Source organism: Macrosteles quadrilineatus, unplaced genomic scaffold, assembly GCF_028750875.1.
Source record: "Macrosteles quadrilineatus isolate MER2022 unplaced genomic scaffold, UCM_ALF_1.0 Scaffold_193__1_contigs__length_202579, whole genome shotgun sequence".
Classification (NCBI taxonomy): Eukaryota; Metazoa; Arthropoda; class Insecta; order Hemiptera; family Cicadellidae; genus Macrosteles; species Macrosteles quadrilineatus.
The window spans coordinates 129,414-201,502 of NW_026542786.1; the positions used below are offsets into that span (position 1 = coordinate 129,414).

At 33.4% G+C, this 72,089-nt stretch overlaps 1 protein-coding gene across 1 annotated transcript; it reads left to right on the forward strand.

The window, feature by feature from the left end:
• Positions 1 to 6,206: 6,206 nt before the first annotated feature.
• Positions 6,207 to 32,813, forward strand: LOC128982209 (uncharacterized). The gene is made up of 9 exons (XM_054401271.1): positions 6,207 to 6,341; positions 7,687 to 7,797; positions 8,505 to 8,676; positions 9,964 to 10,037; positions 12,458 to 12,550; positions 20,572 to 20,715; positions 30,279 to 30,397; positions 31,628 to 31,715; positions 32,617 to 32,813. The coding sequence occupies exons 1-9, from the start codon at positions 6,207 to 6,209 to the stop codon at positions 32,767 to 32,769; spliced, it is 1,089 nt and encodes a 362-aa protein (XP_054257246.1). The 3' UTR covers positions 32,770 to 32,813.
• The last annotated feature ends 39,276 nt before the right edge of the window (positions 32,814 to 72,089 follow it).

The window sequence follows — 72,089 nt, forward strand, 5'->3', positions numbered from 1 at the left end:
GCCAGACCATTCACTGTCCTCCTTCCGTCCAGGGATGAGTGGATGTCCGGTGGGAATCCTCTTCCACAAGGCGACCTTGAATGGTATACTGATGGTTCAAAGGTAAGAAGTGGGACTGGGGCTGGAATTCATGGAGTGCAGAACGGGGTGGACATTTGTCTTCCTATGGGCACTCACCCAACTGTGTTCCAGGCCGAAATGACTGCGATTATGGTATGTGCTAGGGAAAACCTGAGGCTAGGCTTCAGGGACATCAACATTTCCATTTTTACAGACAGCCAGGCTGTGATCAAAGCGCTTGACTCCTATGAATTCAATTCTAAGGTGGTCTGGGACTGCCTTTCTGCGGTATGTGACCTGGGCAGGCGCAACAAGGTAACCCTCTGTTGGGTTCCTGGGCACTCAGGGATAGAAGGGAATGAGGTGGCTGACAGGCTAGCAAGTTCAATAGTTTAAAGTGGCCCACATTTTTAAAATAAACGTCGGAAAAAATAGCATGGAGGACCTCAAGGGTGGTATTCATACCGAAGCCTGGAAGGTACACATAAGCGGTGCCTAAGGGTTTTAGACCTATCAGCCTTACATTATTTCTCCTGAAAAATTAGTGGATTAAAGGATAAGGTATTTGTAAGCCGCCCTTTGCACCCAAACTGTCACCCTGTGAACACCCTCTGTGGGCCTTGATCACTCTCACCGTCTCACACAGAGAAGCTTTAGCTCTCCTACTTTCGAGCATGTTGCCTACCCCCCGAAGATACAAGAACAACAGCCATCCAACAACAGTGCTTTCCACATTTTTGACACCAGCTTTGATACAATAGAGTACTAGTGTTGTCAAAAGATCATTCTATATCAAGAAATGCAGCCACCGCTATTTCCTTGTTCAAGATAGCATATTCAATCTTGCAAACCAGCGCATGCAGGGCTGTTTCACATGACTTTCCTTTCTGGTAGGCATGTTGGTTTGGGTGCAAAGGGCGGCTTACAAATACCCTATCCTTTAATCGTACATCCACTAATTTTTCAGGAGAAATAATGTAAGGCTGATAGGTCTAAAACCCTTAGGCACCGCTTATGTGTACCTTCCAGGCTTCGGTATGAATACCACCCTTGAGGTCCTCCATGCCATTTTTTCCGACGTTTATTTTAAAAATGTGGGCCACTTTAAACTATTGAACTTAAAATTCTAAAAAATGGCTGAACCTATGGAAAAATTTCAAGAACACTTTTATTTAGAAATTTTAATTCCCTATCCAACGGTATCAAGTTCAATAATATCAAATTAGAAATAGCTGCGAAATAGTAGAAATAATACGATTTTTAGTTGTAAAATGAGGTTAAACTAGTCATCTTTGCCCCATTTCACAACTAAAAATCATAATATTTCAGCGATCTCTTATACAATATTTTTGAACTTGATATCGTTGGATAGGGAATTAAAGTATTCCTGAAATTTGTTCATAAATTCAGTAATTTTTTGTAATTTAAGTTTACAAATTTAAAGTGGCCGCCATTTTGACAAATAAACGTCGGAAAAAAAATATTTTTTTTGTGAATTTAGACATGTATCCTGTAGAGCTCCATACCAAATTTTAACTTTGATACATTAATCCATTACGGAAATAGAAATGTTTAAGTGAAAAAAATGAAATGGTGGATAGCGGCTAAACGAAGTTGAAATAGAAAAAAATGTTGCTGAACATTTTCGATTTATTTTTGTATGTAGAATATGGTTAACTATAGCCAGTTCCGGATTTTTGTGACGCCCTTCATAGAGGACGTGCTCTTTATAGATTACGTCTGAATTGGAGTATTGCCATCTTCACAGTGTCCACAATCCTTGTATGCTCACTGGAGGCATTATACTCTCAGTTGCCACAGCAACTCATGGTGTCACTAGGCCCTTTTAGCATGGATGAGTGCCAATGCTGACGGCGGCAATTCGGACGTTCGTTACGTTGACAGAACCACATAGCGCCGGTCCTCCTCAAATAACATCTCTATATAGCACTACCTATAAATTGGCAGCAGGTTCAAGTAGGCCTACTGGTCCTCATCAGACATCGTATCTACAGAGCACGTCCTCTATAATGACAGTACATCCAAGAACGGGTCCTCTTGAGACATCATCTCTACGGAGCGCGCCCTCTATAATGACAGTACATCCAAGAACGGGTCATCTTGAGACATCATCTCTACGGAGCACGTCCTCTATAATGACAGTACATCCAAGAACGGGTCCTCTTGAGACATCATCTCTACGGAGCGCGCCCTCTATAATAACGATCGATAATATTAATAAAGTGGTCGAACATGCAAGATTTCGTCTACTTATAATTAAGTCTGTCTTATTTATGATGTCTTTGTAACCATTAATTAGTTTCAAAGAAAATGGTAATGATGATTTCAGGATGATGAAGTAGTTTTAGCACACAGAAACTCATAGGCTTACGGAGTTAAATTCTTAAGCTGTCACAAAAATGTTTAAAAGTTTTTATATTTGAAAGATATTGCTTGTGCCAATCACGGAATGCCGTTCGTCATTTACCGTTACGACGTGAACTTTCTGCTGAAATTTGGGTTATAACCCTGGTCCTGTTACAACGACGTCTCTGCGTGCCGATGCCGAGGTCCCCTGTTTCGTGCCCGTCATAAATCCCTCTTTCATCGTAGCTTCCGAATGCGACGGGTCACGAGATGGGTATCGCAGTATCGACCCAACACACAGTCTCCGTAGTAGCGGCTTGGGCCCCGACCCGGCCACTCCTCAGGTAAGCTCACCTGTAGACGCGTGACTAGTGCCCGTTGACTGTTCCGCTACTCACACGTCCCCAATTAGAACCGCAGCATCAACAGGTTGCCGCATCGCCCGCTCCTCCCCCTGAGTGCTTGCATACTGTTACTGTCTAAGCTTTGATCATTTTAGCACACACCTAATCCTAAAAGATTTATTTCATAATGTTGTTAATTCGAAATGAAAATCCTTTGCGATAAGTGCGACTCCGCCAATACCAATATTTTTCAAAAGATCTAGGCGAATTTTGATTTGTTGTGAAATATATTGGTTTCACCGACAAATCAAAACTAAACTCGCCTTTTAGTCTCAGTCAATAGATACCAGCAGGTCCTTCATAACTGTTAGCAGAACCTATGGCACCTTATCCATCTGCATATAACTCTAACGTAATGTAACGATTACGAGTGAATTGTTACATCAAGAAGAACAATCTAGGCTGTTCGTGTAGATGAGATTTCAGCTGGGGAGTTGAAATGAAACAGTAATTGGCTACAATACATCTAGCTGTCAGCTAATAGTCGTCCGTGACCATTGATCTTCATCCATTTTATTTATAATCGATGTCTAGCTTTGTTATAAAAATACAGTATACTGTACAATCTTGAAAACACAACTAGTTATGGGCAGTCCTCCATCATCAAGTGTTTAGACTCGATCCATATGGACTATTTTAACTCACTTTCTCAGATTAGGTGCCTGTAGCGTGCAAAATTTGTATGCGTACCAGTAGTACGCATACAAATATCTCGCGGTGGTGGCACATATCCTCGAACATACGGCCACATAAAAATTCAACAATAATTTCGTGGTAGCCCAGTATGGTAGGCGTAGTAGGTGGGGTGATATTTCCTCCTGAAGATGGTTCTGGATCTGGTTCTTCTGGACGCGACGAAGACAATGCTGCTCAGTAGTTTCGGACAGTCAAGAAAATAATTCACAATCTTGTGTAGGGCAACGAGGTAAGGTGATGACGTCTTTGGTAGAGTGGAAGCAAACCAAAGAGTTTTTCCAAATCATCAACAGATGCACGAGTAATTTTCACAACGCTGACTGCTGAGTTGTATGCACACAGTTGTGTATCACACACCTAACTGTAGCTCGCATAAATAGGTGTCGGTATTGAGGGCCGAAACCTAATGCGACTGTTAGGTATTGAATACTTAAAATGATCATATATGTAAAACTAAACACGAGTATAAATTCCTTACTAAGTGAATCTGGGACATTAAGTTGGTTACAAATACATTATTTTATTTGTACTATCTGTGAAAGATAGTGAAAATGCTACTTTATAAGTCATGCTTCTTCCAACGCTTGTAGCTCAAATGGATTCTTGTTTTCATGTGGCAATCTTTGCCAATTACCTTTAATCTAACATAAAGTATAAAAATGAAGTTACAATATGCATTAAAAATGCACCAATAAATCTCGAATCACTTTTTTACAAGTTTTGCTGATAAACCCCTGTATAAAGGTTCTTTTTTGAAACCGAAAACATCTATCACAAAGAAAGCCTTAATCTAGTCTGTATTTAAATGGTTAATACCATGAACCCCATAGCGTAGAATATAGGGAAGTTAAATTTGTTATGTACAATATACATTAAAATGTCTAGATTTTATACTATTTAGGCTATAAAACTGCTTCACGTAGGTCTAAGGTGTGTACTTTATTTAGAAAATATCAAGGTTCATTATTTAAAGAGTTTTGATTTCATAAAATAAATAAACATTTCCTTATATGTGAGCGTTTCTCAATAGGCCTACACAATTGCTTTTCAGGGAAATTCAAAACTCAAACTAAAACAATCAAAGTACGTTACGCAACGATTGCGTAAAGATAGTGTTAACTAGTAAACTACTAGAAAACTTAAAAACTTCTACAAGTGTAGTTAACACTATTTACGCGAGCTGCGTACACTACTTTACTTACGATTGTGTTTTAATTACTCATAATCACTACTCATAACTTCTAAGAGAGGTGACAGTGAGAACTGACACTGACAGTAATGCACGGGTGTAGGCACATGGACCAGGCTGTAATCCCCTTAATCACGGTCGGTTGATCTGTCAGTTCTAGGTTGGTGTCGAACCAAACTTGCTGATAATGAAAAATCGACTGATGATTTACTAATCAAAAAATAATTCTGTTCATAAAATAAAATTACAAATGCCTAAAATTAATTTTTATAATTTTTAAATTATAAAATCAAACTATCATAACCTAACCAAACCAACCAAACTTGCTGATAGTGACAAAATCGAATAAAGGTCTAGGCCTACTAATCGAAAAATAGTTCTGATCATAAATGCCATAGATTCGAACAAAAGATGTACAGTTAAGAAGTAATCGCATTCTCAGCGAAATCTTCCGGTGGGATTCAAAATTCTCGATTCCCCACCCCTCCTCCGGTGACCACTACCCTCAGGCCATAAATCAGGGGATTAACCCAAGCAAAGATCTGGGCCGCTGTCCGTCTCCCGCAACGAATCATTGTACCAAACACTAATTGCACCTCTCAACAATTAAATTGGCCTGAACAGCTGATTGGTCGAAGTTCGAATCATTACAATTTTACTTATTCTCTCTCAATCCTTGACCCTCACAGGTCCGTTACCCTTGTTGTTATGAAAAACTATGCTGTTATGAAAGTAAACAATGCTGTTATGAAAAACCTTTCAATTCTAAGAACTGAACTTTAACGGCTACTTAAAAAAACGGTCGTAGGTAAAAAATGTTTCATAAGCATATTACTTCTGATGTTGAAAACTAAGTGCTTACGTATTTTTTGTTATTCATGCTGTATGTTGTCAAGATATGTAGCACACGTAGGGGCCAGCGCAGCTACGCCTTATTGGGCCAGGACTATAGTTGTTGCATTTGCCTATTTAGTGGACCTAATTTTGCGTCTTGACACCTGTCAAGATATACAAATTCACTGACTCCTAGAATTTTATCTTATGTTTTTATCCAAATATGTTACTTTTTTTATATTCATTCCATATCGAACTTTTACGACTACACAACTAATAATTTACATTGAATTTCGGTGTCTGGGAACATTCTGTGCATTACGTGTAAAATCACAATGATACAGAAGAATGAACAACCACTGTAACCATGGGATCCAAGGCCTGTTTCAGTCTGAATGTTGGCTTTCGTTCCTTATGCAATTTCTGGGGTCGTAAATATACATTACGCGTCCCGTTTCACTATACTGAAGAGTATGCAATGTAGTAGCATTGTAATACTGCATCTATATTGGAAGAAAATTGCAGTCCTTAAGCTGAAACGCAATTATCTTCGGTTTATTATTTCTTTTGCAATCACTATTGCGTAACATGTTCCTATTCATCCCTAGAGGACCTTAAGAAATTTAAGTTGTCGTATTGAATTGTACAGGTGAAAGATGGTAGAGAATGGAATCAGTTCTTCGGAGCGCCTAAAGAAGGAAAATGAGAAGGTAATGATAAAAGAGGGCACAGAACTTTGGAAGAGGAAGAAGATTCAAGACGCAGTGGAGAAGAGGGAGGACCAACGCAGGGTAATTATAAAAAAATATTACTCCTTATGCAAATATAACTAAACATTTCATAGACACAAGTAGTTTCACATTAATACTAATATTTAAATTAGGTCAAGGGTATGTTTAATAAAATAATGTGTAACAAACATTTTTTTACACCATAGTATCCTTAATTGGGATGTGCTGAGATTTACTAACAAAATTAAGCTGTTTTGCTTTGGGAAATGTACAAAAACAAATGTGTAAGTAACAAATAAATCTCTTTAACATATAACCAACACACACGTATTGTGTTGAGGCGTTTTTAAATTTAAATTACTACAAAATGACTGGTTTTATAAAAAAAATTCAAGTAACTTTGGATTTTCCTGATCCAACGACACCAAGTTCAAAAAGGTCGAATATAAAATAACTGAAATAATACGATTTGTAGTTGTAACACAAGGCAAACCTGACTAGCTTACTAAAAAATCGTGGTATTTCAGTTATTTTTTATTCGATCGTTTTTAGCTTGATGTCTTTGGATAGGGCACTGTAAATACTAAATACATTTCGTTCTTGACATTTTTTTTATAATTTAAATTTAAAATTCAAAATTACTGCCATTTTAACATTCTGAATTGGATCAAGATCAATTGTTTTTCTCACATGGGTCATTTTTACGTTGAGATAAGTTGCTTACGCTTTTACTTAAGTTACATAAGGATCGGTTGGCTCAATACAAAGATAAAAATGTTTATGTTCAAAAACAAAATTGTGGATATCTGGTTAACTAATCGGTTTTGGGAAAAGTTTAATTGTTGATTTTCTCTTTATTTTGAGTGAAGGAATCACTACGTAAATTATGCCCCTAACTTTTTTGAACACCCTGTACATATCATTGTCTTGGATTAGTAATTTGATCAATAGTAGAATGGGAGATACTGTGCAGTGGATGCCTTGTTCTATTGTCTTGTTGTCCACCAAAGGCCGTTCATTGGACATAATACAGCAATACTTTGTCACGTTACCTGCCAGTGACAGTAGGGCGCTATATATATTTACGAATCCATTTAATTTTATGAAGAGCGATTGAAGATTAACTTCCTCGTGATAACCTTGATAATCCAAAATCAGCACTCCAAACTTCCGATCTAAAAACTTCATCGAATCATCGGAAAACCATTGCGACTACTCAACCTTTCTTAATCGATGAATATAGAACGATCAATACCAATCTAATTTTTAAAACAATCGCACTCATATGAGATGCATCAGAGCGACGGAAGGCGACGGTTCGTTGATCATAGACAATAGCGGGTCCAGAACTGGGACTACGCCTCCATGGACCCGAGCCTTTGACTACTCACTTCCTTGGCGGTAGTTGCAGGCGATGTTGTCGTCCTACCACCCGTGGGGCAGACCCGGACATGGTGCTCCAAACAACGACGTCCGCAGAAAGCCGCTCAACCTGGTCAGCGTCGAGAAAAAGAGAGTAAGTGTTTGAGTAGAGAAGGTCCAGTCAATAGTTTGATATTCGTATTGTTTGGAAGTTCCAAGTTGTAAAAACAATACTCTAACCGTAAATACTCTTAAACAGACTCAAAATAAATTGAAACAAAACCATAGCAACATCAATATCAAATATTTTCCTTATATTTTAACGTGTAGTAACCAACATAAAATACTTAACGATATTTGAGAAATTGTGTGATAAACCTTATCGTAGGAAATTCGAAAGAAACGTTAATTCTCGTGTTTGGCTTGGTAGCGTAATGATCAGTGTCTTAGACAAATGCACATTGGGCCAGAGAGAAGTTGCGTAAATGATCCAACTCATGCGATGCAGAGTGCAACATCTCACGCACATCTCTTACACATGAGTGTAACTAATGATAGTTGCGTAAAGAGTTGGTGAGGAGATCAAACGTGTTTAATGTTTGCTCATACCAATAGATTGAATAAATCTCCCAATTGAAAAATATGTTTCATAAAATATGTGTGTGATAATTAAAATTAAAATTGGGGCTTATTATTCTAACGGTTAAACCTATTATTTATTTATTTATTGTTACCTTCCTGATGGATTCCGCTAAAAAATAGTGGTATGGTTTAGTGTAACAATAAATCAAATGTTAACATTTGAATGTACAACAATTGTTTGGAATGGACATGGACAATACTGTGGTTCAATCGTTCAAGGGCCTAGAAACATCTCTGCCCAGATGGGGAGGAGGGGCGAAGCCCGCACCGAGCCGCCGCAGTGACCCCATCTTGAGGTATCAACTCCACGAGCCCGTCAGGAAGTCTATCGAGAACCACGTCCGCTACCGACGTCCTTACCAGGAACAGCTTCAGTACAAACAGCAACTCGGTAAGGATGGATATTTTATTGGCAGAAAAACGTTTAGGGAGACGTAACATAGTTAGAGAAATGTTGGGGGGACAAGTTGTCGCTTAGTAAAGCGATATTGGGGGAGAATGTAACTATAGCAAAGCAATGTTGGGGGCTGATGTAACTGGAACAATGAATTCGTGTAGGCTGATGTAACTAAAGCAATGAAATGTTGATGCGGATGTAACTGTAGCAGAGAAATGTTGGGGGCTGATGTAACTGGAACAGAGAAATTTTGGGGACAATGTTGGTGGCTAATGTAACTGGAGCAATGAAATGTTGTAGGCTGGTGTAACTGGAACAATGAATTGTTGTAGGCTGGTGTAGGTGTAACTGGAACAATGAAATGTTGGTGGCTGATGTAACTGGAGCAATGAAATGTTGATGCGGATGTAACTGTAGCAGAGAAATGTTGGGGACTGTTGCGGGCTGATGTAACTGGAGCAATGAAATGTTGTAGGCTGGTGTAACTGGAACAATGAAAATGTTGGTGGCTGATGTAACTGGAGCAATGAAATGCTAGAGTCTGATGTAACTAGACCAAAGAAACATTTGGGATTATGTTAGTATAATCCATATCCGAGGAGTATACGCCTACAATATTCTTTTACTCCATGAGATTTCCTTTGTATCGAACATTTTTTATTTAGATCTCATTCTGGTTCCAGTAGATAAACTATAAGTTTCTATGTCAAGATATTACATTCAGTTTTCAATATTTGCCATGGTCAAAATACAGATACAATATAGTCATGATGGTCTGATGATTACAATTTTTACTAACTTCTACATCCGCCTTTTCATAGCCATAGGTGTATGTCCAAATTTAATATTATCGTGTGTTGTTGTGTTGAGTTGTTGTATTGTGTGTGTGTGAAAACAAAAAATTCAAAACATCACAAATATTAGATTTAAAAAATGTTAGATTACAAAATGTTATACTGTTTATATTATTATTATAACTATTTTTTATACCCCTTATAAAAATCATACTTTATGACCTAAATTAAACAAAAAAAGAGTATCATGGTCTCTCACTTTTATTAGCTTGGGCAGTTTGGTACTTTTGATTAAATGTTTTAAATATTGTTTAAAAGTGCAATTCTAACTCAATCGAAATTATATGTGAGATATTAATTAATTGACATCGTCATCATTAATATTTCCTAAGCAGGCTACAGGAGGATTACCCAGGGGGTGGATATTAAGATCGATCTCCCGCGCTTCTTAACATGTTTCCCGCTAAACCGACGTGCGCTGTTTCAGACAGGCTAGTCGCTGAGAAGCGACGACTCCTGAACGAGGAACGCCGTGAAGACTCGGACTTTTGGAACATGACGGTAAGTCTCGAAAACTGCCAGCAAAGTAAAACGTTCTAATTGTTAAATAAAATACTTTGTGCACAAATAAAACATGTGAGATAACCTTACCAATTTAAAAAACTTGAATTTTTTACGGTTATTTATAAACCCCAGGGTGTCGTTATATTAATCTTCATGTTTTTTTTCACAATTCCGTGATTCATGTTTACTTTTTAACCTTTACAAAATTGTTTAAACAAAAAGTTTAATTTAATTAGATATTTTCTCTAAACAGTACTTTAAACTAATATGAAATAGTTTTATTGGTTGTTTTGTTTATTACAGAATAATTCTATGCTATAAAAAAATTTGATTTAATAATTATTGTGTACACTAAAAACATATTGTTAGAGTGCAACCAAATGTTAAAAAATTCCATAGATTATAAAATTCGTATTGAGCGTATTAAAATTTTTTACTTAGGTTTGGGCAATGCATCTTGTTAAACGAAATATGACAGTTTCAAAATTATACTTGATAGGCTAATTATTTCAGTATGATAATATTTTTGTTGGGCATCACTCACCTTATTGAAGTCACGAGAACGTAGTCCTTGTCATGTCACAATCATACACAGTTCATTGCACATAAAAATATACAAAAATAAAAATAAAAATAAATCCAAATTTAAAATATCAGACAAAAGTTCTCAACACCGACGTTTCGCCGCACCAAAATCAACGTGCGGCGTTTTCAAGTCGTGAGTCGTGGTTAGGCGCTCACAACGATTGCGTGAGAAGAGGAATAACCTTGAAAACGCCGCACGTTGATTTTGGTGCGGCGAAACGTCGGTGTTGAGAACTTTTGTCTGATATTTTAAATTTGGATTTATTTTTATTTTTATTTTTGTATATTTTTATGTGCAATGAACTGTGTATGATTGTGACATGACAAGGACTACGTTCTCGTGACTTCAATAAGGTGAGTGATGCCCAACAAAAATATTATCATACTGAAGTATTGACCTCACCTAATATACCATGTCGTTTAGGAATAGGCTAATTATTGATACTTGATACGTAAGACCAAGTATGGCATTTAATAGAGCGTAACAACTGATTGTATGTTACTATTTTGTCACGAAATGTTTATTCATTGCAGTCTAAATAGGACAAATTACAAATCCTCAAGATAAATAATTTTGTGCTTTAAAATGTTTGAAATGTGAATTATTTGCTCTACCCAATGCTGTTTAAACTCATTCTTGGTCGATCAGGTTTCTAGTAATACATATAAAAAACCCTGTATTTTAAAATTATTTTGAAACACTATAATATTAAAATTATATTTATAAAACTGAGGGAATAACCTTACAAAATATACATTCGGCACCAATCTTTTAGGACTACAGAACATTACACTTATGAAAACTGGAATAATAGATTCAAATGTCTAATAGATTCAAGAGGAAGCTATTATTTATTTACACCCTTCATTGGTTTGAAATTTTCGTTAATCTTAAACTGTATCATCTAAGAGAAATATTACGGACATTGTTTATCACGTTAGTGAAAACTTGTTTTTTACTAATTGTGGTTTTTTACTAATGATATAATCTTTTATATGACAATAATGAACCTCAAACAGAGATGTTTAAACTATCACTAAATTTGTATAAAAAGTTCTACATACTGTACATGAAAACTGAAAAGGCGTATTTGCGTTAATCTTAAAAACAGTTTAAGAAATCTGATGTGTGCAGTTATTTCTTAAATATATTTTAATTTTAATTCTGAAAATGAACAAGTCTATTGAATAGTAAGCTGCTAGCAACCACGGGGAATTCTACCCTTGATTCCATTGCTTTTGGTGTAACTACCTTCCCTCTAACTTAATTTTGAAATTTTGGTGAGTCAGTTCCTCAAGATTATAATATGACGACACATTCTCTTAACAGCTTATTCAACAGTTTCTGCAATTCTAAAGGTTTTTGACAAAACATGTGTGATAAAAAGGGCTGCTACAAAAAGGTAACTAAAATATGTCAAGTTCTTGCCATGTATTGGGGAATTATAGAAAGACTGATATTTTAAAGGAGTTTTCTGTGGTCAGCTAAATCGGGTTCTAAAGTTTTGTTCTGTGGCCAGCTAACTAGAGTTGGTTCTAAAGTTTTGTTCTATGGCCAGCTAACTAGAGTTGGTTCTAAAGTTTTGTTCTATGGCCAGCTAACTAGAGTTGGTTCTAAAGTTTTGTTCTGTGGCCAGCTAACTAGAGTTGGTTCTAAAGTTTTGTTCTGTGGCCAGCTAACTAGAGTTGGTTCTAAAGTTTTGTTCTGTGGCCAGCTAACTAGAGTTGGTTCTAAAGTTTTGTTCTGTGGCCAGCTAACTAGAGTTGGTTCTAAAGTTTTGTTCTGTGGCCAGCTAACTAGAGTTGGTTCTAAAGTTTTGTTCTGTGGCCAGCTAACTGCCCAGACGCCCTGGGGCAAGCCAGGGCCCGGGGGGTGCCAGTGGAGGGAGCCCCGTGCCATTGGCCTTAACTTCCTTCATTCTCTGGTACCAGACCGTAAGCCATGAGCAGGCCATGTCGCTTCTGCCTAACGTATCACAACCACCTAACCTAACCGCCTATAGTTGCGCCCGCCTAGCAGATTCACTCCACTTTTGATCCGCTCCTGTAGACCTGTACATATTGTTTTATATTTAAAGCCTTACAGGAATAAATATACGATTATTTTTCTACAACAGTGACATTTTTAATTAAAGTCAAAGTTTAGCTCATACGCTTTCAAGGGAATGCGGTACAACCGTATTAGTTTTGTGGATATGTCAGGAATTGAACCTGTCCCTCCCGCACTGTTAAGTCTCAGATGCTAACCACTAGGCTAGCAACACACCCAAACTAAAAGATTATTGCATAAAGTCCAAACACAATTTGTATATGACGACAGCATGATTTTCGCAACATAAACAAAAGAGAAGTTTTGCTAGTTTACTTTTGGTCTCTCAGATTCAAAAGCATAATCATTAAAGAGTAATTTAAAGAATTATTGTGGATATTTTTCATCTCTAAAAATAAAATTTTAGTAATACACAAATTTCACCACGTTTTGGGATCTGGAATCTGACCCTTTCCTCAGGTGAGAAGGAACCTAGAACATCAGATTAGTAGACCTGAACATATCTGGCAGAACCAGAAAACACGATATCTGAAAACAACCAACGTTTAAAACAGCTAAATAAAAAAATACAAACAACAAAACTATACTTCAAGTTCTCGTACTATGCAAATGTCTGTTGAGCGCGCATTGCCAGTGTTCATTGGTCATTTATCTTGCTTCTATTTTTTTCTTTTCATTTGCTTTTTATTATAAAATTCCCTGAAAATTTGTCTTTTCATATCGTGTTTCTTCGTGTTGTTCGATTTATTCTTTCATCTTAATTCTTAAGTTGCCTGTCACCTGAAAACGAGCTTGGATTCAAGATATCTAAACATTGAGTGATTGAAAACGTCCACAACAATCTTTTAACATCATCAACTTGCTCTTAATAAACAATACAGTTGAAACTAAAAATAATGTATCACCTATTACAAAAAAATGATTTTGTTAAAGATTTATTCGATTGCTAAGGAATATATTTATATATTTGCTGCCAATGTTTTGTCAGTTGCAAATGAATATAAGCTACAATAATTTCAGTTGTAGTATTACTGGGAACAGTTCATTTATTAAGTTGCAAATTGTAGCTAACCAGCCACTCACCCCCTCTCCCTCACAATTAATCGAACAACCATAATCCATTTCCACGTGTTCCTTAATTGTTTCACATATCCCCTGTGTATCAAAAATATGATTACAGTTTTATAGTATGCATATTATTCATTAAAAAATACGTTCCTATTAGTAACTAGTCACAAGATAGGATTTGTTTGTTTATGACGGTAAGCGTATCAAAATTAAAACAGGTTAAAAGTAGGCTATAATACTTGTTTAACACCTGGTACATTTTAATAATTGTGTACTTATTTTTACTTTAGCATAACTTTTTTAACCTGTATTAAAAACTCTATGCCTACTTCAAAATTTAGTAACCAACTATATCATATCACAGTGACAGTCTTCAGATTTAGACATTTAAATAAAAATGACAACCAAAAATATGTAAAAGCATTTAGATTCTTCGATATTTAGAAATGCTCTGTAGTGTTTGTATAAGTGTCATTACGATTCAGATTTTTTATACGTAGGTATTTGTTATGTTAAATATGTTTCGCAAATAAAAAGTTTATAACTTGTCACATTTGTTATTTCTAAACCCATTTTTAGCGATTTTCATATAAAGAGAATAAATAAGCTACTACCGTAGGTCTCATAATAAGACCTACATGACCTCAGGGACCCGGGACCGATTTACTTTTTCGTTTTGATGTCCACAGAGGCCAAAAACATCATCCGTTCAAATCCATATATACATATTTACTTCCACCATGAGATGTAAACCTAAGTGTATTCGAACGAGTTCGCGAACCAGCATGATCGGACTATGGGTACAGGGTTTTATCGAGAGGGTTTATGGGGTTTAAATTGGATTCTCTCATTTTTTATGCTCAAAACATAAAATTTACCAATTTCTCTCTAAGCCATTTTGAAGATCATAAATAACAAATAATTTGAAATGTTTTTTACGGCGATTGGTTACAGAGAAAATTCAACGAAATTGTAAATTTTAAATCCCCATGTTATTTTTATGGAGGATAAGTAAACTGTAATTAGATTGCTTGTTTATGGATATATTTTGATAACAATCTGGCAAATGTATTTAACTGATTTTATACTAAGCTATTAATACTTTACTAAAAATCACACTTCATTAACCTCCCTGTAGCAGCAAGCCTATATAGGTACTCGTTGAACCTAATGTTATTGAAATAGATTTAATTGAAAATTAAATCAGCGAAATGGAAATTCATTTAGTCTACAGATTTGCCGAGGCGGGGGTATTTATTTTGTTAAGCGTTATCCTATATCAGTTCCAAAATGGAAATAATGTATTGAAATATACCAACAAACACTTAAGCCCGTTTGAAACTGGTATGAATAAAAACTGGCGGTAAAACTTGATACAGTGTGTTCAACTCTTGCGTGCCCAGAGGAAATCAATTATTGCAACCCGTTCTGAAAATTTGAAGAGTTTGTGCAAAGTTATAAATCGTTCCTGAAACGCTTAACCTAGGAGCAGCTGTAAGTTTTGCGGTTATGAAAGTAAATATATCAGCAGTTTAAGACAAAGGTACCCAAGTACCCATCTTTAGGCAGGCTTGGTCACGCATCCGCTATCCCGATGGCGTGTCGCTACTATATTGTATCTCCTGTGATGGATAAATCGAAACTTAGAGCCATTTCTAGAAGCACGAATCTCAGTTACTCACATTGCAACAATCTTTTGTATATTTTGTTGAGATAATTTTGGTGTGTAAAATTAACATGGATCATCTTTAAACAGGTGGTTATAATTGAAGAAGAAATGTAAATACAAGCTACTTTGTTCCATGATTTTGGATATCTGAATAGTTTTATTTACTAATTAGCTATTTTGTGCACTTACAGGTTGGTCAACCAACTACAGTATTATCCTGTTATAACTATTATACAATCAAGTAGCATTTCTTTCGTTATCAAGCCTTTCAAGACTACACAATGGAGATAAACTAAGAATGTTCCTCCTGCTTAGTGTTCTAATAGGAGTTACTTTTAAATTTAAACATGTACATAAAAAACTTGGATGGTAAGGAGGGTTGCAAATAAATAATTTTACATCTTGGAACCGCACGACAGATTTTCCCTGTGTGACTCTTTCTCAGTATTTGTCAGTTAAATCGTGCAGTGAAGATCTCGAACTTATAAAAGCTTTAAGAAAAAGTACCAATAGTCTGAGTATTTTGTAAAAAAACAATACTGGGGTTTATATTGTATTCTAAAGTGGAATATGTATTGAATAGTGTAAATTCAGAGCATCTCTAGTTTTATTCTGTTTTAGATAAATAGACAACCCTAATTAATTAAACGCAAGCCACTTTAAGATAATAAAAAACGTGCTTTGCCAATGCGAGAATAGTTTTATGAATTTTAAAACGCAGGCTAGTATTATCATGCCCCTATTATATTAATAATAGTGGAATTTTCTTCCGAATGGATTAGTTTTACACTTCAAATGAACGAATTCTAATTCCACGTAAATTCTCACGCCAAATTACCTTCCTGAACATTGCATATCGCACGGCAAACATTGCCTTATTCAGTTTGTTGCATTTGCTTACCTTGCCATAAGTTATGTAACACAATCAGTTAGAACTTTTTACTCCATTTGTTCGTTAGAAAATGGTTACATTTAGTTCAATCTATGAAACTCATTTAGCTCAATATTTACTCCTTTCACGCGGTTCTTGTAAGTGATCTATCCAACACTAACTTGCATATACAGGGTGTCCCCCCACGTTTGGTTTTATATTACTTGCCCATTTATGAATCAAACCTTATGAAACACTGAACAATTATAAAGTTAATTTTAAATTGATTCTGTGGATGTCTAAGATATCTAACGTTTGTAGAAACAAATTGAAGACTAATTTAAAAACAATAGTTTAAAAATCATTAAAAGAAAAAACACAGTTGTTTTATTTTTTTATTTTAGATGTACAAGATTATGAAGATTATAGACAAGGCGACTTTTGCGGATTTTAATCTTGTTTATCTTTGTGGTTCTTGTTAATTCCCTGTTCCTCTAGAGTTTGTTTTTACCTCACTAGTCTAGTTTGTAGCAACAAGTTTTTCTGCACCCTCAATAATCGTTGGATTATTTAGTGGTTCAACTCATAGGTAAGCAGTCTGAAATGTTCTAACTGCTTCTGTAACTTTACCAAAAGTAATATCCCATGCACAACACGTCACTTTTTGTTCAATATTAAAATCTATTTCTCAAACTTCAGTAAAACTGCCATTAAGAAGGTTGGCTTATGTTTTTATGGCTCAAGCTGTATTCTTTAATCAAAAACTATTCAACAATAAGTGCCACAAGGCAGTAAACAAATCAGGTAATAACAAAAAATAAATCTTTATACAAAGATAATTGTCGAACTTATACCAACACTTATTCTACGTTATAGAACTGAAACTTTAACTGGATATTTTTAAACCCTACTATATAAAAAATGTTGAATTAACAATTTGTCTGTGTATAAATGGGCAAGTAATATGAAGGCGACGGCTTAAACTTGTTCGCTGTACACTCGCGAAGCTTTATACTTAGCTTTGCATTTGGCCTGAAGGTAGCTTTCACTTAGTCTTAGGTATCTTTTCGCACGTCTAACTTAGAGCTCACCTTTAATTATTGATAACTCAAAAATCATTTATAAATTCATCATAATAAATTAGTGTAAATTTGTGAATGCTCGGAAAACATTGCATACATTGCATACTTTGTAGCATTATTTTCTTATATCAGGAACCATCGTTCTTTATAGATAAAAGATCTTCCATCTCTAGGAAAATCGATCCTTTTAAACGCCACCTAGGTCCCTCAAAAAATATTGTCGAAAGAAATGATAAATTTTTTGATGTGCATTTAACCGTTATTTGCAACCAAACTGAACCACTGTGACTTTGAATAGTTGAAATGTCGAAGATTAGTGAGGACAAGACTACAGTTCCAAAATACAAAACTGTTATTCAACCTGTGACTTAGGCCAACCGCACACGAGAGACTTTTTGTCGGCCGACTGTTGGCCATCTGTCTGGCTGGAGTCGGGTGAACAATCGAAAAGTCGTCAAGACTGTTTGGTCGTTGACTATGGGTGCGCACACGACACGACTGTTTAGTCGTCTTTCGAGTGTCAACAGGATGTATATGACAGAAACCGCTGTCATATGTGGTTTACTAATAAGATTTCGTGCAAGAAAACTTAAGAGAAAATACTGGGTGCATCCAATTTATAGTCCGAGAACAAGGCCAGATTTACCTCTAAACTCGGATTTTAGGAAATATCCGGACAAATTTTTCATGTACTCATGAATGAGTGTTGATTTTTTGACCAATTGTTAATACCCCGGCTTCAAATACCTCATCCCATAACTTTTAGGAAATAAGCTGTAACCGTAGTATCATGGTGAGACCTGGTCCCGGGACCGATTTACTTTTTCGTTTTGATGTCCCCAGAGGCCAAAAACACCATCCGTTCAAATTCAAACACACATATATATTTGTCCGTTAGCACGATAACTCGAAAAAAAATTATCCGATTTTGATGAAATTTGGTACAAACGTGTAAACCTACATCTATTTTATTCGAAGGAGTTCGCAAACCAGCATGATCGGACTATGGGAACGGGGGTTTAATTGAGTAAAAATGAGGGTTTCCCATTTTTTTTACGATATAAACAAAAGATTCCGTAATTTATTTAGAAAACATTTTGCAGAGCTTAAAAAACAAATAATTTAGCATGCTAATTGTTATCATAATAATTACAGGGAAGTTCCAAAATATTTAAAGTTAAAATTTTCATGTCATTTATATGTAGAACAAGTAAACTGTTGTAGTTTGCTTGTTCATGGATGTATTTTGATAAAACTTGGCAAATATATTTATTTTATACTCAGCTATTAATGTTTTACTAAAACACATCCTGAATACCCTCCCTGTAGCAGCAAACCTAGGTACTCGTTTATTCTAATTTTATTGAAGTAGATTAAATACAAAATTAAATCAGGCAAATAGGAATTCACTTAGTCTGCCGGTTTGCTGCAGCGGGGGTATTTTTTATTATGACCAAATACTCCTTCAAAGTATTTTTATAAAGAGGGGACCGTGCCCCAACTTCATCGATAAGTTTATCAACTTTCTCGTCCCTCAAAACACTTGCACTGGTGGTTGTCGAAGCCTTAATAATAACAATAACACACAAATTAAATACTAATCATAAAAACAATAATAATACACATGATAACAACGCACTCGACTGTCAGACTGGCAGACTTTTTAGTCGTCAGTGTGCGCGTTCTAACTTATCTCCATGCCTTTATCAATAAGACACGACAGTTGAGTCGGGGAGCAGTCGGCGGGAAAATCGGTCAGCACCAAACTGCCCCGACTGTCTGCAGACAGTCAGCCGACTGTCTTGCTGCGGTCGGCCCGTGTGCGCGCTCAGATTTACCACTATGGGGCCGACTTTGACTCCCGACTACGACTAAATAGTCGGCCGACAAAAAGTCTCTCGTGTGCGGTAGGCCTATAGATAAAGGTGACAAATCTTTGTAGGCGTCTAATTTGGAAATGATACGGTTACAGACACGCTTACTTCAATCCAATTATGTACTTTTATTTTTCGATGGGAATAATAGTCGTACCCCTCTTTCCTTCTTTATTTACGTTATTGCATTCTTTTGACTCGATATTATTCTTATACTCCTATGAGATTGGAGATCAGTCTGGTGGGAGAGTGACATCACAATTGCAACCATGTCCTTGGGCCTTCGAAGTTGGATGTGAAGTGTTTTTCTGTCACTGTGGGAACTAAGTCTATAATCTAAATTATAAATGGGTGTGGTTATTTTTGTATTTGAAACTTTTATATGGAAAGCCATCGAAAAAGCCAAAGCAACACCGTATCGAGGAATTGAGTTGCAGTTTCAGTACTCTCTACCACACAACAGGAACTTAAATTATATGGGTTAAAATTAAAGACAAACTACTGTTATTAGAACTGTTTTTTGAACATAACATCCATGAATATTAGCGTTAAAACAAGATTGGATTTAGTAACATGAGAAGTATGTCTTCTCGTAAAAAATTCTCAAAAGGCGTTGAAAACACACACAGCTTTGGAAGAACTAAAGCTTTTTAAGTAGGACTTAAAACACATTTCCATATTGTAATATTTGGTTAGTGATACAATAAATTATGAAAATGTGTTTTTAGTTATATTATCATGAAGGGATAAAACATTAGGCCTACTGTCCGCCATTTTTTTTTAAATAATATAAAATTCTTTGTTATCATCTACAGTACCATGTGTTTTTTTAGAGTATTACAAATTCATAGTGAAATAGTTTATCCTTGAATTAATTTGAAGCTGTATCGTCCATTTATTTGTTTAAACCTAAACCTATTAAGAGAGCATAAACCTTGAAATTTTAATAACGACTTAAAACAACTTAAAAAAAGATTTAGTGGAGTAAAATTAATGCTGTAAACAATCAACACTTGTAAAAACTCTTTGTTACAAAGTTACTTTCTTTTGAAATCTACGTTTTAGAAAGTTGCATGTCTGGGCAGCTTGAAGGGGCTGAAATATTTCAATGGTTGGTGTCATCATTTATTTATCTTTTTAGTTAAGGTTTGTATTTATTGTTTAATTTTAAAGCTATTTAGAAGCTAAACTTTTTAAACGTCCTCTTATTTCACACCTAGAGCTTACTAGAACCACCGTGCTAATAGTCAATGATACATTTTCGTAATCTTGGGATATGAGCAGTGGGTGGTGTTTGACTTGTTATGGTGTACTTGATGTTTTGCTGCGCAGGGCTGGACTGGGGAGCCAACTCTGCAGAGGCTGGAGTATCAGCATCTACTCCATGATGAGCAGCGCGCGCAGACTCCCAGGTATCCCATGCTGACCCAGGGTCATATTACTGCTGACCATCGCTCTGAGATACGCCCGCCTGAGGTACCAAATTAGTAGGAAGCAGATTTATAGTACAGTAAATTGTTCAGACAAATACAACTTCATTTGCATATCTTCATATTGTATAACGAAAAGAAACGTGTGTGGATAATCAGCTTGTGCGTTATTAATGGACGATGTATGTCTATGTAGGATAAACTATAAAGGGAAAAGCGAGCATAGAGACACGGAGCCGGGGTGATAATACTAAAACCGACCTACCTTACCCTAACCAGCAGCTGCGACCATAAACATTTTTAATTCTGTAAACATGCATACATTTTACAGGTTCATTTTAAATGTGATTTGAATAGAATAGTGTCTTCTTATTTCGTCGCGTTTTCCATAGGCACACATTTGGTATACATAATCTGTGATTAGAAAATTAATTTCATAATGGTGAAGTGTAAATGTTATAAAAGTCTTAATTAAAGAAGTTAGACCACCAGTCTTTAACCTATTTTCGTATGCCAAACAACATTAAACAAACTATTCAAATGCATTTTAATACAAACAATTTTTTTGTCGTAACGAAATTGTATACGGAAAAATGAATTCAAAGTTCTCTAGGATCCAAATTAAACTAAATATTGGATTTCAGAATTAAAACATACTCAAATGATAACCTCTGAGAAACGGTGTGGATTGAAGTAGTTTGGCTAGCGATCTTATCACTTCTGATTGTACTCTGAGAAAAGTGGATTAAGATACGAGGTTGCAAGCGATAAAAACAGGGTTGTAATTACAATGAATATTATTCCAAGTTTTTACCATACCAGGTGATACTTTAGGGATCGAGATGCGATTAAAACTGATGTGAATACTGAACGGTATTGTTTTACTAGTAACTTTATTTTGGATTGTGCATTTGTTGATTTCACATACATTTTGAGTACTTATTTGGATGAAAAACAGGTTGTGTCCATTTTGCGGTCGTACATTTACCGGTCAACCCCAAAATCTTGTGGGAGGCCTGAAAAATTGTTTTCCAGTATGAGGTCAAATATTGAAAAAAAACCGAGAACAAGTGAACCAGGTTTATGACGCATAGCAGCGAGCCAGGCAGATGACATGTGGGTATGTTGTACACCAGTAGGGATGGATACACAGCTAGGGAAAAGCACTCAATTTTACTATCTCAGTGATATGGAATAGCTTGTTTACATTATAAGAACTATATTTTCTTATTATTTGATGTGGAGTTGCTATAGACGATGGCATAGGCAGGTTTTATTGTTATATAATATATTCAGTAGCTCAGCCGATGGATGGAACCAAAAAATGAAAAGCCTCCTTGGCAGATTACACCTGAAAATTTGGGTTTTGATCAAATGTTTGGTGTCGGAGGCTAAGGCGTCCAACCGAAAAGTCACAATGATGGCATTCGACCTAGAAGGTGTGATGAGGAAAACATTGCGTGGAGTTGGACGAAATAATCGCGTGGAACACTCGAAGCGGTCTGTTGTCTGTGGTTGGGCATGTACAATGGGAAACAATACCATACCATTGTTTGCGCTTCCGTTGGTAACGCAGATTTTTAGGGCTCGATATTGCCGCTAGGAGCAGCACACTACAAGGCTAAAAAAGCCTATGCTAAACTCCATATGGCTGCCTATCTCATTATATTACTTCATCTATGGCACTACATTATGTCCTTCGCATCAGTTCGACTAACTTAGAGCAACGGTTCATCCAATTTATAAAAGTTATACATCGTCAAATGTACAGTTACAGTACTTCTTGATCAGCATTGTACGTGTTATTAGATTTATATAAAGTTTATAAAATTATGGTACAGTAAGTGGTCTATCTATTTCAATTGTATTAAACGTGCGTGTTGAAAGTGTTACTATAGATTAAAATTTTTTATTTACTTTCTGTAAATGTACAGTACCTATCAAATTATTACATTTAATTTTACAATACAAAAATATTACATTGATCGAAGATAACAAAAATCAAATTAAATACAATTAATCTCTGTGTACATCAATTGTCTGTTCTACAAGCTACATGCACTCTTTATTCCCTAAGGCTTACACTAATTCTTAATTCTTATATTTGCATTTTATGCTATAAAACACATTTCTTGTTGTTTATAGACAGAACGTGAAGGCCTAAATTCCAACAAATAATGCAGCAAAATCAGGCCAATCAGGAGAAACCACGAATTGTACTAAAACTTTAACGGATAGATGAATAAAAATAAAATTTGATCTGTAAAACTGTATTAACAAAATTCAAATTATCATTAACAGTGCCAAAAACCCAATGAAACATGATACAAATCATCAATGAAACAGGAAACTCAGTCTGTGCTTCATTATAAACTCAGAGTCGATGAAGTAATGAGATGGACGACATCAGAGACACAGTGGTGGGATAATGGGATCAGGATAGTACTGTGGATAGTCGTGTCGTAGTACTAACTAGTACGGACGTTAATCCACACCAGGGAGTATCGCAAACACATTGCCTATTGCCTATAAATATCCACTAATACTTAGCGCTTACATCCCTGTTAGGAACAGTTCATCCAGTCACCACTAGACAGCGCCTAGATCGCCGTTGGCCACAGTTCGTCTAACCACCACTAGATAGCACCAAACCATAGCGTTTAATGTCGTGTAATATAATCGGTAGTTTAAATTGTATTAATTACAAAAAACAAATTTGAACTTAGCCAAACAAATATAAAAGTTATTTATTTTACACCAATTCACTCTATTCTGGTATAATACTGCAGTAGTGCCATAAATAAACCGTTTTAAGTGTTAACACTCGCAGTGATCTTTGTGTAGCTCGCGGATATAAGGATCGTTACTTCTCCATCCTCTCATATTCACAGGTAATAATAATAACAAACATTATTTGAAAAGCCGAGAGTCGTGCCTCTGCTCTGTGTAAGTAAGAGGTCGATGATTGGCTTATAAACGTACAATATACATAAAATGATTGATCACGGGAGATGAGGTATAGCAATCCAATGATAATTAAAAGTTTATTTACTTCTTAAATGTGATAGGGCCGCTTTCCCCAAATCAAGATTAACTTAATCTCGGTTAACTTTAATCTGTGGGTTAAACTTAGGATGGCTTTCCCCACTATTTTGTCATGGAAGTTTAGTTTAACCTAGCTTTTCTTTGCAAGCAACAATGTTGGCAACACTGTTATGCAATTTTGTCTGCAATATTATCTGTTTAGCTTCCCACTATGACATATCTGTCATTAATTTTCTCGTGTTTTGGTTATTTGTATTAGGTTTCGTGTCATTGTCTCCAATTGTTGACATTAAAAAGAAACATTTTTATTTGCAGGCTAATAAATTGTACTGATGCTAATTTATAAGCATTTCATTTATTGTGTTTATTTAAGCTCAAACTTAATTAAACAGTAGGCCTACTGTACGCATCAAATAAAAGCATTTACAATCATGGGAAAATAAAATGTTGGGAAAGACGCAAAATTAATGTTTGTGGATTAAAAACTAGAGCCTATCCTTAGTAATGGCAGGCCTAGGCTACTCAGCATTAGACACGTTCGATGTTTCTAAACTAAATTTAATTTTAGGCGTACTGCAGTAGTTGTTAATTTACACATGATAATAATAGACTAGTGGTTAGGCCCGAATGTTTAATATTTACTTTTGTGTAATGTAAGACTCGTGTTAAAATAAAATCAAACCAAAAGGCTTCTTATGAGCAAACTTTCCAACCACTGTTGCGTTGCTGTGGAAAGGTAACCTATCGATTGTACACAACTAGGCCTACGATACTACCTACCGAAAATATAATAATTTAGGCCTACTCTACGCATTTAAAAACCTTAAAACCATTACTGTATATCTGTAGCCTTATATCTTTAAATTTGAAATAGTCATGAATTAATTGTCTACATAGGTTCTGGTTTGTTATTTTTAATTTATTTCCAGTTCAATTTATTTTAGGTTATGTTTAACAAATGTCAAACAAGGATATATGCCATTGCCGTCTGCCGAACGTAACGAGTCAGCCAAGTGTCAATCAAAATCAAGCTATTATTCTTCTCTCCTGGGTTAACCCACGGATCGCCAGTTAAACCAGCCTCACCCCTAGGGTTAACTTAAACCTAGTTTAAACGGAGAAATTATTTTGGGGAAAGTGAATCTGAGGTTAAACTAGAGTTTAAACCACGATCAGAGTTAAACTTGATTTGGGGAAAGCGGCCCTTAAGGAAACATTTTAGTGGCAATTTAATAAGGAAAATAGAAATTCGCTTAGTCTAAAAGTCTGCAGGTTTGCTGCGGCGGGGGTATTAATGGATTTATTATTATTTTCGTAGGAAACTAAATTACCTTACAGGGTATAACACTCATTGCCTGTTGTTAATAAAAATAAGAAATTTGAGAAGGCCAATATACTGATTTTAAATAGATAAGAATCAAGACGACTTAATACATTATACTGTACAAATAAATACTTTAGAATTATGTGCAAAGCAAAAAATAATTTATAATTCATAAATGCGTTCATGAGTAAACAAAAGATACAATTAAATATTCACATTTAAATTGCCGTCAAAATTGCGGCTATTAAAACTTTATAAACTTAAATAACATTAAAACTATAGAGCTAAATACAATTATTACTGTTGTTGTGTTTCTATTAAGGAAATTTTATTGCAAGCTTAACGATATTAAATTTAAGAAAATTGGTTCATAAATAAAGGAGAAAACCTATTTTAAAGATACTTTACCCATTATTAGAGCTCATTGGTATCTAACAATTAAAACAGCTGATTGTTTTAGCTAGCAGTGATGTTACCTAATTACCGCATGTTTGATATATAGTATCTAAAAGTGGGGAGTTTCTCTAACATGAACAATTATTTTCTATTTAGTAACGTTAGAATTGTAATTACCTTATCTAAATAAAACATTGCTGACCTAGTTTTGTTTACCTATGTTTAGCTTTATGTTCTTAAAGTTTACTCATAAATGGCTGAAATTTTTAAACATAAGATAAAAAATGATACTTTTCTTAAAACCAGTCTTTGGGTTATTAGAAAAGCCTTACTATAAGCCTTTCATCACATTTTAAGACTGGAGGAGATCCAGAGAAGATTTGTAAGACATTTTGTGGTGTTGAAGATTAGGACATGATTGTCCTTTTTCAAAGATCCAGTGGAAGACCTGTTGAAATTCTCTAATTCTATCCTCTAAAGGTCCGTCATAAGCTATATGAGCTTTATGGTTAGCTAAGAAACTTCTAGATCACTAAAGATGTTAACATTATTTACAAAAACAATTATCTAAGTTATCATACAATTTATTTATATATATCCACTAGCAATTAGGTGTCAGCCAAGTGACTTATGGAACTTATTTTATTTGAAGATTCTTTAATCGGGTTAAGAAGGCTTCTAAAAATCTCGAAGCAAAAATAAGTAACATTTTCGTTAATGTTTTTATGTTGACAAAAAAACCAACGAAAACTTATAAAAAGGATAGATTAAACCGGAAACTCAGTCTGTGCTTCAATATAAACACAGAGTCAATGAATAAATGAAGGTGGAAGACATCAGAGACACAGTGACGGAATAATGGGACCGGCTGTCGGAAAGCGGCGCAGAAAAATGCCGTGCACATCAACTGGGAACACAGTGAACAGTCAAATCAAATCAAATCAAAATCTGTTTTATTTCCAGAAATTATTTACAACATATACATATACAAAATACGAACAATAGTCCCGCATAGGCCGTAAAAGACCTGTGCGCGGGACGAGCTCTATTACAAATAGAAATATTCTTTAAAATTAAAACTAAATTAATCAAAATTACAATTAAATTACAATTAAGCTATGAGACAGCTACAGGAACAGTTAATGCTAAGTAAAAGGTAGTCGAGTGATTGGAGTTGCAGTTACTGATATCTGTTATCTGTACGCTAAATATTGTTTGGTGTACTTGTGTATTAAATATTGTTAGGTATTGTATACTGAACTGATAAGTGTCTCAGACTGATCGAGCCCAATCTCCGACAGCCAACTGCTTACCGGTCCCCATCTTAAATAATTGATAATTGATAATTGATAATTGATAACGTTTATAAACTGGAAGAGATACCTGTAGATCTCTAATCTCTGATGGTATATTCCTATACAAAAGATTTGCAATATAAAAAGCATTGGTAAGGTTTGCAGTCTTGAAAACTCGGGGTACCTGCATACCTACATTTACAGCTCCTCTGGTGGGATAGTTATGTGTGATTGGCGTCACTATCAAATCAACTACTATAACTTTATATTAACCACCATATATTAACCAAAATATGAAATATATTCAATACCAGGTACACATTACCTAAAAAATACAATCCACTAACACTTAAATTTGCACGCCGTTGGTAATTGCTACCAACATTGGACCAGGAGAAATAGTGAATTCTGTCAATGTAATTATAATTATAGTGGAATAGATTACAGAATAGGACTGGCCTTTGAAGAGGTAGGGGATGCGACGTTGCCACTTCGTTCTTGGCCGGTGAGCTGACTTTCACCTAGAGCCCGGCACCCCCCTCTATCGTCCCACTTGTAGGGTAGTTCAGTTCAACACTACAAATTAATAATTTATTTGTTCTTGGTGGTATTGGTTAGTATTGTTATATTTTTATATCGCATGGAACACAAAATTCATCCCATACATCATTATGGTTTGATTTTTTGCTACACAATTGTTTTTAAAATTGCTCAAACCGCTACCAGATGCAGTTTTTGAAAAATATATAAACATAAAATTAATAAATTTAACAGTAAATTTATATGACCAAACAATTTGTATAGCAGTTCTAAAAATCGTCTAAAATATTGCCCAGCTTATTGTTTAATACATGAAACAAAATTAACATGGAAATGAAGAGGATACAATCTACCATATCAATTATTAATTTGAGATGGGGAGTCGAAGCTACGAGGACAGTGGAGATGTAAGATTTGTTTTTAATTTAATGTTATATCTGCTCAAACTAGACTGAGTGTTGAGAGACGGCCCATGTAAAATGTATTGTATTGTGTATATTGACTTAGTTCCTGTTCTCCCATGGTGGCCCGTAGGGCCGCCACAGCCGCCTTCCACACAGTTTTGTACCATCAGCTTGATTTTACCGCAGCTCTTGATTTCTTTATCAACCGATCTCTTCCAGGTTGCCTTCGGCCTTCCACTTTTCCTATTCCCCTGAGGGCTCCACTTAAAGGTTTGGCGACTAATGGTGCAGTTTGGCCTTCCTATCGAATGGCCAATCTAACCATACTTTCATTTCTTGATGGTCTTATTTCATATTGTGTATATTATGTGTGAATTAATAACTTGTAATTTTTTAGTCAGATTCATAACCATAAAGATATTTGTATGTTTTAGCGAATTTCCCTATAGGGAAGTAGCTATTACCGTAGGTGGCACGGTAAGACCTAGACCCGGGACCGATTTACTTTTTCATTTTGATGTCCCCAGAGGCCAAAAACACTATTCGTTCAAATTTTTATATATGTATATATATTCTTTCTTAATATATAGACTTATATATATATACGTCCGTGAACGCGATAACTTGAGTAATTTTTGTCCGATTTTGATGAAATTTGGTTTAAAGGTGTAAAGCGGGATAAACTTGAATGAGTTCGCAAACCAGCACGATCACGATCGGACCATGGGAACGGGGCTTTACGGGGGGTTTTATGGGGTAAAAATTGGTTTTTCTCACTTTTGACCCTCAAAACACAAAATTTCCCAATTTCTCTTCAGACCTTTTTAAAGAGCTTAAAAAAACAAATAATTTTGTATGTAAAAGTATTTTTGTTCGAATATTAGTAACGGAGAAAATTAAAAACATTGTAAATTTAAAATTCCCATGTTATTCTTATGGAGAAAATTGTCAAATGTTGTAGTTTGCTTGTTTATGAATATATTTTGATCAAACTTGGCAAATTTATTTATTTTGTACTAAGCTATCAATATTTTACTCAAAAACACACTTTATTAGTTTCCTTGTAGCAGCAAACCTAGGTACTCGTTAAACCTAATGTTATTAAAATATATTTAACTGAAAATCAATTCAGACAAATGGAAATTCGCTTAGTTGGCAGGTTTGCTGCGGCGGGGGTATTTATTTATTTCGTCGGAAGTGGCTCCGTCAACAACCTCTCATGATTTCTCATGATAACAATCCTCAGATCTAAACCTCGAAATCTGTACAAAATCAATAACTGTTGCTGCTCTATATAAATGGAAAAATGTTCATTCAGTATAGTCAAATATTCTAGGAACCAAAAACTGACAGCAAAATGGAAACCCACCCGCCCGTAGAACCTCCTCACCCTCACGCATATAAGAAGTCATAAGTCATACCTCTTTATTTGCCAGCACATACAATAAGTAAAATAGGTTCGTCATATTCAAAATAAAACATGCAAAAATCAAAATCAGTCAACAAATGCAAAATATATAAGCTCAAGGCAAAAATGAAAGAATACATGCACAAACCATGCAGGTGTACCTGAATATGACCAACTTACATGCTTACACACTGACATCAAACTTATTCCTAGTATGATAATTATGTACATCACTATTTACAATAAGAGAATCTAGCCTGGCTTTTATTGAAGAGAGACTGAAAAATATATTCATTCACAATTTTTGTTAGAATTCCATTTTCAATAAACAAAGGTTTGCAATGGTCAAAGTACTTAGCATTTGAAATTACTCTTACAACTCTTTACCTGAACCGGAAAATGGACTAACCGCAAAGTGGAAGACGCAGAAATACATTTTTTTCCTTGTATTCATATTGTGAACCTAATTTGATAATTATCTATTCGACATTTGTTATAATACAATAGTAACAATGCTTCATATTCAAGGAGTAATGATTTAAAGACTTCGTTTGTTTATCTTTTATCAATAGTTTAGGTTGCTCGAGGATTGATTTGTTGCAGGAATCACTGACCAGAGGAGTAGAGCTTGTTCCACTCCTAGCTAATCGCTCACTGGAGTGTGAAGTGTATTGTTTGATTTGTTGCAGGAATCACTGACCAGAGGAGTGGAGCTTGTTCCACTCCTAGCTAATCGCTCACTGGAGTGTGAAGTGTATTGTTTGTTTGTTGCAGGAATCACTGACCAGGGGAGTGGAGCTTGTTCCACTCCTAGCTAATCGCTCACTGGAGTGTGAAGTGTATTGTTTGTTTGTTGCAGGAATCACTGACCAGGGGAGTGGAGCTTGTTCCACTCCTAGCTAATCGCTCACTGGAGTGTGAAGTGTATTGTTTGTTTGTTGCAGGAATCACTGACCAGAGGAGTGGAGCTTGTTCCACTCCTAGCTAATCGCTCACTGGAGTGTGAAGTGTATTGTTTGTTTGTTGCAGGAATCACTGACCAGAGGAGTAGAGCTTGTTCCACTCCTAGCTAATCGCTCACTGGAGTGTGAAGTGTATTGTTTGATTTGTTGCAGAAATCACTGACCAGAGGAGTGGAGCATGTTCCACTCCTAGTCGCTCACTGGAGTGGGAAGTGTATTGTTTGATTTGTTGCAGGAATCACTGACGGGAGGAGTAGAGCTCGTTCCTCTCCTAGCTCGTCGCAGGCTCGGCTATCGTCGTAAGGACCTTTCTAGCACAGACGTCACTAGGATGACGAATGGGAAATCTGTTCTGTAAGTTACCCACACTACACTGTAAGTGGATGGGCTCCGGTCTTTTTGAGACAAGAAAGTTGTAGATTACAAAAAGGGTTTAAGCTTTAAATTATAACTGTATCTAGGCAAATGTACCAAGCACTCATACGATGGACTTTGAAAAGAAAAGGCGTATGAGTTTCTTTGATAAAATCCAAGTGATGCTACCATAAAGCCTTAAACATTCATAGCTATTTTCATTTAACTTTAACAATGAATATTAGAATAGGTTACTGTTTTAAGCAAGTATGAAATGTTGTGTAAATAGTGTATGTTAGACAGTTTTGTGTTTGTATGAGTGGGCTGTGTTTTACTTATCCTTTACTTGTGTTTGTTGCTGATATTGTGGCATAAAGAAGCATACGTGAATTGTCCGGGAATATGTTAACTGTACTCGCATGAAATCCTGCTCTTGGTAAGCCTATCACTGGAACTATCATGCTTCTACCATAAACACCTACCTCCAGCCGTAATATACTAATACTATTTCATTTTCAGGGAAAGTCATTTATAAAAGGTGTTCCACAAGTAAAATACTTAACTCCCGGAAATTATTTTATGTATTAAATTAAAAGGAAATGAAGAATAAATGTTTAAATAACTCTTTATGTGCCAGATACTTGCCATTTTGTACATTTGCATTGCATTTATGTTCTCAAAGTTGTTTCAACCAATATTGGGAGCAGTATTGGAAAACAAGTCATTCACAATGTTCTCCTTTTTTATACATAATGCCATTCCCGGGATTGTCATTCAAACTCATGGAACTCTCTGTGTAGAATATAAATAACTATATTTAACATGCATTGGAGCCAGTGTTAAACTATTTTTCCTATCCTAAACTACCCTATTTAGATGTTATAATAATATTTCTTTACTTGATTTCTATTATGTATGCAAAAACTGTGTTTTTGTTCATATTCCATCAGCTGGGATTACTTAAAATAATATGAGAGCTGAACATGATCTGTCGCCTGATTTAAGACACCGACTGCAGATATATTTTAGCGCCTGCAGTTAAAATGTCACTCTAATTTTCGGAAAATCATTTTGGTATTCCGAATGGTATGGATAAATAAAGTTTACAAAGATTTAATTTACAAACAGTTTTTATGTGTCAAAATTACTTCATAACTTTAACCATTAAATGCTATTGTGGAACATAAAGGAATATACTGCAGTAACTAATGTTTGTACATTTTATTTTAGTAAACCGGTGTGGAAACAACCAGTCAATGAACGAGAATACCTCCGAGAATTAACGACCCAAATCATTAACAAGGAAATGCAAATTAAGGTAATGCTGTGAACATTATGCTCCTTGGACAGATAGCATTTTATTAATTGAGAAAAATGTATACGTATTTTTTTCTGCTTACTTAAATGTGCTTTTACGTTTTGATATACATTTGGGACACAATATATTATGAGTGGACAGATCAGAAAATCAGTGACTTTGATTGTAGAAGGTCGTAGACTTTTTATGTTGTGATTGACATTGCCATTGAAAATTATAAGAGTTTTAAAAGTTTTAAAGTTGTATGTTCCCGTAACTTAATCCTCATTGTTCAATGATCATCGAACAGTTTTTAAGGGTGGTGGTGGATATATTTCTTGAAAACAAAACTGAAGGATAGTTTGCAAAACTTTGTTCTACATGCTAAAGAGGAACTAGAGCAAAAGAAGCCATTAATTAATATCTAAAATAAAAATATCTTTGCCTCGACCTTTTTTGAGTGCCTATCATATTATGATTCAAATTTACGGATGAAAAAAAATACTCCACATAAATATTCATATGGGTTGAACTATGCCAACATTTCTAGATTACACTTAATTTAAATGATAGGTCAGCGTTGTCATTGAAGTTAAACGTAATGAAAATTGTATACAATTATAACGTTGTAAAAAAAGAATCAATTGGAATGGAAGATGCGATTATTTTAGTATTGATTTCCATTCGTTATAATTTTTAAATATGCAAAGACAGTTTTAATGTTAAATAATCACTAATTTATAATTTTAATTCCTCTGTTTTAATTTCAAGTGTTATATCAAGGTGAAGCCAAAACACATGTTCTTAAAAAGTTTAGGATCAGTAATACTTGAGCAATTTCCCATAATGTTTAGCAGTACATTTAAGGTGAGTTATCTTTTTGTTCTTTTTATTTATGTTAATATATGAAACTATGTTTCAGGAAGCTCGTTCAGAGGATATAGTAAAAAGCAAACGCCATTTCGAAACTTGGGGTGGTTTTTGGGGGCGCCCAGGTCATGGTGCCCCTAAAGGGAACAACTACAAAGAGAACTTGGACTCCCTGTTGTACCGGATTCCTGTCGCTACAGTGTAAATGTTTGCGAACTTCTAAACAAATAAATATTAAACGCATTCAAATTATTTTACCTTTTTTCATACAATTTTTTTTAATTTCCCATTTGTGTTTCCTTGCTTGTGCTTTGAAGGAATATCATTTTCTTGCAAGTCTAAACCATTTATTTTAATAACTTGAAACTGTAGTGTTCCTTTTCAGTTAAATGACATAATGAGGGTATGTAATATCTGAAAAGACTCTTTTAGTGATGCGAGTTTATACAAGATTAGTTTAAATTTAGTTTGTTTTAACTGTTTATTCAACCTAAAAAATAAATACTTTAGACTGTCATCAAACATAGTTTAATCATAAACACTTCATTTAGAGTACTGTGATAAGCTACAATCTTGAATCCTTCGCTCTGAACGATTAATAGTCAAAATAGCAACTAAACATAAATTTGATTGTAGACTGTATATATAGGGTCATATTTGGGTCATGGTAAAAATTAATTATTTTACTAAACTATGTTTTTTTAATCTTTGCTTGTTAGAAAAAAAAACTATTGCTATTATCTTCTAAGCTAAATGAGTTAAATTTCAAGTTAGCAGCAAACAAACACAATATAACTATTTACAAAGAAATGTCTCGATGTTTTCACTATATTAAAAATATTGTATTTTTGTTAAAAACAAACTGCTATAATCCTTGTTTTATTTTTATTACAAATTTAAAAAATCCTAAATTGTTCATCAATATCAGTAATATTGTTGGATATATTTATGACACAAGGAAGAAAATACATAGCAACTGTAAAGTCTTTAAAGGGTAAAATAATGGAAGCTGCTACTGAAACTAGTGATTTTTATCCTTTTAAAAAAAATATCATACAATATATACTTTTTTAGGTTGTTTTTAATCTCTTTTTAACTACTCAAACCAATTTTATTGTTTGATATCTTATTTTAAAGAGCAAAAAAAGTACTAACTTGTTGTGCATACTCATTTTTTTCAATTAGCTATGGTTTCATAAATAACTTTTTTTAATTCCTATGTAATTATTTTTTTAAATTTTTTCATGAACTTATATTTAACCTATTACAATACTCATGCACAAAAAGTTGCTTTATAGTACAAACAATGAGTGGTACAAATGGCATTCATATAGCTTTAATGGTTAAAAATTATAAAAACTTATACGTAAAAAAAACTTTTTAAAGTTGCGCCAAACAGCGGACTAGTTAGTTATACTTGGTATCTATGGAAGCTGGTGTGCACTCTCTCTTCCATTTTTTTTTTCACAGTGATAAAATTATATATTATACCATATGTTTAACTATATAATATGTTTATGTTACCATAAGCTTCGGTTGACGTGATTATGGCTTGAGTCCACCACCCCTCTCACAATACATACATAACATATATACATACATACCATATGTTGTGTTTTTCTGAAACCCTATTCACCATAGAACAATAAAAATAGTGTTCTTTACAAAATTGGACATTTTCAGTAGCGACTCCCCTTATAAGTTAACTACTGAGGAACAAAATTGGAGTTCAAAAGTTGTTCTGCATGAGAACGCTACCCAACCATGTCTGCCAAGGCCAGTCGCCATCCTTCGCCACTAGGTGCGCTGGTGGTTGGCGCGCTTTCGCTTTGACGTTCTCAACAGTTCGTCTAATTGCCGCTAGGTGTCTCTTGAGTTGAATCAATCGTTTTAACCCACCGTCGTTTAATTTATATATCTATATTATTAAATCTATAATGGGCAATAAAAAACTGAACATTTCTCAAACAAATAAACCCAACAAAGATTCAAAACAAATCACGTTTATTCCATTTAAACCAGTGTTAGTATGCTGGGAACGCGTTTTTACTTGCAGACTCTCACAGTGATTTTGGAGTAGCTGGTACATGACCTCCCCAATTTGCTTCAACCCTAACCGTATTTCTTTGGTGACGTGTATGAACTTAAAATTGAAATTCGATTATTTTAAAAGCCGAGAGTTGTGTCTCTTACCTGAGACCGATGATTGGCTTATAATCATAGATATATAATAACCATATAATACTGGAACTCTCAACCCTCTAACAGTGTTGCCAGTTGCCACCTCGTTGTAGCGTTTTTACCCTAAAGGCGGGCTAAAACTACCCTAAATCTACTTTGAGCTACCCTAAAAATTACCCTCAATGTAAATATGTGTGTTAAATGCTATCATTGACTTTGTATCTACACAAAGTTAATATGCTATATAACCTTGTTAAAACAATATAAATCTTCAATAAGGTTGTTAATCATACTTAAAAGGATTCAATATCAATCGATATATGTAAAATATACGATTCCCAAAAACAACACGAAACAAGTACAAAATGTTCATATTCAGCTCTATGTATACGAAAAATATCGAACCAAGAACTATGATTATGAAGCCGGTTGAGTCGCATATCACGGGTTTGCCATAATATGTAAATTTACCATTTTTTTAGTTTTCTCCGTAACCAATAACCGTACAAAAACACTTAAATATTCTAAATTATTTGTTTTTAAGCTCTTTTGAATGGCCTTGTTTTGAGGGACAAAAATAAGTAAACCCCGTTTTACCCCGTAATCCCCCCGTAAAAACCGTTACCATAGTCCAATCATGTTGGTTCGCGAGCTCATTCAAGTGTATCCCGCCTTACACCTTCAAACCCAATTTCATCAAAATCTGATGAAAATTACTCAAGTTGTCACGTTCACGGACACATATATGTAAGTATACATGTATAAGTATAAGAATGCATATATATACCGCTTTGAACGGTTGGTTTTTTCGACTTCTGGGGACATCAAAATGCAAAAGTACATTGGTCCCAAGCCTAGGTCATAGCAGGAGAAAGTTGAAAATTCATCTGTCAATGTCTTAGATTTGACCATAGCAAAAGAAAACAATATACATAAATTTAACATTTTTTGAAAGCCTACTGAAAACAATCTCATCATCCCCGCAAATTCAAATCATCCCTGGCAACACAAAATGGCAACATTCCATTCATATATTAATATACTTATTAACATTCCTATTAATAACGAAGACTTTCTTGAAGAAAAGGAGCATATTACAAAATTAGCAAAGAGTCATGGATACAGCAGCAAAACAATAGAAAACACGATCAAGAAAAAAAACAGACTGAAAAAAAACAACAAGTCAAAAAAGAAGAAAGAAAACATGCATTTTTATGTGTACCTTACTCAACTACATTTAACAAAGTATATTTAACACATTTAACAACAAAAATGATCAATTATCATACAGAACAAGAAACAATTAATTTGATTGAATTAACAAATTTTTACAGTTATACAATAACACATCAGACATAACAGACAAATTACACAAATAAACAAATACATAAATAAATATAAATAAATAATATAATAATATAATGATATAATATAATAAATAAATAAATAAGCATATACAAATTAAACTGCAGTTCCTGCTCTAATTCTATACAGGCCAAACAGGACGAAATTTTCAAATCAGGTACAAAGAACATATTCAAGCAATTAAATCAAACAACAGAACAACACAAAACTCTACATTTGCAGAACACATACTTTCTACAGACCATACATATAAAAAATTATAACAAAAACATTAACATAATATACATTATTAACAAAGGGACCAAAATGAACATAAAAGAAAATGTCCACATATATAAACACTACTAAGAAGATAGAGACAAGATTACACACACAAACCACTAATCCTATATAAAATTATTAGTGTTACAAAAACCAACAACAACTAAACATTCAAACACGTGCTAACAAAATTAACAGCTGTATTTAATCATAACATAATATTTTTGAATTGAATTAGGTTAACACTTGAAGATGACATTATATAGTCGAAACATGTTGTGTAATTTTATTAAATAAAAAAGGAGAAAATACCTCCACCACAGCAAACCTGCCGACTAAGCGAATTTCCATTCGTCCGAATTGGTTATCAATCAAATCTATCTAGGTTTGACGAGTACCTAGGTTTGCTGCTACAAAAAACTAATAAAGTGTGGGTTTTTAGTAAAATATTAATAGCTTAGTATACAACACAAATCAAAAAATAAAAAATATTTAAAAAAATTGTTAGATAAAAATATATCCTTAAACAGGCAAACTACAACATGTTACAGTATTCTCCATAATAATACCTTTGGAATTTGAAACAATTTTTTTTTACTTTTATCCGTTACCAATAACCGTACAAGAACACTTTGATATACTAAATTAGTTTTTTAAGCTCCTTATAAGGTCTAGAGAGAAATTAGGAAATTTTGTGTTTACCTACGGTAAGAGCTACTTCCCTTATAGGCAAATTTGATAAAAAGGGTACTCATGTTATTTTATTAATATATATATAGTCAATGGTATGTTAAACTGATAGGTACCTCTTTATCAAGTTGGTTAAAGCAGTCCACTGATATTCGCAATGGTTCGCTGAGTTACCCAAATAGTTAAGTTGCTTATCTATTATCTAAGCTAACTATTATGTATTAACAGTATTTTAAACAAAATAAGTCCACTGATAATATTTCTACCGGTGTTTTTCGCTACCATATCATCAATATTTGCAACAGTTCGCCTATTCACCGCTAGATGTAGCTGTTCGTTTCGTAACAGTACACTTGGTAACCACTAGGTGCCACTGAAGTCGACTTTAGTTAGTCACCGTAGTGTATTTATGTAAAAGTTAATTAACTTGAATAATGCACACAAAAAATATTTTCTTTAGCTGAAAATTAAAACAAAACAACCTATGCATACAATATACTGAACACTTTTTTTATTTAAAGTCTTGTTAGAAGCTAAAGACGCCTCTCTATGCGTTGACTCTCGCACAAAGTTTTAGGTAGCTAAAACATGACTTGCCAATCTGGCCATTAGAGCGCATCCCAATTCTTGAACATCTCGTAAATTTTATTTTAAAAGCCGAGAGTCGCATCTCTATCGGAGAGCGATGATTGGCTTATAAGCTCGAACTATATAGTGCCTGTTGTCATTAAGAAGTAATGTGCATGATTCAATGCCATTTGTCTACATTTGTTGATAGAGTAAAAAATAAGTTTGGCCCAGGGACATTTCAATAACGCGCACATATAAGTCGAACAACACGGCAATCTCGGATGTACAGAGGCTGGAAATCTTCGCCTGATTTATGATAGTTATTAATTCATGGTAAAAAAGTCAAGGCAATTTGGTAAGATTATGAGGGTGATTGAGTAGGGCAAAAATAGTTATAAAGCGGATTGCTTAAGTCAACTAATGGCGATCAGATTGGCAATGGGCTGATCAGGGAGAGAAGGGAATGAGAAATTCCCTAATTCCCCCTTCCTATCACAATGACGATTCCAAAAGTTGTCATTGCTCATTCATTAAATGCCTCATTCCTCGATACTAGTTTGTCAATAACTGTTAACACCAATGAAGGTATAAATCATTATTGGTTCATGTTTATTGCTATTCTAATTAGTATACAATTAAGTTATTACCATTTATTACCCTAGGTCTCACAGTAAGCCCTGGACCCGGGACAGCTTTCCTCATTCGTTTTGATGTTGCAGACACCATCCGTTCAAATGCATATTTGGGGTTTAATGTGGTCAAAACTTAATTGGAGCGCGTTTCTGTGCCAATTGGTTACAGATGAAATACCCAAAAAAATAACGTGAATTCAACACCTCCTGTTATTCTTATGGGTATTAAGTTAACTGTTTTAGTTAGCTTTTTTATGAATACAATATGATTACTGAAAGTAAATCGATTTATTTCATACCAAGATATTAAAGTTTCACTAACAATGTTTTCCCCTTCCCTATAGCAGCAAACTTAAATACTTGTTAAACCTAATGCTATTAAAATACGGAATTTAAGTCCGACATGTTTGATAGGAAATATTTTAGTAACTAAAATGTAATCAGGAAAACTATTATACGCCCAGTTTGCCAGTTTGATGCGTTGGGGGCATTTGCATATTTAAAAAACATCATGTTTTAACTGATATATTGCGTAAATAGTATTTCATTTTTGCCAATTAATTTAAATGAAAATAATTTAGCGTGGCAATAATATGAGTAACCATATTATTACTTACAAATGTTCAATAGGTTTCACAGTTTAAGCTGTCACCTGGAAACCTCTGGATGACACCTATGAGGAATGAACATTCATTTAGAGCAGATATAAAATAAATTGTAATAACATCAAGTATTTAAATAAATACAGGGTGCGGCAAAAAGATCTATTTTCTGTAGAGCACTGTTCAGCGACAGGTAATCTGGGCGGTGGGAGTAGGCTATAAATAATAAATATTTATTACTACTATTAATAATGTACGAGTAATAAATGATCTATTGTCTGTGATGTAACATATTATTGTAGCAATACCGAATGTATTGAAACAGTTTATTTGCAGCATTTAAATCAAAGCAAACAAAATGTAAATATCTATATTATAAAAAATAAATATACTGTATATATTACTATTTTTCAGACAAGCGAAATCAATAACAATTCTTGCACACTTACGTTATTATTTTCTCATTACGTTTCTATGATTTAGGTGGCAATAGATTATTACAAACCGTTTCAGCCCTTACTTCTATGTCGAATATTTCACTAGAACTATCTGGCAATTTCAAATTCTTCAATAAACCTTCCTGCAACTGTTGGTTGTAACTGTTGATATCGTTCTAACAAATTATTGATATGGGCAATATTTAACTTATCTTTAAAATGTAATTACTCTCGATCAAAACTATTAACGATTTCAATGGCTGTAAGTTAAACATAGTTTTAAAAGCTTCTAGAAATAAAATACCTAATGCACAAAATTGTCGATCCAAATAATAGGTATTGTCATTAACTATGGGCAGAACTAGACATTTCATTCAAGTGTTAAAGTTTTAACTAGTTTTGGAATAAAATGGACGTACGTTAGTCGAACTGCGATCGAGTACACTTATTTATATGATTTCTGTCAAAAACTGTTCAGTAACAAAAACAAAGGGAGGAAATAGAATTTAAGTCAATGGTGCATTCTGTAAAAGGTTTATTCAATTACCTATTTTAAGGCTACATCTGATTTATATAGATGAGATGTCTACTTCAGCATCCAAGAGTCAATGGCAGTGTACGTATTAAAGCGCCCGTTAAAGGTAGTAGGCAATAAAATAGTAACGATGTAGCTTTGCTGCCTACCATGCAGTTATGAAATTTAACGTAAAACTGTATTTCAATAATTTCATCTCAGAGTAAATAAAACATGCGCGAGTTTCGGGCATGGAATCACCCGTATGGCTGCTACTCTGTTTTGTTTTATTTACTCTGAGATTTCATGCAAAATGAAGAAATTTTCCCGGGTTACAATAAAAATAGTGTTCTTTACTAAATTGGACATTTTCAGTAGCGACTCCCCTTATAAGTTAACTACTGAGGAACAAAATTGGAGTTCAAAAGTTGTTCTGCATGAGAACGCTACCCAACCATGTCTGCCAAGGCCAGTCGCCATCCTTCGCCACTAGGTGCGCTGGTGGTTGGCGCGCTTTCGCTTTGACGTTCTCAACAGTTCGTCTAATTGCCGCTAGGTGTCTCTTGAGTTGAATCAATCGTTTTAACCCACCGTCGTTTAATTTATATATCTATATTATTAATTCTATAAGGGGCAATAAAAAACTGAACATTTCCCAAACAAATAAACCCAACATAGTTTCAAAACAAATCACGTTTATTCCATTTAAACCAGTGTTAGTATGCTGGGAACGCGTTTTTACTTGCAGACACTCGCAGTGATTTTGGAGTAGCTGGTACATGACCTCCCCAATTTGCTTCAAACCTAATCGTATTTCTTTGGTGACGTGGATGAACTAAAAATTCAAATTCCATTATTTTAAAAGCCGAGAGTTGTGTCTCTTACCTGAGACCGATGATTGGCTTATAATCATGTGTATATAACCTTATAATACTGGATCACTGGAACTCTCAACCCTCTAACAGTGTTGCCAGTTGTCACCTCGATTTAGCGTTTTTACCCTAAAGGCGGGCTAAAATTACCCTAAATCTACTTTGAGCTACCCTAAAATTACCCTCAATGTAAATATGTGTGTTAAATGCTATCATTGACTTTGTATCTACACAAAGTTAATTAATATGCTATATAACCTTGTTAAAACAATATAAATCTTCAATAAGGTTGTTAATCATACTTAAAAGGATTCAATATCAATCGATATATGTAAAATATACGATTCCCAAAAACAACACGAAACAAGTACAAAATGTTCATATTCAGCTCTATGTATACGAAAAATATCGAACCAAGAACTATGATTATGAAGCCGGTTGAGTCGCATATCACGGGTTTGCCATAATATGTAAATTTACCATTTTTTTAGTTTTCTCCGTAACCAATAACCGTACAAAAACACTTAAATATTCTAAATTATTTGTTTTTAAGCTCTTTTGAATGGCCTTGTTTTGAGGGACAAAAATAAGTAAACCCCGTTTTACCCCGTAATCCCCCCGTAAAAAACGTTACCATAGTCCAATCATGTTGGTTCGCGAGCTCATTCAAGTGTATCCCGCCTTACACCTTCAAACCCAATTTCATCAAAATCTGATGAAAATTACTCAAGTTGTCACGTTCACGGACACATATATGTAAGTATACATGTATAAGTATAAGAATGCACATATATACCGCTTTGAACGGTTGGTTTTTTTGACTTCTGGGGACATCAAAATGCAAAAGTACATTGGTCCCAAGCCTAGGTCATAGCAGGAGAAAGTTGAAATTCATCCTTAGATTTGACCATAGCAAAAGAAAACAATATACATAAATTTAACATATTTTGAAAGCCTACTGAAAATAATCTCATCATCCCCGCAAATTCAAATCAAACCTTTTACAGAATGCACCATTGACTTAAATTCTATTTCCTCCCTTTGTTTTTGTTACTGAACAGTTTTTGACAGAAATCATATAAATAAGTGTACTCGATCGCAGTTCGACTAACGTACGTCCATTTTATTCCAAAACTAGTTAAAACTTTAACACTTGAATGAAATGTCTAGTTCTGCCCATAGTTAATGACAATACCTATTATTTGGATCGACAATTTTGTGCATTAAGTATTTTATTTCTAGAAGCTTTTAAAACTATGTTTAACTTACAGCCATTGAAATCGTTAATAGTTTTGATCGAGAGTAATTACATTTTAAAGATAAGTTAAATATTGCCCATATCAATAATTTGTTAGAACGATATCAACAGTTATAACCAACAGTTGCAGGAAGGTTTATTGAAGAATTTGAAATTGCAGATAGTTCTAGTGAAATATTCGACATAGAAGTAAGGGCTAAAACGGTTTGTAATAATCTATTGCCACCTAAATCATAGAAACGTAATGAGAAAATAATAACGTAAGTGTGCAAGAATTGTTATTGATTTCGCTTGTCTGAAAAATAGTAATATATACAGTATATTTATTTTTTATAATATAGATATTTACATTTTGTTTGCTTTGATTTAAATGCTGCAAATAAACTGTTTCAATACATTCGGTATTGCTACAATAATATGTATACATCACAGACAATAGATCATTTATTACTCGTACATTATTAATAGTAGTAATAAATATTTATTATTTATAGCCTACTCCCACCGCCTCAGACGACCTGTCGCTCAACAGTGCTCTACAGAAAATAGATCTTTTTGCCACACCCTGTATTTATTTAAATACTTGATGTTATTACAATTTATTTTATATCTGCTCTAAATGAATGTTCATTCCTCATAGGTGTCATCCAGAGGTTTCCAGGTGACAGCTTAAACTGTGAAACCTATTGAACATTTGTAAGTAATAATATGGTTACTAATATTATTGCCACGCTAAATTATTTTCATTTAAATTAATTGGCAAAAATGAAATACTATTTACGCAATATATCAGTTAAAACATGATGTTTTTTTAAATATGCAAATGCCCCCAACGCATCAAACTGGCAAACTGGGCGTATAATAGTTTTCTTGATTACATTTTAGTTACTAAAATATTTCCTATTAAACATGTCGGACTTAAATTCCGTATTTTAATAGCATTAGGTTTAACAAGTATTTAAGTTTGCTGTTATAGGGAAGGGGAAAACATTGTTAGTGAAACATGGTGAAACTTTAATATCTTGGTATGAAATAAATCGATTTACTTTCAGTAATCATATTATATTCATAAAAAAGCTAACTAAAACAGTTAACTTAATACCCATAAGAATAACAGGTGTTGAATTCACGTTATTTTTTGGGAATTTCATCTGTAACCAATTGGCACACAAACGCGCTCCAATTAAGTTTTGACCCCATTAAACCCCAAATATGCATTTGAACGGATGGTGTCTGCAACATCAAAACGAATGAGGAAAGCTGTCCCGGGTCCAGAGCTTACTGTGAGACCTAGGGTAATAAATGGTAATAACTTAATTGTATACTAATTAGAATAGCAATAAACATGAACCAATAATGATTTATACCTTCATTGGTGTTAACAGTTATTGACAAACTAGTATCGAGGAATGAGGCATTTAATGAATGAGCAATGACAACTTTTGGAATCGTCATTGTGATAGGAAGGGGGAATTAGGGAATTTCTCATTCCCTTCTCTCCCTGATCAGCCCATTGCCGATCGCCATTAGTTGACTTAAGCAATCCGCTTTATAACTATTTTTGCCCTACTCAATCACCCTCATAATCCTACCAAATTGCCTTGACTTTTTTACCATGAATTAATAATTATCATAAATCAGGCGAAGATTTCCAGCCTCTGTACATCCGAGATTGCCGTGTTGTTCGACTTATATGTGCGCGTTAATGAAATGTCCCTGGGCCAAACTTATTTTTTACTCTATCAACAAATGTAGACAAATGGCATTGAATCATGCACATTACTTCTTAATGACAACAGGCACTATATAGTTCGAGCTTATAAGCCAATCATCGCTCTCCGATAGAGATGCGACTCTCGGCTTTTAAAATAAAATTTACGAGATGTTCAAGAATTGGGATGCGCTCTAATGGCCAGATTGGCAAGTCATGTTTTAGCTACCTAAAACTTTGTGCGAGAGTCAACGCATAGAGAGGCGTCTTAAGCTTCTAACAAGATTTTAAATAAAAAAAGTGTTCAGTATATTGTAAGCATAGGTTGTTTTGTTTTAATTTTCAGCTAAAGAAAATATTTTTTGTGTGCATTATTCAAGTTAATTAACTTTTACATAAATACACTACGGTGACTAACTAAAGTCGACTTCAGTGACACCTAGTGGTTACCAAGTGTACTGTTACGAAACGAACAGCTACATCTAGCGGTGAATAGGCGAACTGTTGCAAATATTGATGATATGGTAGCGAAAAACACCGGTAGAAATATTATCAGTGGACTTATTTTGTTTAAAATACTGTTAATACATAATAGTTAGCTTAGATAATAGATAAGCAACTTAACTATTTGGGTAACTCAGCGAACCATTGCGAATATCAGTGGACTGCTTTAACCAACTTGATAAAGAGGTACCTATCAGTTTAACATACCATTGACTATATATATATATATATATATATAGAGTCAATGGTATGTTAAATACTAGACATAATGAAAAATCATATATATATTAATCATATATATATATTATCATCATATATATATTAATAAAATAACATGAGTACCCTTTTTATCAAATTTGCCTATAAGGGAAGTAGCTCTTACCGTAGGTAAACACAAAATTTCCTAATTTCTCTCTAGACCTTATAAGGAGCTTAAAAAACTAATTTAGTATATCAAAGTGTTCTTGTACGGTTATTGGTAACGGATAAAAGTAAAAAAAAATTGTAAATTTCAAATTCCAATGGTATTATTATGGAGAATACCGTAACATGTTGTAGTTTGCCTGTTTAAGGATATATTTTTATCTAACAATTTTTTTAAATATTTTTTATTTTTTGATTTGTGTTGTATACTAAGCTATTAATATTTTACTAAAAACCCACACTTTATTAGTTTTCTTGTAGCAGCAAACCTAGGTACTCGTCAAACCTAGATAGATTTGATTGATAACCAATTCGGACGAATGGAAATTCGCTTAGTCGGCAGGTTTGCTGTGGTGGAGGTATTTTCTCCTTTTTTATTTAATAAAATTACACAACATGTTTCGACTATATAATGTCATCTTCAAGTGTTAACCTAATTCAATTCAAAAATATTATGTTATGATTAAATACAGCTGTTAATTTTGTTAGCACGTGTTTGAATGTTTAGTTGTTGGTTTTTGTAACACTAATAATTTTATATAGGATTAGTGGTTTGTGTGTGTAATCTTGTCTCTATCTTATTAGTAGTGTTTATATATGTGGACATTTTCTTTTATGTTCATTTTGGTCCCTTTGTTAATAATGTATATTATGTTAATGTTTTTGTTATAATTTTTTATATGTATGGTCTGTAGAAAGTATGTGTTCTGCAAATGTAGAGTTTTGTGTTGTTATGTTGTTTGATTTAATTGCTTGAATATGTTCTTTGTACCTGATTTGAAAATTTCGTCCTGTTTGGCCTGTATAGAATTAGAGCAGGAACTGCAGTTTAATTTGTATATGCTTATTTATTTATTATATTATATCATTATATTATTATATTATTTATTTATATTTATTTATGTATTTGTTTATTTGTGTAATTTGTCTGTTGTCTGATGTGTTATTGTTTAACTGTAAAAATTTGTTAATTCAATCAAATTAATTGTTTCTTGTTCTGTATGATAATTTATCATTTTTGTTGTTAAATGTGTTAAATATACTTTGTTAAATGTAGTTGAGTAAGGTACACATAAAAATGCATGTTTTCTTTCTTCTTTTTTGACTTGTTGTTTTTTTCAGTCTGTTTTTTTTCTTGATCATGTTTTCTATTGTTTTGCTGCTGTATCCATGACTCTTTGCTAATTTTGTAATATGCTCCTTTTCTTCAAGAAAGTCTTCGTTATTAATAGGAATGTTAATAAGTATATTAATATATGAATGGAATGTTGCCATTTTGTGTTGCCAGGGATGATTTGAATTTGCGGGGATGATGAGATTATTTTCAGTAGGCTTTCAAAATATGTTAAATTTATGTATATTGTTTTCTTTTGCTATGGTCAAATCTAAGACATTGGGTGGTGTGAATAAAAACTAGTATTTGCTTAAACTAAGCTGATTTCAAGTATATTCTAAGTTCTAGGTGAATAAAAATAGTCAGAATATACTACCCCTAGTAAATTCTAAGATCACCAAATGACTAGAATATTCTAACCTTTGTGGGTGAATAAACGCTAGTTTTTACTAGCCAAGGTTAGTATATTCTTAAAGATTTTTAAGCTAGGGGTAGGCAGGCTAGCTTTCTAGTGACGGAGGCCAAAGTAGGGTTTTCATTCAGTCTTGGCTATGTTTATGATAGAAAAACGCACTGTGATAGCCGTGAGTTAGATGTAGATCTACATCTAACTCACGGCTATCACAGTGCGTTTTTCTATCATAAACATAGCCAAGACTGAATGAAAACCCTACTTTGGCCTCCGTCACTAGAAAGCTAGCCTGCCTACCCCTAGCTTAAAAATCTTTAAGAATATACTAACCTTGGCTAGTAAAAACTAGCGTTTATTCACCCACAAAGGTTAGAATATTCTAGTCATTTGGTGATCTTAGAATTTACTAGGGGTAGTATATTCTGACTATTTTTATTCACCTAGAACTTAGAATATACTTGAAATCAGCTTAGTTTAAGCAAATACTAGTTTTTATTCACACCACCCAATGTCTTAGATTTGACCATAGCAAAAGAAAACAATATACATAAATTTAACATATTTTGAAAGCCTACTGAAAATAATCTCATCATCCCCGCAAATTCAAATCATCCCTGGCAACACAAAATGGCAACATTCCATTCATATATTAATATACTTATTAACATTCCTATTAATAACGAAGACTTTCTTGAAGAAAAGGAGCATATTACAAAATTAGCAAAGAGTCATGGATACAGCAGCAAAACAATAGAAAACATGATCAAGAAAAAAAACAGACTGAAAAAAACAACAAGTCAAAAAAGAAGAAAGAAAACATGCATTTTTATGTGTACCTTACTCAACTACATTTAACAAAGTATATTTAACACATTTAACAACAAAAATGATAAATTATCATACAGAACAAGAAACAATTAATTTGATTGAATTAACAAATTTTTACAGTTAAACAATAACACATCAGACAACAGACAAATTACACAAATAAACAAATACATAAATAAATATAAATAAATAATATAATAATATAATGATATAATATAATAAATAAATAAGCATATACAAATTAAACTGCAGTTCCTGCTCTAATTCTATACAGGCCAAACAGGACGAAATTTTCAAATCAGGTACAAAGAACATATTCAAGCAATTAAATCAAACAACATAACAACACAAAACTCTACATTTGCAGAACACATACTTTCTACAGACCATACATATAAAAAATTATAACAAAAACATTAACATAATATACATTATTAACAAAGGGACCAAAATGAACATAAAAGAAAATGTCCACATATATAAACACTACTAATAAGATAGAGACAAGATTACACACACAAACCACTAATCCTATATAAAATTATTAGTGTTACAAAAACCAACAACTAAACATTCAAACACGTGCTAACAAAATTAACAGCTGTATTTAATCATAACATAATATTTTTGAATTGAATTAGGTTAACACTTGAAGATGACATTATATAGTCGAAACATGTTGTGTAATTTTATTAAATAAAAAAGGAGAAAATACCTCCACCACAGCAAACCTGCCGACTAAGCGAATTTCCATTCGTCCGAATTGGTTATCAATCAAATCTATCTAGGTTTGACGAGTACCTAGGTTTGCTGCTACAAGAAAACTAATAAAGTGTGGGTTTTTAGTAAAATATTAATAGCTTAGTATACAACACAAATCAAAAAATAAAAAATATTTAAAAAAATTGTTAGATAAAAATATATCCTTAAACAGGCAAACTACAACATGTTACGGTATTCTCCATAATAATACCATTGGAATTTGAAATTTACAATTTTTTTTTACTTTTATCCGTTACCAATAACCGTACAAGAACACTTTGATATACTAAATTAGTTTTTTAAGCTCCTTATAAGGTCTAGAGAGAAATTAGGAAATTTTGTGTTTACCTACGGTAAGAGCTACTTCCCTTATAGGCAAATTTGATAAAAAGGGTACTCATGTTATTTTATTAATATATATATGATGATAATATATATATATGATTAATATATATATGATTTTTCATTATGTCTAGTATTTAACATACCATTGACTCTATATATATATATATATATATATATAGTCAATGGTATGTTAAACTGATAGGTACCTCTTTATCAAGTTGGTTAAAGCAGTCCACTGATATTCGCAATGGTTCGCTGAGTTACCCAAATAGTTAAGTTGCTTATCTATTATCTAAGCTAACTATTATGTATTAACAGTATTTTAAACAAAATAAGTCCACTGATAATATTTCTACCGGTGTTTTTCGCTACCATATCATCAATATTTGCAACAGTTCGCCTATTCACCGCTAGATGTAGCTGTTCGTTTCGTAACAGTACACTTGGTAACCACTAGGTGTCACTGAAGTCGACTTTAGTTAGTCACCGTAGTGTATTTATGTAAAAGTTAATTAACTTGAATAATGCACACAAAAAATATTTTCTTTAGCTGAAAATTAAAACAAAACAACCTATGCTTACAATATACTGAACACTTTTTTTATTTAAAATCTTGTTAGAAGCTTAAGACGCCTCTCTATGCGTTGACTCTCGCACAAAGTTTTAGGTAGCTAAAACATGACTTGCCAATCTGGCCATTAGAGCGCATCCCAATTCTTGAACATCTCGTAAATTTTATTTTAAAAGCCGAGAGTCGCATCTCTATCGGAGAGCGATGATTGGCTTATAAGCTCGAACTATATAGTGCCTGTTGTCATTAAGAAGTAATGTGCATGATTCAATGCCATTTGTCTACATTTGTTGATAGAGTAAAAAATAAGTTTGGCCCAGGGACATTTCATTAACGCGCACATATAAGTCGAACAACACGGCAATCTCGGATGTACAGAGGCTGGAAATCTTCGCCTGATTTATGATAATTATTAATTCATGGTAAAAAAGTCAAGGCAATTTGGTAGGATTATGAGGGTGATTGAGTAGGGCAAAAATAGTTATAAAGCGGATTGCTTAAGTCAACTAATGGCGATCGGCAATGGGCTGATCAGGGAGAGAAGGGAATGAGAAATTCCCTAATTCCCCCTTCCTATCACAATGACGATTCCAAAAGTTGTCATTGCTCATTCATTAAATGCCTCATTCCTCGATACTAGTTTGTCAATAACTGTTAACACCAATGAAGGTATAAATCATTATTGGTTCATGTTTATTGCTATTCTAATTAGTATACAATTAAGTTATTACCATTTATTACCCTAGGTCTCACAGTAAGCTCTGGACCCGGGACAGCTTTCCTCATTCGTTTTGATGTTGCAGACACCATCCGTTCAAATGCATATTTGGGGTTTAATGGGGTCAAAACTTAATTGGAGCGCGTTTGTGTGCCAATTGGTTACAGATGAAATTCCCAAAAAATAACGTGAATTCAACACCTGTTATTCTTATGGGTATTAAGTTAACTGTTTTAGTTAGCTTTTTTATGAATATAATATGATTACTGAAAGTAAATCGATTTATTTCATACCAAGATATTAAAGTTTCACCATGTTTCACTAACAATGTTTTCCCCTTCCCTATAACAGCAAACTTAAATACTTGTTAAACCTAATGCTATTAAAATACGGAATTTAAGTCCGACATGTTTAATAGGAAATATTTTAGTAACTAAAATGTAATCAAGAAAACTATTATACGCCCAGTTTGCCAGTTTGATGCGTTGGGGGCATTTGCATATTTAAAAAAACATCATGTTTTAACTGATATATTGCGTAAATAGTATTTCATTTTTGCCAATTAATTTAAATGAAAATAATTTAGCGTGGCAATAATATTAGTAACCATATTATTACTTACAAATGTTCAATAGGTTTCACAGTTTAAGCTGTCACCTGGAAACCTCTGGATGACACCTATGAGGAATGAACATTCATTTAGAGCAGATATAAAATAAATTGTAATAACATCAAGTATTTAAATAAATACAGGGTGTGGCAAAAAGATCTATTTTCTGTAGAGCACTGTTGAGCGACAGGTCGTCTGAGGCGGTGGGAGTAGGCTATAAATAATAAATATTTATTACTACTATTAATAATGTACGAGTAATAAATGATCTATTGTCTGTGATGTATACATATTATTGTAGCAATACCGAATGTATTGAAACAGTTTATTTGCAGCATTTAAATCAAAGCAAACAAAATGTAAATATCTATATTATAAAAAATAAATATACTGTATATATTACTATTTTTCAGACAAGCGAAATCAATAACAATTCTTGCACACTTACGTTATTATTTTCTCATTACGTTTCTATGATTTAGGTGGCAATAGATTATTACAAACCGTTTTAGCCCTTACTTCTATGTCGAATATTTCACTAGAACTATCTGCAATTTCAAATTCTTCAATAAACCTTCCTGCAACTGTTGGTTATAACTGTTGATATCGTTCTAACAAATTATTGATATGGGCAATATTTAACTTATCTTTAAAATGTAATTACTCTCGATCAAAACTATTAACGATTTCAATGGCTGTAAGTTAAACATAGTTTTAAAAGCTTCTAGAAATAAAATACTTAATGCACAAAATTGTCGATCCAAATAATAGGTATTGTCATTAACTATGGGCAGAACTAGACATTTCATTCAAGTGTTAAAGTTTTAACTAGTTTTGGAATAAAATGGACGTACGTTAGTCGAACTGCGATCGAGTACACTTATTTATATGATTTCTGTCAAAAACTGTTCAGTAACAAAAACAAAGGGAGGAAATAGAATTTAAGTCAATGGTGCATTCTGTAAAAGGTTTATTCAATTACCTATTTTAAGGCTACATCTGATTTATATAGATGAGATGTCTACTTAAGCATCCAAGAGTCAATGGCAGTGTACGTATTAAAGCGCCCGTTAAAGGTAGTAGGCAATAAAATAGTAACGATGTAGCTTTGCTGCCTACCATGCAGTTATGAAATTTGACGTAAAACTGTATTTCAATAATTTCATGCAAAATGAAGAAGTTTTCCCGGGTTACAATAAAAATAGTGTTCTTTACTAAATTGGACATTTTCAATAGCGACTCCCCTTATAAGTTAAAAGTTAACTACTGAGGAACAAAATTGGAGTTCAAAAGTTGTTCTGCATGAGAACGCTACCCAACCATGGGTGGTGTGAATAAAAACTAGTATTTGCTTAAACTAAGCTGATTTCAAGTATATTCTAAGTTTTAGGTGAATAAAAGTAGTAAGAATATACTACCCCTAGTAAATTCTAAGATCATCAAATGACTAGAATATTCTAACCTTTGTAGGTGAATAAACGTTAGTTTTTACTAGCCAGGGCTAGTATATTCTTAAAGATTTTTAAGCTAGGGGTAGGCAGGCTAGCATTCTGGTGACGGAGGCCAAAAAAGGGGTTATCAGCCATCGTGGCTATGTTTATGCATGTACGGAACAGAAAAACGTACTCTGTCAGGCGTGAGTTAGATGTAGATAAGTCCAAGCAGTACATTTACCAGTACATTTACTGGAGTAGAAGCATGTGCACTTGTAAAGTCCCCCATACAGTGCTTGCTTCTATGAACAAAAATTTAAGTTTTATTATGTTTTTTTTAATATTTTTTTTTATTTATTACAAATCTTAGATATGGGGTAGGAAATAGAAGTTGGGAGACTTTAACAATGTTTATAAAACAATGTATTTACTTCCAAAGAAGCCGTCAGTGCCATCAATGTTGTCGCCCATAATCATGTCACTTCCAATAGAGTTCTTAGGGTGTTTAAGTACTTCCAAGTTCCAACTGTAACGTTTCCTTTTTAATTTGAATTTTTATCAGTTTGATCTGCTGTAGCAGTACCAAACGTTGAAGTTCTGGAAGTGAGGGATCTTTGGTTTGTTCTGTTAAATATGATTGAAATTAAATATTGTACATGTATTTTGAAAATCAATAAATTGTAGCTGGATAACATAAATACCTATATAAAAAACATACTGAACTGTTTTGTTTATATATTAAAGGAAATATTTTCTTATATTTTATGTTTACTTCAGAATAATTAATCAATATGAATAGGAAAATAATTTAGTTTTATATTATGATAGGGAAAATAAACTAGTTTAGTATTAAAACGTTACTCTTCCAAGTTAGAAACATTTAAATGCGTTATAATCTTTTTAAAGATACTCGTTAATACCACTATAATGCCGATCTCTGATTACGGTAATAAAATAACACTTAACGCATAACTATGAAAAAGACATGCAGATTAACACCTTTAGTTATAGATAGTCACCTGCAATATGGACACCCTCTTTCAATTTTGTATGAAAAATCATCATAGAGCCGCGCCGACTTAAAATACGTGAGCTTGCCTAATACAAAAGTTTACTTTATTGAAATTATTGTTTATCGTTTTTTTTGTTTTCCTCATCTTACACTTGAAAGTTTGCGTTATCTTAGTATTTTCTAGGCCTAGTTTGTTCTAACCTGTTAGAATATACTAGGAATTGCCAAATGATCCAAGTATATTCTAACTAGTCTTAGCAAATTCTTATTCACCTCGTTTTGAGAATTAGCTAAAACTAGTTAGAAAATACTAATAAGAATTTACTATTTTTATTCACTTCACTGCGTCTGCCAAGGCCAGTCGCCATCCTTCGCCACTAGGTGCGCTGGTGGTTGGCGCGCTTTCGCTTTGACGTTCTCAACAGTTCGTCTAATTGCCGCTAGGTGTCTCTTGAGTTGAATCAATCGTTTTAACCCACCGTCGTTTAATTTATATATCTATATTATTAATTCTATAATGGGGAATAAAAAACTGAACATTTCCCAAACAAATAAACCCAACATAGTTTCAAAACAAATCACGTTTATTCCATTTAAACCAGTGTTAGTATGCTGGGAACGCGTTTTTACTTGCAGACACTCGCAGTGATTTTGGAGTAGCTGGTACATGACCTCCCCAATTTGCTTCAAACCTAATCGTATTTCTTTGGTGACGTGGATGAACTAAAAATTCAAATTCCATTATTTTAAAAGCCGAGAGTTGTGTCTCTTACCTGAGACCGATGATTGGCTTATAATCATGTGTATATAACCTTATAATACTGGATCACTGGAACTCTCAACCCTCTAACAGTGTTGCCAGTTGTCACCTCGATTTAGCGTTTTTACCCTAAAGGTGGGCTAAAATTACCCTAAATCTACTTTGAGCTACCCTAAAATTTAACCTCAATGTAAATATGTGTGTTAAATGCTATCATTGACTTTATATCTACACAAAGTCAATATGCTATATAACCTTGTTAAAACAATATAAATCTTCAATAAGGTTGTTAATCATACTTAAAAGGATTCAATATCAATCGATATATGTTAAATATACGATTCCCAAAAACAACACGAAACAAGTACAAAATGTACATATTCAGCTCTATGTATACGAAAAATATCGAACCAAGAATCATAAACTATTATACTAATGTACAACTAATATAACTACTTGTAATATAAATAGTTACTAAATATGCTAGTTATACTACTATGTGTAATATAATACATTATATTATTTTATATTATATGTGAGTGTGTTATTACCAATTACTTAAAGTGTGTAATTACTTTACAAGGAAACGAAAAGAGGAAATTACAATTAAGAAGCAACACACTTTTTTGGATTTTTCTTATATTTAAATTTTAGGATAAATTAACACAATATATTAGTTATATTTTTAAACCAGTTCATCAAGCCGATGTTTAAATCATTGTTCTCCTAAAACAACGTTAAACGTTGTTGTTCTTTATGCAACCAGTTTACAAAAGCGAATTTGTTCCAACACTTAAGAAATAATATCCATAGATTTTACACTTTGTCCATCATTTAGTAGATTCTCTTTGTTTATCTAATTTTACAATTTGTTGTATGATGGAAGCGTGATCAAACTATAAATAAAGTCATATTTGCGTGTATTATTTCAGTATAATTTAGACGATAGGCTATTCAATTTAATGTGTATATTTATTTATTAATACAGCAACTTGGCCTAATTCACATTTAGGCTATATACTACTTAGTTGTACATATAACATTCTATAACAATCTATAACCATCTATAACAATCTGAAACAATCTATAACACTGATTTAAATTCAGTGTTATTTTTTAGTTCCTGATCTATGGGAAGTAGATTCAGATTATCTTCATCCATAACCATTTGCTTTACACATTCTTCATTTTTGAAATATGTTTTTTTTCAATGTTCTACAATAACGTAGTGTTGAAGCAATATATTTTCTGTAATCATTAGTTTCAAAAGTAATGTTTGTAATTGGTTTATTTGTTGCTAATTGGTCTCCATACCAACAGATATAGACCCCACATTATACATTTTCTGGTAATTGACGAATAGCAAGTGTAGATCCTGTTACAATCCAAATTTCCTTATTGAATAATACGTCATTATTAAAACAAATTTCGTTAAAATTAACAAAATTGTGACAGATCATAACTGTTTTAGAGTATTTTAAATTGTGTATTCAAGTTTCGCATGAAGGTCAAATGAAATATGTTTACAAAACATAGGCTGTGTTTTTGTAAATATTGTTGTTTAGAATATTTTATATTGAACCAGAGTGAATTTTTAATTAATTTAAATAATCACATCAACACTGAAAAAGAATGACGGACTTTTAAAAATATATCTTAGTGTACCATGGGTTTTAAATTAGACATAATTTTGTTTGGTACAATTTAGTTAAAATTAATACGATGAAATATATTTACCATTTTTAGTTTATACACCGTACTAAGTATAATTAATTCAATAGCAATAAAAGTTGGTCGCAGTGAGGCAGGTCTGGGAATCCCGTATATTGATCGGCGAGCCCAAAGCACGTGACCACGTGACACCAGGTCATATGATTGTGACGTCAGAGCCATCTGCTGAGTCATGCCAGGCGAGCCAACGAAACGACATTGAAGTTCCCATCTTGTTGAACATTTCCCCTATTTCGTTCTAGAACTTTCACAGAGCGCAGGAATTCCCCTACCGCATTAGAACTGCTCAGGTTTCATATCCTGGTGCGATAATTTCTCTTTTTTGACAGACTCGTTACGTATTATACAGACTCGTAAATTAGTATTAGTAATAAAAACTTGTTTACTAAGTTTCCACTAAAATGTGTAAGTACTAATGGTGAAAATAAAAAAATTTATATTTTCTTTTGATTTCAATTTTTATTTATTGTTACAGTTTCCTCAGCAAACATTATTGACAATAATTCCTGCACAGGATGAATGGTTACTGTGCTTAAGAAAACATTGACCTAAAAATGACCAAATAAACGGAGGACCTGCAAAATCTAGATCTAGTGGACACTATGGCTATGTTTGTGAAAATATTATGAAATTTACATGGAAAATAAAGCATTAAACAATTATTTTAAAGTCATAAAATTGACAAGACACATTTTTTACAATTTGTTTTTTTTTTACATATTATAAAATGTACATGGAAAATCAAACATAAAGTTCAACCATTATAAACTCACAAACTTGTTCTTGTTAACACAAATCTTTCTGACTGTGAATTACAAATGAATAGTAGCTAGCCTGCCCCTGGTTACATATTTGGCACACAAAATACAAAAAATAGACACGATACCCCAAAAATCTGTGACTATCCTGGAATATAGTTCTATTTTCGTTGTGGAATCATTTTATATTGAGAAAATAGTGAAATCAAGAAGTACTCAAAGTACATATATTTTTGTAACCGCCCGAGATCTGTATACTTTATATCTGACTACATTATGTTCTAAGGTTGAATGTATCTGTACAAAAACGAACAGTTACATCACTAGTATATACGAAACACACATCACGAAATACGAAATTCTCTAATGTCAGTGTTAGTATTACGAACGTTATGTTGTATAAAAACAAAAAAACACTACATTAAACAACGAACTATCAATACAAGTAATGATAAGTAAGAAAGTATGAAATCCTGGAACACCCCAAAATTTTTCATAGCATTATATCATTATATCCAATGTTTACGTAATTATATGCCCGTGTTTGTAGTGTCAATGGTAGTGAGGAGTGCTCATTGTATGGTATCAGATGGGTATCAGTGAGAAGTCCCCCTCCTCTCCCTCCCCCTCAAACCAAAACATCTGACGGGCGACGGCGCTCTCTCACCGACGTGTTGAGACATGTCGAGTCGACCGTCATACTTCTTTGTTGCGTGTCCTTGATGATATTCTGTTGCAGTGCAGGCCTCCATCTGGGGGTCCGATTAAATATAACCTTCAAAACGACTAAAATAACATTTCTGTACTATTGCTCTTTACCTGAATTATTACATATTTTCGTTTTCAAAAGTGAATACTTTTACCAGTATTGGTACAGAGATACCTTTTACCGTACAATTATTCAAAGGATAAGCTGTGAACATCCAAATACAACGAAGAAATAAGACAATATAACGTTTTTAACTTATTTTGCCCTAAAGGCTTATAGTTCAATCAAAGAGAATAAAAACTGGTGGACAAATTGAGTTTTATTCTTAAATCAATGGAAGGTGTGTTTTAATATTCTACAATAAATTTTACAATCTCGATTTGTAACATTCTAGCACAGACTATAGAATATGGTTTACTCTATCATTATAGTGATTCTATATAGTCCTCATCCCACTGCGAAGCGAGGCTATATCAACTAGTTATTATATAACTCTAACTCATTAGCATTAGAGTCTTAACACTATACTGTATGGTTGTATGGTTGGGACAGTTTTAGCATCAATTATCTCAATTCATGCTCGTGCTAAAACTACCAAAAGAAAATTTTTTGGCGGGTGTCACTCGTATTGATAAGGCTATACAGTTCAATTACAAATGACTAATCCACTGAACTCTCAATATCATACTATCCGTCTATAAGAGACAAGCATTATTTTAGTTAAAATATTCAAATCGCAAAAAAGTCTTCATTTTAAAGGAATCCCAAATATTCTGAATGAACGAATGTCCATTTGTCTGATCGGATTTCAACTGATATATTCCCTAAACATGTTATATTTATTCTCCATTTAATGTATTTTCCATTAGGTATAACATGTGTACAACATAAGGTTTCGTGAGTTTTAGGTTTGTTGCTATAACGAATGGCACAAAGTGTGTTTTTAATTTGAATATTAATAGCTAAGTAAGAAGTAAATAAATTTACCAAATTTGTTTATAATATATCCCTAAATAGAAAAACTTCAACTGTTTACTTATTCTCCATAAGATTTACATGGAAATTTTGATTTTATAGTATTTTTTTTAATTTTCGCCGTAATCCTTAGCCCTATAACGATGCTTTACTAAATTATTATTATTTTTTTAGCTCTACAAAATGGTTTGGAATGAAACTGCAAAATATGAAACTCAAATTTTATCCCATGAAACCAACAGTTTAAACGTTCATGTTAATCGACGTTCACCGGACCCGTAAAAAATAGCGACAGTTTTTAGTTTTCAGGATTTACATTTAACATTTTTCAACTGCCCCAATATGTTTCATTTTGGGTTCCCAGGCGAAATTGTGATACCAACCAAAAAGTAAATCAATTTTCTTATGATGTGATAAGCTTTCCTGGTACAACCCGATAAAATTTTGATAGAGAATATTAATGTATATTTTTAAGTGGGGTCTCTGAGGTTGACGAAAACTAATAACTGCCCCCATTTTATATTGGGTTGAGATAGGGACCTCTAGTTTTTGCCGATATTCTTTCTGATGGCCTTCGATATGAGGTGTTACTTGATTGGGCTTTACATTTTACATTTTTGAGCTGTCCCCAAAATAACCATTTTGGATTTTCGGGAAAATAAGATACCAACAAGAAGTGTATTTTATGACATATAAAGGTGTGAAGAGTTTGGTTTTACTTGTATAACCCATTATAAAATGGGTGTCCATGCGCTTTCCCAACCCTGTATGTATATCTTTATGAATTTGAACTGTTGGTCTTTTTGTCCTATGGGACATCAAAACGAAAAGGTAACGCGGTCTCGCGACCAGGTCTTGCTATGAGACCTACAGTAATACCATATTCCCTAAATAGGAAATTCTCTAAAACGTGAATTATCTGACTAACAACAGTTTTGTACAGTATGAAAATTGCCATACTAATGATATTTTGAGAAATTCACTATGTATATAATTATTAATATAGGTATACAAAATTTCACATTTTTGTTTGTGAAAATGATACAAATTCTGTTTACACGATAATACATGTTGTTGTAAATAGGCCTACGTCCTCAAAGCTTAGTTCAATTAAAAAAGTAATAGTATTTTTTTCAAAATTATTAGTATCAATATTTTATTCCAATAATATAATACAGTACTTACTGTACATTTAAACAAAATCATATAAGTCATTGAAGCTAAATGCTTTAGATAAATAATAAATAATTAGATAAATGTATAGATAATTAATTTTATCGTTGTTTATCTACATACTGTGTTGCTCATTGAAGATAGTTACTTATGAACGCTGTTTGTTTTTGATTACCACATAAACAGTGTTATTGTGTATTGAACAGTTAACAAAAAATAAGTGTGAGTATTATATATTCCACCCGCAATAACACTTTTGAGTACCGTAGTGTTATTCCAGTATCTTTTTTATACAGGGTGATTGATATAAGTGTGCCAGCCGTTTTATTCGAAAACCATAAGAGATATCAACAAAAGTTAAATGGTAAGTGCCTTGGACTTTTTATTTTACAAATTTTGGTAAAGTCGAAAAAATTATTTTAGCCACCATTTTTCCAATATGGCCGCTTACTTTGATTTTTCTTATGGAACATCCTGTATTTTATGATGTAGTCTGATAGAAAATGTAATTTTAAGACGATTTTATTTTTGGGATTTTTTTCATAAACCTAACCGTTTCAAAGATAATAATGGTTTAAGTTGTGAAATTTTGAATGGTTTTCGAATAAAACAGCTGGCATGCTTGCTTAGGCCTTTATAGAAACTCTTTCTCATGCAGAAATTTCAAAACTTTAACCATTATGATCTTTAAAACGGTTAGGTTTATACAAAAATCACAAGAATAAAATTGTCTTAAAATTACATTTTCTACCAGAATAAGTCATAAAATACAGGGTGTTCTGTAAGAAAAATCTAAGTTGGCTGCCATATTGGAAAAATGGTGGCTAAAATAAGTTTTTTGTCTTGACCACAATTTTTTAAATAAAAAATCCAAGGCACTTACTATTTTACTTTTTTTGATATCTCTTATAGTTTTCGAATAAAACGGCTGGCACACTTATATCAATCACCCTGTATATTCCACTCGCAATAGTACCTTTAAGTATTTTAGTATCTTTTTTATACATAGTAGAAATAAAATTCGATGAACGGGAACTCAAAAGAAACATTCAAAGAGCAATTTTCAAGCAGTTCGGAAAGGGTGTGAATACATGACGTATGTAGACGGTTCGGTATTCATACTGTACTACAAACGTGGCCCAGCGAGAGAGGCCAGAGGCCCCCAACAATATGATGTGTAGTGTTGTGCGGTTGGCTGCAGTGACCACATTATGTGATCGTTGGTTGGCTGATGCAACAATCGCCGTAGTTTCGTCTCCTTCGCACCTCTCTCATCAGTCAGAGGAGATTGAACCCAACAACCAACAACCACGTCTACCTAGACTTAGCAACTGCTAGGGTTTTCTTTTACTCCAATAGAACATGGAAATTTTAAATGTGGTGTTTTTTTTCTCCGTAACCTTTTACTTTACAACAATGCTTAAATATAAAAAATATTAATTTTTTAAGCTCATATACACAATGTTTGTAACAAAAATTGGGCATAGAGTAAAGTAAAAATTTTTTTTTTTAACAATTCCAAAACCCATGACACTCAGTTCCCATGACCCAATCTTAAATAATAATAATAATATATAATATAATGATAATATATAATAATAATAATAAAAAAAACTTCCATTTATAATTTACTATTTATACAATTTACGTATGAATTAGGTACCTTATCAGCCCCGCTTTTTACTGTCTGCAAAAAAGTAGATATTTGATCTAATTTGAATATAAAAAAAAAAACATTAAAGTTGTTAGGAATTTACATCCGTTATTTTAATTCTAAAGTGTTTCCCTACACATATTCAATTTAAACTGATAACAAAGTATTGCTATGTGGTGTATTCACTAAACGGTTACGATCGGAAAAATATGATACAAAAAATATAAGTCTGCCATCCATTATATACATTGTGTAAGTTTAATTATTTACTTACACTTACACTTACACAATAATTAAAAAACATGAGACTCGCTTGGAACCACATTTTTAAACGAATTAATGTTGCTTTTATTTTATGTTTTTTACGAGCTGTATTACATAAATTTAAAAATAATTATAAATGTACTTTTTTATATAAGTATACCTAGTTAAATAGTTACTTACATGTTACAGTTTTAAAATATGTTATTTTACAGCAAGGTGCCAACCAAACAGACGGTTTAAATAAACCATTGTTTTGTGTGTTTTGTTTTTTATTGTAAAAGATGTAAATAAGTTGTGAAGAATAAAGCACTTCTTTCTTTTCTTTCTTTCTTTCTTTCTTTCTTTTCTATACATTGTGTAAGTACAATTCACTTGAGACACTTATTTGCTGTTGGTTATTATTACCTAATAACGAGATAACAAATAATGAGCTAGGCTACATAACATAAAATGATAAAACATGACTCAGTCGTAAACTACTGAACGAGTGTTGCTAGGCACTTGTTTATAGTTCATGACATAATACTTTATGTAATATTTTATTCATAGTAACCCTTAAAACGTGTCGTATACATTTTAAGACTGTTTCCAAAATATAAAATAATAAAAATCAATGTAATGCATTATCAAAGACTGAATTGATAATAAAATGATATTATCGTTCTCAATTATAATTAATATTACCACCCAGTATTTTGTTGATGTACCCAGTACAGTGCCACAATACAACAACAAGCATTGTATCAAAAGCGAGTTTGTATTTCCAGATAAGTGGTTATAGTATATTACGTTACTAGTCCCGAAAATAAGTGTTTACCGGACGAGTGTGGTCGTTCCCGTGCGAGACGAAGTCGAGTACGGGATTACCATACGAGTCCGGTACACACATTTTGGACGAGTTACGTACGATAGTTTACGCCATACTACTAAATCCACAAATCGTTATATATTTCCACCAACTAAAGGTCTAAAAATCACTAGTCATAACCTCTGTTTTTGTTTATAACCACTCACTGCCACCCAAATACAGTATAATCAGCTGAATGGTGTCCGGTAAAACTCATTGCAGTACAGTAGTACGCGATGAAACCCCATTTGATTAAGCTGGCGGCAAACAGCTGTTTTCTGGACTAAATCCTTGCGTGGGAAGTTCGTCAAAATAGTGTAGTGTGGCGTAACATTCATTACTGCACAAAAACAAATAAAAAAACTGTAAAAGGTTTCCACAGTTAAATAGTTCATACCATTTTACTTACTTATTAATTGTCTTTGTCAATTTATATTTTCGTGGTTATAGTCTGTATGATCAATGCTGTGCTTTGCCCGGTCCAATCCGAGATAGACTGAATGTCAGGAGACAGCTTCCATCATGCAGACTATAATACATTTTTATATTTTTCTTTTTGTCAATTTTCTTATTCATAATGAAATACAATAGTATCAATTTAGATTGTACTTACTTGTCTGGTTCTTCGAATATTTAACATCACAAAATTTCTGACGTATATTGTATTTGTGTAAAAATAGTAAAAACAATTGAACCATTTGTTGTCAACGAAATATAGGTTTCATTTTCAAACATTAATGGGTAGTATGTATTACCAATATATCCATTTACTAAGGACATTCAGGGCGATTTGTCAATGCTGCGTATACAACTTTTGTACAAATTAAAAAAAAAGTTTGTTTTACTTAATTTGATTTATACTCCTAGTTTCATAATCTAAAGAGCCTACACATAGAAATCGCACAGTGAATTAAAAGATTTACATTTCCAAGCATATTCCTTTCCTATAATATACATGTAGTTAGTTTGCAGACATTTCAAAAACATTGTAGGTATCTTTTACCTTTAGTCAAGTCTTTGTACAGTATACATTTTCTTCTTCTTTTCTAATAAACCATTTATGATTCGATTTTTTTTAACATAACACCAGAGGTACGTAGTCAATGGTATCACTTCACTGTTGGTTTTTATAAACAAATTCTTAAGTACGTTATATAATTATAATTATGTCAGTGTAGTAAGGTAGTTTTCAATTATGTTTTTCTCTCGTCAGTTATTTTGTAAGGTCGAATGTTGAGGTAGTTGGTTGACAGATGGTGTTATTTGTTCAACTTGTTACGTCGGTTCCGAGAATCGGTGCTTGGTGCTGCGGTGCACCGCCACACCACTTGTATCAAGGTCGTTTATGTTATCTGGCGCCCTACGTTCTTATCTGAACTGTATCCGTGCTAAACGTCCGCCGACGTTATACAATGGGTTACTCCATATTCAATCGTTAAAAAATGTCAAAATGTTCTATCACGTTTCGAAGATATTTTAAATATTGTTTTGATTTATGCAGACTTGTTATACTGTAGCCTATTGTATTTATGCAGGAGTCACCAACGCTACATAACGGAGTGCTCGTTTTATGCTAAACGTTTCTTGTGTCAGCGATAATTGAGAAAATTTGCTTTTGGATTGAAACCGTTATTTTATAATTTATACTATGTACAACACGTTCAGAATCGGTATACAACGGATCATTGGACTCATTATAGTATATTTACAAAATAATTTTTGATAGATACAGTACGTTTATTTTGGGTTTAGCTAAGTCACGGTCTAGTGGTAGAGCGAGGGACTTCGGTCCCTGAGGTTCAAATCCCGCCAAATTACCAGTGGATTTTGTGATAATCACTACTCTATGGTTACTCTATTGTCTGAAGCTTGTTTTTTTGAAAATTTTCTTTTTTATGAAAGGTGAAACAGAATGGTTAAATTACCAATCATACTGTATAAAACTGTATATACTACTGTATAAGACTGGAGTGGGTAAGGTGGATACTAACAACGATACCCAATTATAACACAATCTAAATCCAACAACACTATTCTTCCAGTCACAAATAGATTTAGTTCATGATGAGAAGTTTAGAATATTCGTCCTGCCTTTTGAGCTTATAAATTTTATCTACACTATAGGTTTTATCTTTGGTCAGAGCTTAGGTAACAATCCGTGTATGAAACAAAACACTGTAACAGTTAATTTTGTTGCGACAGTTTCGTTACATATTCACCGAAATGCCTAAACTGTTCCCGTTCCAAGAGTTCAAGACTGGCTGCATCTTGGCTGTCTCCCAAAAACAACTCTTTCTCTAGCAAGAATTTGGCGAATTGGGTACAATGTTAGCCTCAAGGTCAGACGAAAATAATTGTGATTACGTATAGATCAAGCTTTTAGTGGCAGTTCGCATCGTAGAGAAATCACCATTAGTTCTCATGGTGTTTAAACATTGTCATAAAATCTCAGCAATTGAAAATCACAAAGAATTACATCATTACGCTAAAAGACACAATCCAATACGAACATTTGAGATACATGTGTGTTTGCTTAGTAGACGATCATTGAGTTAGTAGATAGTTTCACTTAAGAAAATTTCCTTTTTGAATGAAAAGCGAAACTTTAGTCAACCTAAAGCTGGGTTTTCCTAGACGCGGAGTCGGCCAGCGGAGAGCGGACAACGGAGAGCGGAATTGAAATTAACATGGCATTCCGCTCCGCTGCTAGGAAAACAGTAACATTAAATTACCTAAGACAAGCTGAGTCCGCTCTCCGTTGTCCGCTCTCCGCTGGCCGACTCCGCGCCTAGGAAAACCCGGCTTAAATCATATTAAGCTGGGTTTTCCTAGACGCGGAGTCGGCCAGCGGAGAGCGGACAACGGAGAGCGGAATTGAAATTAACATGGCATTCCGCTCCGCTGCTAGGAAAACAGTAACATTAAATTACCTAAGACAAGCTGAGTCCGCTCTCCGTTGTCCGCTCTCCGCTGGCCGACTCCGCGTCTAGGAAAACCCAGCTTTACAGTGGAACCTCGATAACAAGACCCACGATAACAAGTCACCCTTGATAACAAGTTATGTCATCTTTACATCCCCTAGAATTTATTTAACCCCTAATCACATGTTATTGCAAACCTCGATAAGAAGACAACCTTTATAACAAGTCTTCTTTTATCAATATGATAAATCTTATATTTATCCTATATATTTATCTTACATATTATATATATTTATTCTATCTTATATTTATCCCCATGAGTCTTGTTGTCTTGTTATCAAGGTTATACTGAATAAGCAACTAGTCTATAATGATCATTTTATAAAATATAAAATAGTGTGTGCATTGTGTAAAAAAATATAATTGTAAACCCAAAACAAACTTCTAAGATACATTCTATGTGATTGTTTGGTAACTAGTAATAAACTTATAAATTGGGAAAATTCAAGATGCTCAAACACCTACAATAATCAACAATTTGACGCTTTAAAACTTTTAATAACCAGGCGTACCCCCACGGGAGTTTGATGTCGCAAGTGGTCGTAAGCTGCGATACCAGCAGATTTTTTTTGGGGGGGGATTTAAGCCATTGATTGGTAAGAAGCACATTAAAGCTTTATCAGATAATTTTTACGACTTCCTTAATTTATTACTGGAGTAATTATGCAATAAAAATCCCATTTGACATTTTATGTTAATAAATAAATCATTTTATAGTGGCTATAAAATATAAATACACTTATTTGGATTTCCACTTTCTGACTCGAATCATGTTTGACAATGAGAACAACTCCCTGTCAACTGCTGTCAAAGGATTATGATTGGCTTATTACATTTTATCTACAGTTTGAGTTTGTTTTTACAGTTCATTAGTAAATCATTCTCAAATTATCTCATTGCCTTTTAGGACCTATGTCATTAAACTAATAAATTATTGTTAGGCTACATGAAATAAAATACAGTTCAACTAAAGGCATTTTGGTTGTATCATAAGTTTACGTTATCTACTTATTTCAACTGCTCCTGTTGACTTGTCTATGAAAATTATTGTTGGTGCAGAATCAAATTTAAACTATATGAGATGTTTAGGATGATTAACTATGGTTCCATCAAAATAAAAATTGGTTTACTGGAAGCAAACTGTCCTGCTATTTTATAAAAATCCAACTCATTTAAAGTAATACTAAACTAACAAATAGTTTGCTACTAGAGTCCGACTCAATAATTTACTCAAACAGTTGCATCCTTTCACGACTGAAAAATCCACCACCCTCTTAACCCCCTTTTATTGTGGAATAATATGTTTTAGATACTTAAAGGATTCCCAATTCCTCCAATTTTATTGAGAATTGGCTTTATCAAAAGGTGCATGGAAGTCCAATGGTATATGTACATTTGATTACTGAATGCAATTGTGAATTATTTATAAAACCCACCTATAATAAGTTTTTCCCTATTAATTGGCACTGCTTAAAGCAAAATTGTCAATTTAAATTGGGTTAAAAGTTTGATTCAAAAGCTTAATTACACAACCCCCCCCCCCCCCCCGTATTTTAACTAGGCTTAAGCCGCGGTCACACTAGGCTGTTTATCAGCCGCTACTAACCAGCCGCTGGCAATATCGCCAGCAGCCAGCTGGATCTGAAGGGTTCACATTATAAACCTACTAGCCGCTAGTACAGTTGCCGCTTATGACTTGAAAGCATTATGTTGTGTATGAAATGAATTTATCAGACGATAAACACATTTCATGAAACATTTCGGCGTTAAAGTCTATATGGTGAGTTTTCGAAGAAAATATGTTTTAAATAAAAATCTTTTATCACCACAAAATTTAATTAAATTAAAGTCGGACTATTCTACGTTCTGTGACTGAGTTTGAATGCAAAATAAACCCTTATCTTGTTTATATTACTTCATCTATGCTTGTACGTATCATGACGTATTTTTCATCTTCTAATTTGTTTCTTAATTATCAAAAAAATATGGGCGTCGACATCAAAAGATTATTATTATCTGTGATATAACATAAAACCTCAGCATTGGAGCTTGAATCTTATAGCAAAGACTACATAATGAGGTAGGTTCAGGTTTGCCTCATTTTACAACTAAAAGTCATATTCCAGTTATTTTTTATACGATCTTTTCGAACTTGGTGTCGTTTGATAGGAAATTGTAAATACTAAATAAAAGTGTTCTTGATATTTGTTCATAAAATCTGTTATTTTTTAACATTAAAATTAAAAAAAAATTAAAATGACCGCAATTTTGAAGTTTAGAATTGGATCAAAATATTATTTTTTAACATTGGTGTTTCCTACTTTAACATACATACCAGGTTTCATAAAGATCGGTTGTAAAGATCCAAAGATAATATCTTTGGGAAAAATACAAAATGGTGGATATTTGGTTAAGGAAGCGATTTTGAAAAATATTTCTTCTTGATTTTCTTTTAATTTCGACCTATAGAACCATTTCCCAGAGTTTGGCTGTTTACTGAGGGACATCCTGTATATATGTGTATAAAAAATTACGAATAGTGTTTTTGACCTCTGGGGAAACAAAGATGAAAAATTTAATCGGTCCCAGGTCTAGGTCTTGCTGTGCTAATAATATAATAGCTTCAGTATAATAGCTTAACTCATAACTCATAACTTATTTATTAAACCAAAATAAAAAATACAAAATTTGCATTGGTCATGTCAATTAATAGCTTAGAACTAAAATTAAAATAATTCTTTCCAATATGGAAATTCGTTAAAACTATCAAAATTAGCCAATAAAATATGAAGTCATTATTAGTAAACACAACACGTTTATAAACTTCAACTGAAACTTAAATGCTATAATTAAAGTTATTAGAAGTTAAGAGGTAGCTGCAAAAGTGTTAGTCATGGGATCGGTGACTCAGTTACTGTATCATGTGACTATACAACAGTACGCGGCGGTCCAAGTGCTAAAGATGAGATAATACGGTTGAGATTCCGTTATATAAATCAATGGTTTACACGCAAACAACAATACTGGCTTTATTACCTATCAGAATATATTACAAGCCATTGTTTTTTTTTTCTGCCAAGACATTCAAGTTAGAATTACACTTGTACATTTATTAATATAAATGAATTTCTAAAATCTAATTAAGCTCTTTTTTATGATTTGGCTAATCAATCTAATTATCATTGACATAGCTGCTTATTACACACGAATAGCCAACCATACACCTAACTACTTGATACACTATTATATAAAAAAGTGTTTTTAAAATACCGTTGCAATATCTGGGGGTCTCAATCCCGGGATTCCGGTCGATTTTTTATACCCAGAAATTCCGGGATCAGCATATTTTAATCCCGGGATTAACTAGCGAACACAGAATAAAAATTTTTATTCTGTGTTCGCTGGGATTAACGGGATTACAAAAACACATTTGTATTTAATATTTTTGTGAATTTGAGGAGTTTTTATTTACTTACTGCAAGTAAATAAAAATAGTCTTATAACACTAGAAATATATATTTTTATTTTTATTGTTTTATTACTGGACAGGGCTGTAAATACATAAAGAGATGGCTGGTGATGATTAGACTCTTCAATCATAATTTAACTCAATAGGCGAACGTAGTATTTTTGTAGTATGTTTCAAGTGTTGTTAGACGTATTTTCATTTACTTCCCGTGAATTAAATAGCACGTACGAAGTTATTTTGAATTTTCTTTGCCATAAAACGTAAATAGGCTACTACAATTTATATGGCAAACCAGTGGAGTAATAGCAGTATTATTATCTTAATAATATGAAAAGCCTAAAACATTTACTACTTTAACAACACACCAAGTTAAATTATTATGATTGCTTATATTTAGGGTATATAGTTCTATCTTTGTAATTAATTGAATACTGCGTTGATTAAACATTTCACAAACCTAAATTATGTGTTTCGTACACATGCTGCTACATAAGGAGATGATTTGTTAATTGTACCAGATTTTTTATTGCTGTCAACATTTAAAATCTTTACCGCTACAACCGTCGATTCTTCCCATGTTATATTTGTTTATTGAACTGAGCAGCAATATTTGCGTTGAAGAGCGTGTTTTGGAGTTATGAATTCTTGTTCTGAACTGAATACAAGATTAATCCTGGGATTTCGGAACCGGCTTGGAAAAATCCCGAAATTACGGGATTTAGACCCCTTGGTTACATACAAACAACACCTTACCATACGTATAACTGTTGCATCCACACAACAGGTAAACAGGTGAAATAACACATAACGTTTAATTATACACAATACTTTTAGCCGTGTTGCGTTATTGCTAATTCGAGATAAAACTAATAATAACATCTAAAGTATATATCCGAGGTTAAAGAGAAACTATTCATTGGAACAGATGTAACCGGGAACATCGTCCTCATTCCAATGGAACAACAGAGACGCCCTGATGTAGTTATTAATTGTATTAAAATGTAGGTAATAAATTTCACCAGAAACTACCCCTAAATTCAGAAATGCAGAATACTACGAAAATGGTGTAACAATTATTAAAAGCCCAGTAACCTGCAATTCTATATTTAAACTTCAGTCGCAAAATCATATGCTTATGGTAAAGATATTTGATACAACATGGACTTTAACACCAAACACCTTGGATTTTGGTCTTACGTTGGGTCTTACATCTAAAAACCCCAGTGAGACCATTGCATTGGGATTAGTGGGGACCAAACATATTAGACCAAAAACATTTTACCTTCCAATGAGAGGTCTATAGTGACAGTATATATTGATTAACTAAATTATGGTCAAAGGACTGAACTCACCTTTGACCTCAATACAGAGTAATGGGAGTAATTTAGTAATGATTACTTGTCCGTGTCTGGAGACAATAATGGCCGACGCTACAGACACCATGTCTACAATGGAACATACAACATTCGTAGATCACATCTCATAGTGGTCAAACACTTTCATATGGTCAAACATACTTTCCACTGATTATCACGAATCACACCCCTATGTTCACATAGTTATTTCTCTTCAATCGTGGAATTACATAACAATTGTGAGTAAGTAAAACATGCTATTGAAGTTAACGTTGCATTATTATAAAATAGTTGGTTTAGTAACTGTGGCAGTCCTGAACCTTTTATCCACCTTTTGGGCAATAATGTTATTCAAAATAAAACACCATTGCGATGTCGTGAACCAACTTAAAACTTCTATTGACTATTGAGGAGAATTTACAAGAATTTCTTGAATATTTAGATTTTAAAAAACGCTGAACATAAATAATATAATTATTTAAGTCTAAAAGTTAAATTAAAAATAAGCTCGAACGGGGCTGATGTGGGGGGGCACTGCTTGAGTTATTTTATATCATAATCAAATCATCGTTAAAAATATACTAATTACTACAATGGCCAACTTGGCAAATTTTTGGTGAGCCTAATATCTACGATGTTCATGAAAGGTGGTATGTAATGTATTATATCTCAGACAAGTTTGAAGTATTCGTTTGTCTACGATTTGTAGCTACAATTTACAAGTAGATAAGGTTTTTATTCTTAAGGTAATTTTATTCTTTGAGTTTTAAAACTACATAACTTTGGTGCAAATTTATAAAAAAAAAACACTTCATGGTTTATTGTTGATTGTTATGTATACTAATTGGGATAATATGTTTCATTTTTTGAATATAATTAACAGTCTTAGTATTTTAGAAAACGTAATACCATTGAGTTATTATAATGAGAATACCCCAGAGTCGTCCCAGCCCAATCGGTTATGAGACGCATCTGTCATCGTTAGTATCAGAACAAAATGTTCAAATAAAAAAAATGTTTAAACCTGGTTGATTATTGAAGTACTTCCCTTTCGAGTTGTATCATGAAAGATTTCCGCCAAAATGAGACTATCAAGGACATAGAAAACGATTTCAGGAGCCAGAATATTAAAATTTGGTGATTTTATGCACCAAGAGCGGGAGCGGTAGCGACAGCGGGAGCGATTTCTAACACCATTGAGTTAAATGGGGCTGTTTATGCACGAAGAGCGATAGCGGTAGCGGTTGACCTCCCGCTGCGGTTTCTAATTCGCCCGCTGTGTAGTTGGAAATCGCAGTGGTTGCTTGGAATAGAGCGGTTTTCAACTACATTGAGTCCAAAATGGGACTGTTTATGCACGGCGGGAGCGGGAGCGGCTGCAGCCAGGGTTGCCAACCTGACCCACGCGCACGTGCACTTACCAAATAGTTGTGTTAATTATTTGGCAGAGTTTGAGTTGGCAAGACTGTTTCCCTCTTCCATTCTCCTTTAACCAACCGCTACCGCTATCGCTCTTCGTGCATAAACAGCCCCATTCATTCACAGCGGAGCGGGCCCGCTATCGCCCCGCTCCCGCTCTTGGTGCATAAACGGGGCCTTAAAGAAAATGCATAATTTACTAAACGTTTCTATATCCTTACAAAATATCGGAAAGATCCGACCGATACAGATGTTTGAATTCCTGGATCAATGTTGTGAAATGCAAAAGTTTAATGCTATAAACCAAGCATACAACCCTTAATGAAACATGTGCATGCATTTATTAATTTTGTAAATATATGGATTGATTGACTTTTTATAAACGGAAGAGTGTAAGTGATGTATCTAACAACCTTTCCTTTACATACATGAAACCAATTTAAAAAATATTTATGAAAATTATTAAGTATTGTGCTTGAGCATAATCTTGGTTGGAATTTTATTTTAAACAATTTCCCCTCCGAGAATTTGATAACATATTTTATATATACAGTACATATTTTATATTGACTCTTTGACTACCGTTGTTCTTAAGAGCTACATAATTCCGCTAATTCTCTCTAAGCTCACTAGCTGAATGCACTGTTTATTTGACGAGTTAACTTATTATGTACTAAATCCAGTTGTATCTGTATAAAACGTCTCACATTTTGTTGAAAAGATAATGTTACAGGATCAAAATTAATTTTGCGAAATATTGCGATATGGCTACTCTCTAATATTTTATAATAATTATAAAGCCAATACTCCTATAGCAGCCAATTAATTTTTGTCCATATATACAATATAATAAACTTAAATAGGCCTACAATCAGTTTATTTACCAAATGACAATTTATTTATGAATTAATCATGTTTTAAAACATTGCCTAATGCAACAAAAAACTAAGTTTCATTCAATGGGACAAAATAAAATAGCAACAGAGTTGGTTCTGACGTTAACAATGTAATGATAATGTTTTCGTCAACAATAGTAGAGATGAGCAAATGTTTGCGGAAGTGGCTGTAAAACCAGCTGACTCATAGTCACGAGACTAATCAGCTGTTTCCCCTCCTTACCCCTCACCACCTCACTTCTATCCCCTCCTCTACTGTCACTGTCACACCGAGCAGAGCCCGAGGTAGTCCATTATCATTATCAGTAACTGTCAGTATACTACACCCCGCGAGTCTTTACGTGTTATCAGCGGTGTCGGTTGGACTAACTTAAAATCGTTAATTTGTTGTTTTATTTTTTTCAATTTTTAGTTGTTCGCTGGTCATCATGTAAGTATGTTTGATCTTACATCATTCTAATTATATTAGGTAATTATACTTTTAACGTAAAAAAATAAGGTAGGTAAATTAAAGGAACGATGCTGCGAATTTTAATGTTTAATAACAATTGATAGTGTACCCTACTATTTATTATAAGCCATGATATATTTTATAAAATATATGGGATACAAATAGTTCATCATAATTTATTGTTTTAATTTATTTAGGCTACTTTACTGAATGAAAATATTCGAGTTAAAATTGATTTTTGTCAATTCTCAGGATTTT

Bases quoted from the DNA above. Each gene is read 5' to 3' on its own strand.
- LOC128982209 (XM_054401271.1), top strand. From the start codon at position 6,207: ATGGTAGAGAATGGAATCAGTTCTTCGGAGCGCCTAAAGAAGGAAAAT. The intron at 7,798-8,504 runs GTAAGTGTTTGA...CAATCGTTCAAG, and splicing joins TCAGCGTCGAGAAAAAGAGA to GGCCTAGAAACATCTCTGCC. The intron at 20,716-30,278 runs GTACCAAATTAG...GATTTGTTGCAG, and splicing joins CTGAGATACGCCCGCCTGAG to GAATCACTGACGGGAGGAGT.